The sequence below is a fragment of the Brachyistius frenatus genome, unplaced genomic scaffold, assembly GCF_029030835.1.
Source record: "Brachyistius frenatus isolate BFR_SWC_R1_liver_20210118 unplaced genomic scaffold, ASM2903083v1 Contig_75, whole genome shotgun sequence".
NCBI lineage: Eukaryota > Metazoa > Chordata > Actinopteri > Embiotocidae > Brachyistius > Brachyistius frenatus.
In genome coordinates, this window is record NW_027210674.1 from 786,279 (window position 1) to 858,367 (window position 72,089).

At 42.4% G+C, this 72,089-nt stretch overlaps 1 protein-coding gene across 2 annotated transcripts; it reads right to left on the reverse strand.

The window, feature by feature from the left end:
- Window positions 1–16,663: 16,663 nt before the first annotated feature.
- cox4i2 (cytochrome c oxidase subunit 4I2) lies at window positions 16,664–25,741 on the reverse strand. 2 transcript variants are annotated; one of them, XM_069708376.1, is made up of 5 exons: window positions 25,604–25,741; window positions 20,575–20,683; window positions 19,337–19,501; window positions 18,171–18,302; window positions 16,664–17,045 (listed from the first exon to the last, which is right to left on the reverse strand). In XM_069708376.1, the coding sequence occupies exons 2-5, from the start codon at window positions 20,681–20,683 to the stop codon at window positions 16,912–16,914; spliced, it is 540 nt and encodes a 179-aa protein (XP_069564477.1). In that variant the 5' UTR covers window positions 25,604–25,741; the 3' UTR covers window positions 16,664–16,911. The 2 variants fall into 2 exon arrangements, with proteins under 2 accessions (XP_069564477.1, XP_069564478.1); XM_069708377.1 differs by having other exon boundaries at window positions 16,665–17,045; window positions 20,581–20,683; window positions 25,604–25,739.
- Window positions 25,742–72,089: the final 46,348 nt, after the last annotated feature.

Genomic DNA, 72,089 nt, shown 5'->3' on the forward strand with positions numbered 1-72,089 from the left:
TCTGACATCACAATGATTACACACAATATTAAGTTTTCTTTTTCAAAGTGTCCCCAAGTTTTGCCATTTTGCCCAAAAATTAGAGAAGGAGGGAGGGAGGGAGGGAGAGAGAGAGAGAGAGAGAGAGAGGGAGAGAAGAGAGAGAGGGGGGAGAGGGGGAGAGAAAGAGAAAGAGAGAGGGAGGGAGGGAGAGAGAAAGAGAGAGGGGGAGAGAGGGAGAGAGGGAGAGAAGAGAGAGAGGGAGGGAGAGAGAGAGAGAGAGAGAGAGAGGGAGAGAGAGAGAGAGAGGGAGAGAGAGGGAGGGAGAGAGAGTGGTGGTCATGAGGGTTTCACCATGGAGGTGAGTCCAGAGTTGCAGCTTGTTATGGTGCAACATCGGAGCAACCGGCTCATCGGATCTGATGAATGTGAAGCTGCAGCTAAAGATCTCCTTTCTCTACATGTAGCATCGTGCCATTTCTCAGCCGCGGAGACGGACCTACAGCCCTCCCCACACTCGCACATATCACACACGCTAATCAGCTGCTCTCCGGTAGCCGTGGTAACCAGCTGCAGAACCATCCCTCCCTCCTACCCCTACACTTTTCCGCTCCCTTTCTCTCTCTTTATATCCAACCTTTTTGCTTTCATGAGCTAATCCTTCCCTCATCCTTTTTTTTTTTTTCTTTTTCTCCCCGGCTAACAAAGAGGGAAAGTTAAGGACACTGAAAGCGCCCCGCAGGCCGCTGCCTAGCACCTGATTTCCTCTGGGAGGGCAGCAGAGATAAAGAAGTAAAGGCGTGACCGTGTGAAAGGGGAAGGGAGAGAGCAGATCAAGACCAGGTTTACCTGCCAGGTGGGATGGAGCTTATCAAACCAGCGGCGCTGCCTTGACATGTACGGCGTGAACCGACAGGTAATTGTGGTGCAGAAATAAAGCTGGGCTCCCTGAGGCATTCAGAGGATGGTTTATTAGAAGTCAAATCCAGATCTTCTGGTTTCCTGATTCACAAGTTAACACATTACATTAATGGAGAGCGCTAACGGAAAAGTCAGGTTTTAAATTGTGTGTATAAATGCACAGGTGTAGCTGCAGGTGATTCATATTGAAATTTAAAATGTGTGATTGGCTTGGCTGCACCAAGCATCAGTACAGCTCAGGACAAGACTGAGATACAGTTCAAACCAATGACTGTTTATAAAAGTGTTCGTAGCTTCAGGTCTGTAAAATGGTTCTGATCCAGAAGTGTCTTCAGCTGCAATACCAGCGAGTGCCACTAGAGGTCGGCTCCAAAAAGCCTCCGGCTCCATAGACTCCCATTCAACTTCTCTCATCAAATCCAAAGTGAATAAAATGTGTCCATCAGTTATCTCGGTGTTGTTAGCTAAAGTCACTCCTTCTTCTTAGTTTTCTGGAGGTCCATCTGAAAATAATCCCTCATTCATTAGAAAAGAAGATTCAAGAAGACCTGTTTTTGGGGGCGTGTCTGGTTGATTGACAGGTCTGTGGTGCAGTCAGGTTACAGCTATCGGTGGGCGGGACGTAGTATCGTCAGGTTTCCAATCAGATCGGTCAGATTCACCGCTGGCTCCTCCCCCAGCTCGTCCAAATATGGTCACTTCCTGTTCCAGACTGCTCGAATTTTGTCGGATTGACCGTGGAAGAGAGAACAGTCTGTATGAGCAGCGCCCTCTTGTGGTACTCATTGACGTCGGAAATCAAAACTTTCTCTAAGCCTCCAGTTCACGAGTCGTGACGTGTTTGCAGAAAGGTCAGAGGTCATGGAAGTTCATGTTTGGTTGGAAGTTGAGCTAACATGTAATTTTAGTCATGTAGAGCTAAAACAAAGAAAAGAAAAAAAAATCTTCATTTGGTTTTATTAGCATGTTTGTGTTTAGACCTTTAGTTCATAGTCATTTATTTGAAGACATTAATCATTGATGTTCAGGTGGAAAACCAAGCTGACCAAATTGCTTTGCTACTATTTAGTATTAAAAAATGGCAAATACTCGATTTTTGTGAATCTCATTCATCAGCATCAGTGAGCCAGTGTAGCTTTTTACTGTAAATAGGCACAACTTAGGCACCAAGTCCAGGGAGATGAAATGTAAATATTACATGTTTATATCTGAGATCTGCGCTGCAGTAACTGGACGACCTGCATGTGAGGCATTTAGAGGACATCTGTACATTTTACCTCCAGAAAATAACCTGTTACACTCTCCTCATGAAAACTAATGTACAAATTTGTACCTTTTCTTTTTGTAAAATGGGATTTTTATAAAACTTGTATATCATTCAGGAACCAGTATCGGAGCCAGTATGGAACATTTTTTAACAATAACCAGCTCTAATTAAGGCACAGTGTAATTTGTCAATTATTAAACATTAAAAGTGCTGAATTATTTAGTAGAAAATGAACATGGGACTAAAGAGAGCTGTGAACAGGAGAGGATCTTTGTCAGGGTGTAGTGAAGGTGAACTTTGGACATCATCTCCAGCTGCTTTTGGTTTGAGCTCCCATCAGACCACCTTGTCTGAGGGTATATGTCCTCTCGGTCAGCAGCAGCAACATGTCCCAACATGGGAGTGTGTCAGGTGTCCTTCACCATCAGGAGGTGCAGTCGTGCTCTCTGCACACACATTCCTCACATTGTTTCATTTCACAAGAAAGGAGGGGCGGCGGCCAGAAGACAAACACTGACTCACATTACATGATCTACAGCGGTGTATAATCACACCACGTCATTATTCACTTAAGCACCATTAATCAGCCCTGCGTGGCTTCTTCCTGCTGCTTTACTTTAATGCAGCTCTCAAGACCGTCCAGACTCCTGCACATCTGTAATGTTGTCTTCTGTAAGTTACAGTCAGATCCAAGGTCAGTTCATCTTTTCTTCTTGTGTTCATCAGGACCCGTCGGACGTCCGAGTGAAGTTGAGGACAAATATTTGCTCTTGTTTGGCAGCTTCCTGTTTGATTCATGAACACGAGGTCATTCAGAGGGTCAGTGAGTCACCGATGAGGAATGAAACGTGCTGAAGGTGAAACTCGCCTTCAGTGAAGCTCCATGTTTTCAGATCGTCCACCGTGATACACACTCAACACACATGAAAGCTCCTCCAGAGGGTTTGCTCACTGAGTTTATCAAGTATTTTACCGTGTGTGTGTGTGTGTGTGTGTGTGTGTGTGTGTGTGTGTGTGTGTGTGTGTGTGTGTGTGTGTGTGTGTGTGTGTGTGTGTGTGTGTGTGTGTTTGTTTAGAGCTAAAACCATGAATGAAAAGAGCTTCTGTGAGAAACAGGCTCAGCTTCTTCATACAGCTTCACATCCAAAGAGCAGCGAGCGCTCCGGGCCGCGACCGAACTAATCTGGGCAGAAATGGAAAAAGTCTTGAATTTAAAAACACGAGAAGCGGCACACAGACGGTGGACAGGAGGCGCCGCGTTGGGTTGTTGTTGTTGTTGTTTACCTGGTCGGGTTTAAAACACAATAACAGCTGAAGGAATTCTGAATAGAGCTTCACGTGAAGCCCTGAAAGAGTTTTCTTCGTGTTTGTATTCGGACCAGTTGACCGGTTTGATTTTATTGCACATTTTTGTTACATCAGTGATTCCTATTGAAGAAACAAACGTGTTTCATTGACGTGTTTCATCGTTAACGTGTTTCATCGTTAACGTGTTTCATTAACGTGTTTCATCGTTAACGTGTTTCATTAACGTTTCATCGTTAACGTGTTTCATCGTTAACGTGTTTCATCGTTAACGTGTTTCATCGTTAACGTGTTTCATTAACGTGTTTCATCGTTAACGTGTTTCATTAACGTTTCATCGTTAACGTGTTTCATCGTTAACGTGTTTCATTAACGTGTTTCCTCATTAACCTGTTTCGTTGTTAACGTGTTTCATTAATATGTTTCATCGTTAACGTGTTTCGTCGTTAACGTGTTTCGTCGTTAATCTGTTTCGTCGTTAACGTCTTTCGTCGTTAACCTGTTTCGTCGTTAACGTGTTTCGTCATTAATCTTGTTTCGTCGTTAACCTGTTTCGTCGTTAACCTGTTTCGTCGTTAACGTGTTTCGTCATTAATCTGTTTCGTCGTTAACCTGTTTCGTCGTTAACCTGTTTCGTCATTAATCTTGTTTCGTCGTTAACCTGTTTCGTCATTAATCTTGTTTCGTCGTTAACCTGTTTCGTCGTTAACCTGTTTCGTCGTTAACGTGTTTCGTCATTAATCTGTTTCGTCGTTAACCTGTTTCGTCGTTAACCTGTTTCGTCATTAATCTTGTTTCGTCGTTAACCTGTTTCGTCATTAATCTTGTTTCGTCGTTAACCTGTTTCGTCATTAATCTTGTTTCGTCGTTAACCTGTTTCGTCGTTAACCTGTTTCGTCGTTAACGTGTTTCGTCGTTAACGTGTTTCGTCGTTAACCTGTTTCCTCGTTAACGTGTTTCGTCGTTAACCTGTTTCGTCGTTAACCTGTTTCGTCGTTAACGTGTTTCATCGTTAACCTGTTTCGTCGTTAACCTGTTTCGTCGTTAACCTGTTTCCTCGTTAGCGTGTTTCCTCGTTAACCTGTTTCCTCGTTAACGTGTTTCGTCGTTAACCTGTTTCGTCGTTAACCTGTTTCGTCGTTAACGTGTTTCGTCGTTAACCTGTTTCGTCGTTAACCTGTTTCGTCGTTAACCTGTTTCGTCGTTAACCTGTTTCGTCGTTAATCTGTTTCGTCGTTAACCTGTTTCGTCGTTAACCTGTTTCGTCGTTAACGTGTTTCGTCGTTAACCTGTTTCCTCGTTAACCTGTTTCCTCGTTAACCTGTTTCGTCGTTAACGTGTTTCGTCGTTAACCTGTTTCGTCGTTAACCTGTTTCCTCGTTAACCTGTTTCCTCGTTAACCTGTTAACTTCCAGTCTGTCCAGTAAAGACAGTGTTCCTCCTTCTTTCAGCCTGAAGGAGGTGCTGTTCTCCCTCCTTCTCTCCTCATTGATCTCCTCCATGTTGAAGCTCCTTTCCAGTTGTTTCTCCGGTGGTTTGAACGTCCAGCGTTTCTTGTGTAACTCTGTGATGTCACTGCTGAACTTTACTACAGTTCACTGTTGTTGAAATGATCAATTATTCAGTGACGCTTTGTACACACAACCGCACCGTTAATCAGTGCTCAGTGAGCTCATAGGTTTCTGCTGTAATTGCACGCTGATGGAATCATGTTGTCATATTTACTTCATATTTTTAATATATACTCCTCAGTTAGTATAATGGAGATGAAGTCAGCTCTGCAGCTGAAACACTTAAAGGGAACTGATGATGATGATCAAACAGGCTGCATGGATGTCTGTTTTACATGAACAGTGTTGATCTGCATCTCTGAGACCTGTGTTCATAAAATTATGATTAAGACGCTCATTTCACAGCAGAAAAATCAGCACATATGGTATTTAAACCCGGCTGATAAATCTTTGATCGATCACATGAGCTCAAGCACATATTTAGTATTTATTTTATTGATACTGTATAAATCTTTAATTGGCTGCAACTAATAGTCACTTTTATAATCACTTGATCTTTTAGGAATGTTTATAAATAATCAATAATTGTGCCAATAAACATATCAGAATGCAGCATTTCAGTCCAAACCTGAAAGTCTTCAGTTTCTCTTCTCTGACAAAGAAAAGCAGCAAATGTGAAACTGCAACCAGCGAATATTTTACATTTTAGCTCCAAAAATAACTGAAACAATCCTGGATTTGTGAAATACCTGCAGAAATGTTAAAATATGCAAATTAAATGCTGTGTAGACAACATTTATTCAGTAAATTAGACCTCTAAAAACACGTTGGATGTCTTTTCAACTGACCTAATGATCTAAATACTTTTTGCATGGTGAGTTGTAGTTTTAAGTCAAATTAAATATGTTTCATTTTTATATTTGATCTAAACTTGCTGCACACGTCGTCTCTGTCAGGATAAGAAATATAAAATAATGTCACTGCTTTATTGTCTATTAAGGAACAACAACTCTGGCAAATGATGAGCAACACTGGAAAAAATGGAGTAGAAGACTGAAAAATATTTCATTAGTAATTTAAAGAACGTACAATTTCCAAACAATACATGTTTTAGTTTTATATGTCAGAATAAATGTGACAGTTCGCCTTCAAATCATCAGTAAAAACTCAAATGAATTATTTCTCAGTTGTTTAGATTGTAAACAACAACAGTGAGATTAACAGTGTTAAACGAAGCTGCTTTCAGCCATGTTGGTTGTTGCTGCGTAGTAACTGTGATGATGATGTCATCGGTATGATGTCATCGAGTCCTGCCATCGTCACAAAGTGGAGTTTTTGAACTCTAACTTTGTCTGTTTCCAGCTTCTCTCTTTGATTTGTTTGAGTGATTACGTCTCCGTCCTTTCACCCTCTCCATCCTGTCTCTGAGTGTTTCCAGTAACACCCCACCCCCCCACCCCCACCCTCTTGATTGACCTCTGACTAACACCAGACATCTGAATTCGTCATTCTCACATTCGTTCCAAGTAAAATCTCCTGATTTAAAAGAAGCACAGATCCTGTTTACTGAGGACAACAGCAGTGAGTCAGTGGGCCGAGTCCAGCGCAGCTGATCTGCTGTTGTGTTTGTGCAGTTTAGAGTCTGACTGGCGCCCCCCTGTGGCAAGAGGCAGACACTGCTGCGTTGTAGGAGCTGATTTCCAGGAAATTATTTTAGTGGGTGGTGATGAGGGTCCTGCCAGAGACGGGTGGGCTGTAGCAGTGTGGAGGCGGGGCTTACAGCATCAACACAGGTGGTTTTGGGGGGGTTTGTTGCTGGTTGTGCTGTTGATGGATGGATGGAAACTTCCCCACATGAAGCTGTGGGCTGTGACAGTCATACAGAGAGTTCAGCCTGTCGGAGACATCGAGACCTTTACAAGAAGGGAATCCACCTCTGAACCCACCGCTGGCCTGTTTATGGTTTCTGCTCTGAATGGGGTGTTTTGGTGCTCGTGGGGTTTTTGTCACATTTGAATACATCTCACACATCGAACACCCCGGTGTTAACCACAGACCGAAAGAGTTCGCAGCTTCAGGTCTGTAATATGGTTCTGATCCAGAAGTGTCTTCAGCTGCAATACCAGCGAGTGCCACTAGAGGTCGGCTCCAAAAAGCCTCCGGCTCCATAGACTCCCATTCAACTTCTCTCATCAAATCCAAAGTGAATAAAATGTGTCCATCAGTTATCTCGGTGTTGTTAGCTAAAGTCACTCCTTCTTATTAGTTTTCTGGAGGTCCATCTGAAAATAATCCCTCATTCATTAGAAAAGAAGATTCAAGAAGACCTGGTTTTGGGGGCGTGTCTGTTTGATTGACAGGCCTGTGGTGCAGTCAGGTTACAGCTATCGGTGGGCGGGACGTAGTATTGTCAGGTTTCCGATCAGATCGGTCAGATCCACCGCTGGCTCCTCCCCCAGCTCGTCCAAATATGGTCACTTCCTGTTCCAGACTGCTCGAATTTTGTCGGATTGACCGTGGAAGAGAGAACAGTCTGTATGAGCAGCGCCCTCTTGTGGTACTCATTGACGTCGGAAATCAAAACTTTCTCTAAGCCTCCAGTTCACGAGTCGTGACGTGTTTGCAGAAAGGTCAGAGGTCATGGAAGTTCATGTTTGGTTGGAAGTTGAGCTAACATGTAATTTTAGTCATGTAGAGCTAAAACAAAGAAAAGAAAAAAAATCTTCATTTGGTTTTATTAGCATGTTTGTGTTTAGACCTTTAGTTCATAGTCATTTATTTGAAGACATTAATCATTGATGTTCAGGTGGAAAACCAAGCTGACCAAATTGCTTTGCTACTATTTAGTATTAAAAAATGGCAAATACTCGATTTTTGTGAATCTCATTCATCAGCATCAGTGAGCCAGTGTAGCTTTTTACTGTAAATAGGCACAACTTAGGCACCAAGTCCAGGGAGATGAAATGTAAATATTACATGTTTATATCTGAGATCTGCGCTGCAGTAACTGGACGACCTGCATGTGAGGCATTTAGAGGACATCTGTACATTTTACCTCCAGAAAATAACCTGTTACACTCTCCTCATGAAAACTAATGTACAAATTTGTACCTTTTCTTTTTGTAAAATGGGATTTTTATAAAACTTGTATATCATTCAGGAACCAGTATCGGAGCCAGTATGGAACATTTTTTAACAATAACCAGCTCTAATTAAGGCACAGTGTAATTTGTCAATTATTAAACATTAAAAGTGCTGAATTATTTAGTAGAAAATGAACATGGGACTAAAGAGAGCTGTGAACAGGAGAGGATCTTTGTCAGGGTGTAGTGAAGGTGAACTTTGGACATCATCTCCAGCTGCTTTTGGTTTGAGCTCCCATCAGACCACCTTGTCTGAGGGTATATGTCCTCTCGGTCAGCAGCAGCAACATGTCCCAACATGGGAGTGTGTCAGGTGTCCTTCACCATCAGGAGGTGCAGTCGTGCTCTCTGCACACACATTCCTCACATTGTTTCATTTCACAAGAAAGGAGGGGCGGCGGCCAGAAGACAAACACTGACTCACATTACATGATCTACAGCGGTGTATAATCACACCACGTCATTATTTCATTATTCATTTCGTTAACTGGACTCACTCGTGTCTCTGTTATTTACAACGGTGAGGTCTCATTAAGTGCTTTATAACGGAGGCCTGGAGGAAAGCCAAATCCCCTCTTTGTCTGTCTGGTCACCTCATTATCTATTAAATACACACTGCAGTGTAACGGAAAAGGAAACCACTTAAGTAAACTTCGAGTTTGAGATCTTTTAAAGTTCCGATTTTATTTGTACAAGTTAAACCTGAATGAGAGATGAAGCGCTGAAAAAAGTGGAAAGCATTTAAAGTCCGAGATCATCATTGCTTATTACACACTTGACTTCAGAGGACATAACCATAAGTACTAGTTTTCCCCTCCCTTACTAATCCAGACTGTTTTTAAAAGTGTTCGTAGCTTCAGGTCTGTAAAATGGTTCTGATCCAGAAGTGTCTTCAGCTGCAATACCAGCGAGTGCCACTAGAGGTCGGCTCCAAAAAGCCTCCGGCTCCATAGACTCCCATTCAACTTCTCTCATCAAATCCAAAGTGAATAAAATGTGTCCATCAGTTATCTCGGTGTTGTTAGATAAAGTCACTCCTTCTTATTAGTTTTCTGGAGGTCCATCTGAAAATAATCCCTCATTCATTAGAAAAGAAGATTCAAGAAGACCTGGTTTTGGGGGCGTGTCTGTTTGATTGACAGGTCTGTGGTGCAGTCAGGTTACAGCTATCGGTGGGCGGGACGTAGTATCGTCAGGTTTCCAATCAGATCGGTCAGATCCACCTCTGGCTCCTCCCCCAGCTCGTCCAAATATGGTCACTTCCTGCTCCAAACCGCTCCGAACTAACAAGATGGTGACGGACAGAATCTGAACTGGAGGATTCATAACGTTCACAAACCAACGATGACATCACTGATGGTTGATGATGTCACTGATGGTTTTAACCTTTTACTTGTGTTTGTTCCTCTTAGGAGCGCTTCGCGGAGATCTTCGGGCAGGACGCGGCGGCCGAGAGCCGGAGGTCTCATGAGAGCTTCAAGAAGTGGCTGCTGGTCGGGATGACGGTGGTGACCGGCGTCGTGGTCGGATCGCTCTTCGCCCAGAAGCGCCTGTGAGGGCACCACCCTCCTAACCCCCCCACCCCCAACCCCTCCTCCACCCACCTCCTTCATCACCCTCCACACTAAAATGAAGATCTCATCAGAACTGTTGATGATGTTACCCCCCCCCCCCTCCACCGTCATGCATCCCTCAGCGGACTGAGCAACCTCACATGTTGTTGGACTTCTGAGAAAAGAGAGTTCTTAGTATTCTTGTGTTGATCTTATTCCAGTGTGATGAAGGCGTGTTTCCTCTGAACCAGCTGTTCTTCTCCTTCCTGTATGTTTGCATTAGTTTTAACAAATTTCTGTTTCCCGTCTTCGTCCTCCGAGAACGGGCTGAAACCGAGAGCGTCGGCGTGACGCGGGGGGGTCTCGTCTCGAAGCTTTTGTGCGTGCCATATGCAGAGTGGAAGCAGCCAATCACTTACAGTATGACGTCATCATCGCTCCATCTTTCACGCTAGATTTAAAAAAACGACTCGAGCAGATTCCAGTCGACAGAAACACGGAGTCTTAAACTTCAACTGACGAACGGGGAAACAAAAATCCTCTTTGTGTTTTTGTTTTTTTTGTATTTCTGAACCATTAAAAGTCCCACTGCCACTGCTGCTCTGTGCTTTATGCTCCATAACGTAGTCTGATCCTGGATCAGTGTAACCGCAGGTCACAGTAGCTGGAGGACGCAGCAGATTCTGTAGCAGCAGGAGAAACAGCATGAAGGAGTCTCAAACCTTCACCGTCTCGTCGTTTGGATGTTTGGATGTAAAGCTGGTGTTTGTTCACACTTTATTTTAACATCCCCATCATTTTAAAGCGCGTGAAGACGTTTAAAACATTATAACTCTGCTGTTGTTCAGCTGTGAGCAGATGAAAGGATGTTTTTTTAAGCGTCAGTAGCAGACTGAGATTTGTTTTATTGATCACAGTCAATTCTTCACTCAAAGACTTACTGGAGCTTTCAGCTGCACGTCACGGCCTTCATCTGCAGACTGAGCACCAAACAAGTATCATGATCATTTAATAATGGGGGTTTTAATGAATTCATATACATATTAATGAATATTTAATATATATATGATCCTATACATCACATAGAGGGGAATTAACTCATTTACTGTCTGTTCCAGTTACAGAGAAGTTAAATTCACTGGAAAAAAAAACAACACTTTAATTAACTCTAACAAACGTCCTTGAATCTGTTTACAACTTCTATTTTATACACAATGCATTGTTCACAATCTACAACAATGTTGGTTAATAATTAATTATCAAAACCGACATAAAAGTCAGTCGGCTGGGGGATTAAAATAATGTGTCAGGAGTTATTTTAAGTGATTATTTTGCAATAAAAATCCTAATCGTGCTGCAGTGTTGGAACAGAAGAGTGTTTCTGCTGTTTGGTTTTGGTGTTTGATTTTTTTGATTTTTGAGCCGCGAGTCCACTCAGACGTGTTGGCAGCTTTTCTGGAGACGTGTGCAGCCGACAGACGGACCAGCTGTCCGTCAGGAGCAGCTGTCCGTCAAGAGGCGCTGCGGTTCCGCATCACGTCGTCTCTGACTTCACTTTGATGAGAGAACGTTCACGTCCTGTCTGTTTACCGCCTTCAGCCAATCAGCGACTGTCAGCGGCATCTCATCTCATCTCATCATCTCATCTCATCTCATCTCATCTCATCTCATCTCATCATCTCATCTCATCTCATCTCATCTCATCTCATCTCATCTCATCTCATCATCTCATCTCATCTCATCATCTCATCTCATCTCATCTCATCATCTCATCTCATCTCATCATCTCATCTCATCATCTCATCTCATCTCATCATCTCATCTCATCTCATCTCATCATCTCATCATCTCATCTCATCATCTCATCTCATCTCATCATCTCATCATCTCATCTCATCTCATCATCTCATCTCATCTCATCATCTCATCATCTCATCTCATCATCTCATCTCATCATCTCATCATCTCATCTCATCATCTCATCTCATCATCTCATCATCTCATCTCATCTCATCATCTCATCATCTCATCTCACACACTTCAATTTATACACGCATTGCTTTTCACAGTCAACCTCCATGTCTTCCTCCCTCCCTCCTCTTCCTCCTCCTCCCTTCCTCCTCTTTCTTCCTCCTCCCTCTCTTCCCCAGACATCTCGGATCTGTCAAACCTCTATCCGTCTCTCCTCCTTCCAGCTCCACCTCTTCCTCCCGTGGTCCCCCGGCTGTCACCGCACGTAGTCACGTGTGTCAGTCACAGCTGGCCCACCTGTTTCTCTCACACACACACACACACACACACACACACACACACACCACACACACACACACACACACACACACACACACACACACACACACACACACACACACACACACACACACACACACACACACACACACACAGCTCGGCACGTATGCACACTAGTAACACACCTGCCAGTCAGATGTAGTCCACGGGGGGGAGCGGGGATGGGGGGACCTCGTCTTTGTTTCTAAACATCCATCCATCTTTAATTTAAAGCTAGTGTGTGTATGTGTGTGTGTGTGTGTGTGTGTGTGTGTGTGTGTGTGTGTGTGTGTGTGTGTGTGTGTGTGTGTGTGTGTGTGTGTGTGTGTGTGTGTGTGTTGAGGGTGGTTCACGCTTCAACAACTGGCAGCTCGGGTTTTTTTATTCCCAGGAAGGAGGAGGGATGTTTCCCAAAAAAACTTCCCACCGCTTCACAACTTGATCTCATCCCAACAAACAACACACTAAACAACAACACACTAAACAACAACACACTAAACAACACATTAAACAACAACACACTAAACAACACACTAAACAACAACACACTAAACAACAACACACTAAACAACACATTAAACAACAACACACTAAACAACACATTAAACAACAACACACTAAACAACAACACATTAAACAACAACACACTAAACAACACATTAAACAACAACACACTAAACAACAACACACTAAACAACAACAACACACTAAACAACACATTAAACAACAACACACTAAACAACAACACACTAAACAACAACACACTAAACAACACACTAAACAACAACACACTAAACAACAACACACTAAACAACACATTAAACAACAACACACTAAACAACAACACACTAAACAACAACACATTAAACAACAACACATTAAACAACAACACACTAAACAACAACACATTAAACAACACTAAACAACAACAACACACTAAACAACAACACACTAAACAACACATTAAACAACAACACACTAAACAACAACACATTAAACAACAACACACTAAACAACAACAACACATTAAACAACAACACACTAAACAACAACACACTAAACAACAACACACTAAACAACAACACACTAAACAACAACAACAACACTAAACAACAACAACACACTAAACAACAACACATTAAACAACAACACACTAAACAACAACAACACTAAACAACAACAACACTAAACAATAACACACTAAACAACAACACGAAACAACAACACACGAAACAACAACAACACTAAACAACAACACACTAAATAACAACAACACACTAAACAACAACAACACGTTACAGCTCAACGCAGCATCAACAGGACAGCTCACGGGGAACTGAGTGTAAAATAATCCAACAAACCATCCAGGTGTCCGTCTGACATCCTTCATCACATCCTACATCCTTCATCACATCCTACATCCTTCATCACATCCTTCATCACATCCTACATCCTTCATCACATCCTTCATCACATCCTACATCCTTCATCACATCCTACATCCTTCATCACATCCTTCATCACATCCTACATCCTTCATCACATCCTACATCCTTCATCACATCCTTCATCACATCCTACATCCTTCATCACATCCTTCATCCTTCATCACATCCTTCACCACATCCTTCATCACATCCTTCATCACATCCTACATCCTTCATCACATCCTTCATCACATCCTACATCCTTCATCACATCCTACATCCTTCATCACATCCTTCATCCTTCGTCCTACATCCTTCATCACATCCTACATCCTTCACCACATCCTTCACCACATCCTTCATCACATTCTTCATCACATTCTTCATCACATCCTTCATCACATCCTTCATCACATCCTTCATCACATTCTTCATCACATCCTTCATCACATCCTTCATCACATCCTACATCCTTCATCACATCCTACATTCTTCATCACATTCTTCATCACGTCCTACATCCTTCATCACGTCCTACATCCTTCATCACATCCTTCATCCTTCATCACATCCTTCATCACGTCCTTCATCACATCCTTCATCACATCCTACATCCTTCATCACATCCTTCATCCTTCATCACATCCTTCATCACATCCTACATCCTTCATCACATCCTTCATCACGTCCTACATCCTTCATCACATCCTTCATCCTTCATCACATCCTTCATCACATCCTTCATCCTTCATCACATCCTACATCCTTCATCACATCCTTCATCCTTCATCACATCCTTCATCCTTCATCACATCCTTCATCCTTCATCACATCCTTCATCCTTCATCACATCCTACATCCTACATCACATCCTTCATCACATCCTCACGCTGCCTCCATCTTCACTCTCATCCGTCTCCAGCACTTTGTCCTTCACACTAACACACACATTTCTCCTTCTGAAGTCCTGATTGTTATCCTTTCAACTAATACTTCACCAAATAAAATAATAATAAAAAGCAGCGTTGATTATGGATCAGTATCGTCCTCTGAAGTGTGCTGAGCATCTTGTTGCCCTCGTACATTCCAGTACAGTATATTTCTATTTTTCTAGTGTACGCCCCATCGAGAAGCTGCTCGCAGGCTGTTCTCTGTTTCAAGCTCTCTTCCTATCAATTAGGTGTGTGTGTGTGTGTGTGTGTGTGTGTGTGTGTGTGTGTGTGTGTGTGTGTGTGTGTGTGTGTGTGTGTGTGTGTGTGGGGCGAAATGTTCCTGAAGGAGGCACAAGTGAAGGAAGTGCAGCAGCATTGGCACGACCCTATATATATATATATATATATATATATATATATATGCTAGTTATTTAAACTGATTAGAATAGTCTGTTAGCTTAGTGACATATTTAAGAAGAACAGAACTGATGGCTTTTATTTATATTTGGTGTAAAAAGCATCATTGTGCCCCTTCAAATGGCCTTAAACTCCATCTTTGCATTGATGTGCATTTGTCAGTTGTGGTTTTTTTGTTTTTTTTGTATTTTTTTTTATTGGACCGCTACGAGACAAGGAAATGCAAATAAAAGGACGATGATATTTTCAACAACAACAGCAACAACAAAAAAGAAGTTGGTCCTTTGTGCATTCTTGTTGGGTACAAAATAAAAAATGTGCAACCATGTCTGGTTTGTATGTCTTTAGAATGCCATTGTAAAGTTTTAAATTACATTGAACCTAATAAAACCCAATGTTGGAAGATGCACTGTCTGTCTGGTCTTTTTCCCCGAGTCTTGGTGTTCCAGAACGAGAGCATGAAGAGTCGTTAGGACACGTTGTTTAATATTTAAGTAGGCTTATTACCAGAAGCTGAAATCAAGACAGAACTTTTTTTTCTTTTTTTTTTGTCCCAAATGAGAAAGTTGATGAGAGGAAATGACAGTTCAGCATGTTTAAAAAAAGATCAGCGATAATGTAATGAAAGAAAAAAAAGCAGATTTCAATCAAATATTTAGTTTCAAGTTCTATATGAAGGTATTTTTGTCTCTTTATGCAACAAAACAAAAAAAACAAAAAAATTGAGAGCAAATTGCAATCAAAAATCTACTTTGTAAGTAAAAATAAATACATTTGCTGTCATTTTTGTTAGTTTCGGTCACAGAATGAAGAGTTTTACTTACAAAACGAGAATTTTGGGCTGCAAATGGAAAACCTTTGTGAGATGAGTTAGGTGTAGTGGGCGGGGCTTACGCTGGAAACGGGAGTTCCTATTGGTGGACTGACTCAGCGCCACACAGCGTAGTTGTACACACTCTGCGTGTGTTATTGGGGTACAGATAACTTATAACTCATAACTTATAGCTATAAACTCAAGTCAAAGCATAAGTCTTAATATAAAAGCAGTATTCTAAGAGAAATAGAGGATGCTGGTGGTTCAGGCAGTAATTTATGACTGTAACTATGTCAGATTACTTTAGAATAAGTTCTATACCTTTAAATATTATTTACAACAATTAATCCAGATGTAGTTTTCATGATCATTTTGCCAGCCAACCTTGTTATATGTGTTGCTGCTGTTAATCTTTAGAGGCCAGAGGACGATTTCATTTCATCTTTTAACATTCATCTTGATAACTTCATTTTTTTAAAGCAGTTTTTTCAGCTGCAGGTTTGTTTGCACCGCCAAATATTTGGTGCAATAAAGTGGTTGAAGAAAAATGTGCACCAAGAAATTTTAATTACTGCATTCAATTTTAATATGCACAAATATTATCAGCAAAATGGAGTCATTTGAGCAGACTGTACCCTGTAGTGTTAAATATTATTAGTACTTATGATACCAATTTAATTACATTTCACTGATTTACAGTTTTATTTTCAGACTACCAATCTTGTAAAGCAATTTCTAATATTTTCTTCACGCAAATGAACTAAATCTAAATATTTCAACCTGTTTTGAATTTAAATTAGAAATATATTTCAGAAATAAGTGTCTGAGTTTGGACACATGCAACAATAATCCACTAGAGACATAACTTTATAAAATACATAAATTAAGAAAGGTTTTCAGTGTAATACATTGAAATTAAGGTTGAAATTACTGCTGTGGCAGATAATAACTAAAACTATGAGACTTCGATGCTTTAGATTAAACACAGTTGGGTAAAAAGTGACGATATTTCCCTCTAAACTGTTGAGTAGAAGTGTGATGGGGCAGAAACTGGAAGTACTGTACTTTTACATAAATCACTAATCCTCATAATAAAGAAGCGGGACACAGATGTAAAGCCAAACTTTATTATTATTATTATTATTATTATTATGAGGTCACACCAGGACGGACTCGGTTATCGCTGTGCGGTTGGAGAGGAGGAGACCGACTGCAGAGTGGATTCCTCCGGAAGACGCTGACAGCCGATGAGCTCCATCTTTTAGTGGTTTTGACAGTCACGATACAACATTTAAAACCCACACTGACTCCAGCTGCAGCCTCTGAAGGAGACGGAGGCGCCTCCGCCTCTCTTTACTTCCACTGGCCCTTCTCATAGTCCCACTTGGCTGCGAAGCCCTCGATGGGGTTCACCTGCATGTCCAGCATCCTCTGCAGCTGCTTGCCCTGCCACTCGTCGCTGAAGGTCCGAGGGTGCGCCGGGTAGACTGGAGACAGAAACCGAGACAGAGACAGGGACAGAGACGGAGACAGAGATGGAGACAGAGATGGAGACAGAGACAGAGACGGAGAATGAATCATCTTCAACACAAGTTTTTACATATATTCAATAAGGAAGATCTCTGATCTCGCGTGAATGAATCCTGCTGTTATCTTCCGCTTCCCCACGCTGTCAGATCACTCATTCATTATCTCTCTGCCCGCGATTTTGAGCCAATCAGTTTCTAATCTAGTAATTCTGCCATTCAGACCTTCTGATGTTCAACCCTCCTCCTCCTCCTCCTCCTCCTCCTCCTCCTCCTCCTCCTCCTCCTCATCACCACCGGATTCATCTGTTTTTTCAGAGAATCGCCATCGAAGTTCCCATCAGTCACCTGTGGTCTCCGTCACCCCAACCGGTGGAGGCAGATGACCTCTGACCTCTGAACCTGGAGCTATCGGATGATGAGTCCTGTTAACGGGAAGTTTTTCCTTCCTGCTGTTGAAGGTTTTTCTTCCTGTAAAAGGGATCTTTTATTTATGAATTTTTTTGTCCTCCCAGCTGTCGCTCATGTGGGATTTTTTTGGGGTTCCTTAAGTGCCCTGAGATGTCTTCTAGTATTATTTAATGCAACATAAACACAAATTTCAAAAGTCATATACTCCCCTCTTGGCTCCAGGGGTCCTGTCCTGTCTCCTACATCCATCGGGGACATCGCTCTATGGAGTGACCTCACACTGTTGGAGTCTAACTGTCATTACTTCAATAAATGGTTTTCCGCTCACAATGATCTCCTTATTGAAATGATGGTCCAAAAATCAGGCAGTCACACCTGTATTCGACCAACCAAACCCAATATGACTCGTTATATTACAGACACCGAGATGAGTCGCTTCTGTGGTTCTGGTCCTGTTCATGTTGGCCCACTGGGAGACTGAAAGGGGAACCGGTGGCATCATTAACGCTGTGAGTTCCAGCTGTGCTTTTTCTGCTTTGCCGGGTCAACATGTCAGCTGGCAGAAGTGTGAGTGGAGTTCAGGACCGTCAGACGTCCTCCTCTGATCCTCTTTGACGGAACCGTCGCCGTCACATTAAACCGAGACAGACGGGTTTGTCAGACAGATTATTTTACCGTAGACACTCTGCCACCAGACCACCAGGCCGGTGATGCCGAAGAAGAAGAATATGCCCCCGATGACGGTCTTCCACTCCGCTGACGGCTGCTTCATCTCCGGGTAGGTCTGGCAGAACATGAGCCGGTACACTGCAGACGGGTGAGAGGAGTCTTTTATTCATTTAATACGCAAATCTCTCTCCTTCCTCTTCCCTGAACCATCAGTGATGATGGAGGTCATTCAGCTGCAGTCTTTTTCTATTTGCATGTGACAGCTTTTTATCTCTGCATGTGCTTCCTGTCTGTATCTCTGCTGTTGTTATCAGAATAAAAGCCAAATTATATACAAAAATGAAAATAAATAAAAGAGGAGTACTTGCTCCTTCTTCTCTCCTGTTTTGATGTCAGTAGTGGAACAAGTATTCAGATTGTTTATAAAAGTTAAAGTCCTCCATTCTACGTTTTTATTATCAGCGGAATTTAATTAAAGTATCAAAAGTAAAAATATGTGTTCTGCAGTAAAATATCCTCTGAGATTATCATTAAACTATACTGTAACATAATGACCCTTTTTAGTATCTCAAATCTTGACTTAACTACCTCAGTCCCATTTCTTTAAGGGATGGAGGGCAGCGGTCATGTATTCCTCCAAATGCAGCGCTTTAAGATGAGCAACAAAACGTGGAAACGCTCCATAAAATAAACAGGTCTTTTTTTCCCCTTTTTTTTCTAAGAACATTTTTGTAATCTGAAAGTTCATCTTTGAGGTAATAAAGTTCATTCTGGTTCAAACAGTTTGAATAAAGCATCAATATCTCTGTGATACACTATTTTGTCATCATACTGAATATTTCCATAAAACTGTTAATCAACACTGACAAACGTATTTATATATATCTATCAAATTTAAGCAAATTTGGGATACTGTTGAAGCAACAAGTGGCGTCCCATTTATGTGAAGCCCTTCACCTTTCGGTCTGTTCTGGAGGGCCGCTACCAGTAGAGGGCGCTACCACATGAGGGGCGGGGCCACAGGATGTCACTATGATGTCATACATTACTATCCAGGTACACTTTGCTCTGAGTTGAGTAGCAGTACAAACTTAAATCAACTCCGGATACTTGAGTACGTGAACATGAACACGAAGTGCCGGTCGTGTGTTGATGTGTTTGAGTGAACCTACAGCCGATCTTCTCCTCTTTGCTCAGCTGACCCCACGGTCCTCTCTCCTTCTGCTTCAGCCTCCTGTCGGCGTCAGTCAGGACGTCTTTGAAGGGTCTGTCCGGCAGCGGGTTGTCGGTCCGGTCGATGTACATGGGCTTGGACATGTCCACCACGTCGGACGTCTCTGGAGGGAAAGAGTCCATTTAGGAACCAAATACTGAAACCGGTAAGAGTTCTTATACAGGACATACTGGGCGCTGAATTTGATATATTATACTTATTACTTGATGCACTTTTGAGCAGGTCTCTGCTGTTCTGTTATTGTCTTCTGATTATATGTTTCATGTATGTTTTTAGCTCCATATTATAATTATGTGTTCAGGAATTTGACGAATGAATTAACCTTGAATCTTTTGCAAATGGAAAACATCTACAGATAACCACAAGGGGGCCTTCTGTCTACATGAGTGTGCGGTCACGGTGGTGCAGCAGCGCCATCTGCTGGTGGGGACACACATCGGTCCTCACAATCACAATACAAAAACACAACAATACAAAAACACAGAACATCACAAACTCACATTGGAGTTTAAATCCGGCTTCATCTACACCTGCGAGACTTTTCTACGTCCTCCATCTTTGTCAGTTTCTACAAACAACCTCACTAATAGGCTCCTCTTAAGGTAAGAGTCTTAAAACAAACCTTGGATGCTTCCACCAAAGTTTATGAAATCATAACATTTTGTGACGCTGGCAGGCTAAAGTAGGCTACATGAAGGAAATGTAAAAATTGTCCTGTGTAGTTTATGTTATTAAAAATGGTTTCCTCTATTTGTTCCTCTTAAATACAGATTTAATATGGAGAAACCATTTTTGTTCAATAGTTGCTAATAAAGTAAAGTATCGGTGGATAAAAGTAAGATTAAAAAAAAAGTAGTATTAGACCCTTTTAAATGTCACAATAAGGAAATAGGTCAAATTATCGATGGTTCAGTTCCATTAAGTTTCCCAGAAATATTGGACCGTGCGTGAACAAAACCAGAACCGACCTAAAGGGAATGCAGCCTTCATTAACACCTGTGATTCCCTGCTGTGACGATTCAAGATGTCCGCAGTGAAAACAGACGCAAGTCAACTGCGTCACTAACTTTGCACCACTTATTCAACTTTTATTGGTTCTTAAAATAGTTTGATAAACGTCCCATGTCCTCCTGAAAGCATGAAGTCCAAGAGGAAGAAGTTAAAACGCATCGGTACCGGTACCGTGGCTGTGGCTCGCCATCCTCGCGCTGCTGCTGGTGGTCAGGGCAGCCACGGCGCGCCGGGCCAGGAGGCTCCCCACGCACCCTGTAGTCAAGCGCAGCATCTGGAAACATGTAAGTGTGCAAGTTTATGACATATGCCTTCATGTCAGGTGATACTTTGTGCTGTACTAATTACTGTTTATACTATTTTGACTATTTTCAATGCATTTTAGAAAAGCAGGACTTTAAAAAAAAAATTATTTCAGCCTTGCAAGATTTTTAAGAAAACTAGGAGACAAAAGGAAAAAATACAATATTGTACACTAAATCTTTTACATGAAACTGTTACTATGGGCTAAATACACACATGTGTGTTACACAGCAGCACAATAGGCCTCTAAAGATCAAACCAGCTGCTGTTGTCTACTGAAAAGCTCCATAAAAGAGGAGAATCCACTGCAACAGGAGGGAAGTTGACCAGATTTGGAGCATTATAGACAAACCTCTGTGCCCACAATACAGAGTCCTGGATGTTGGGACAGACAGGAGTCAGTCTTATACTGGGACAGAAGTTTTTCCAGACCATTAAACAGTTTACAGACAAACAGGATTCATTTTAAATCAGTTTCATAGCAAACATGGAGCCCGTGTGGAGAGGAGAGGATTGGACTGATGTGCTCTCTTGTTTTTGAGTGATACCAAATTAGGTAGGTAGGTAGGTAGGTAGTTACTTTATTAATCCCTGAGGGGAAATTTTTTTGCTACAGCAGCATACAGAAGCAATAAGATAATAATAGAAATAATAGAATAAAATAATAGAATAGAATAGAATAGAATAGAATAGAATAGAATAGAATAGAATAGAATAGAATAGAATAGAATAGAATAGAATAATATAATAATAGAAAAGCAATAAAATAAAATAGCAGTAAAAAATATAAATATAAAATATAAAATGCACAGTATATACAGTACAGTATATATCTCTATATATTATATACAAACAAACCAAGAAACACAGTCAACAGTGTTATTATATATATATTTTGCCAGAGGTGAGTTATTGTACAGTCTTATTGTAGTGGACAGGAATGATCTCCTGTATCAGGAATGATCTCCTGTATCAGGAATGATCTCCTGTATCTGGAATGATCTCCTGTATCTGGAATGATCTCCTGTATCAGGAATGATCTCCTGTATCAGGAATGATCTCCTGTATCAGGAATGATCTCCTGTATCTGGAATGATCTCCTGTATCTGGAATGATCTCCTGTATCTGGAATGATCTCCTGTATCAGGAATGATCTCCTGTATCTGGAATGATCTCCTGTATCTGGAATGATCTCCTGTATCAGGAATGATCTCCTGTATCTGGAATGATCTCCTGTATCAGGAATGATCTCCTGTATCAGGAATGATCTCCTGTATCTGGAATGATCTCCTGTATCTGGAATGATCTCCTGTATCAGGAATGATCTCCTGTATCTGGAATGATCTCCTGTATCAGGAATGATCTCCTGTATCAGGAATGATCTCCTGTATCTGGAATGATCTCCTGTATCAGGAATGATCTCCTGTATCAGGAATGATCTCCTGTATCTGGAATGATCTCCTGTATCTGGAATGATCTCCTGTATCTGGAATGATCTCCTGTATCAGGAATGATCTCCTGTATCTGGAATGATCTCCTGTATCTGGAATGATCTCCTGTATCAGGAATGATCTCCTGTATCAGGAATGATCTCCTGTATCAGGAATGATCTCCTGCATCGGTCCTTGTGACAGCGGAGCTGGAGGAGTCTTTTGGAGAACGTCCTCCTCTGTCCCTGCAGCAGGTGGAGAGGGTGGTCAGGATTATCCAAGATGGATAATAGTTTGTTCAGCGTCCTCCTCTCCACCTCCTTTTCCAGACTATCCAGTTTGTAGCCGATGATGGAAATTATAAAGAGATCATAAAGGTATGGATGACTTTCTCCAGATCAGAGGGGCAGAGATTTGATCTGAATTTGGACAAAGCTGATTGAAACTTTATTCATTGGTTTGTTTGTCGAAAATGATCAAATATAACTTTCAAGATTTTTTTGCATCAGCTTTAACAAAAGCGAACGATGTTCCAACATGGAGAGTGATGACGTCGGACATGATGAGGTCACAGCTGTATAACAGCTGGAGGAGGTTTGCAGTTATCCAGGTTAAGTCTTGCAGACAGTTGTTAGTTGTAATTGGTGATCAGTGATGTTATTTTAAGAGGAGGGAAATCTGTGCATCCTTCATATAGAATGATGATAAGAAAAATATGAGATGCATGTAAACAAAGAGCACGACTGTACCAATTATTGAACAGGAGAGGGGGAGCCCACAGAACATGGAGGTTGATGATGAAGAGTAAATCTACTTAAATAAAGATCAGAGGCATGCTGGCAGTTTATTTAAGATGAGAAAATCTTCATACGTAATAAGTAATATTTATCAGCTGTTAGTTTGCCATCTGCTTGTAAATGAAAAAAAGAGCCGATTTCAAATAGTTGCTCTTCTGCCCTCAAAATTTTTTTTTCTTATTTGTTCTGAGACTTTTTGATCAAGAAAACTGAACTGAAAACATCAATCGCAGGACATCTTTTGCTAATTTAGTTTTATGGTAATACAGTACATAGTTTTAAGATCTTGTTCTGCATATTTTCCATTCCTTTTTATTTATTTATAAAATTCTTTATACATTGAATCTGTCCTCACCACCTAAAGCTGCCTTGACGAATTATCAAAAGTTATCATCTCAGTTTAATAAACTTCTTTCAAATGATCTAGTATGGATGGAAGAATACTACAATAAGACATTTATTCATAACAGAGGTGAGACTGAATGAAGTGTTAAAGATTTCCAAAAGCACAAAGAAACATACTTTTTTTTGTTATGTGTTTGGGATAATTGCTTAAAATGATTAATGTCAGCTGCCTTCAGTAAAGCTGCTGAATAATTATAAAAAGTAATGGAAATTGTTGAAGCAGAGTTGAATTTAACTTGTATTCATATGGCAGATGTTTTTTTTATAATCGTAAATAGAAAGTTTAGTTTCATTTTCCCTTTGGTTCTCCACCTTTTTTCTGAGCACTAGTTTTGTTTACAAGTACAACATCTAACTGAACAGTAAATGCGAAGCCAACATGAAGTATTATTTAATTGCAAAGTAAATCTCATCGCTAAACAGGACGAAAGCGTTTACTGCTCTCAGAAGAGCGTTAAGAAAGCAGCAATAAGTGCAACCAAACACGGAAGAAATTAAAAGTCTATGAGGTCATTTTTGAATAAACACATGTTCACGCACTCTATTTATATTTAACGACTCTTTACTCCTCATTATGTTTAATAATGCAGTAGGATGAACATTTAATTGGCTGTGGATTTTCCTTTAATAGTTAACTGGACTCACTCGTGTCTCTGTTATTTACAACGGTGAGGTCTCATTAAGTGCTTTATAACGGAGGCCTGGAGGAAAGCCAAATCCCCTCTTTGTCTGTCTGGTCACCTCATTATCTATTAAATACACACTGCAGTGTAACGGAAAAGGAAACCACTTAAGTAAACTTCGAGTTTGAGATCTTTTAAAGTTCCGATTTTATTTGTACAAGTTAAACCTGAATGAGAGATGAAGCGCTGAAAAAAGTGGAAAGCATTTAAAGTCCGAGATCATCATTGCTTATTACACACTTGACTTCAGAGGACATAACCATAAGTACTAGTTTTCCCCTCCCTTACTAATCCAGACTGTTTTTAAAAGAGTTCATAGCTTCAGGTCTGAAAAATGGTTCTGATCCAGAAGTGTCTTCAGCTGCAATACCAGCGAGTGCCACTAGAGGTCGGCTCCAAAAAGCCTCCGGCTCCATAGACTCCCATTCAACTTCTCTCATCAAATCCAAAGTGAATAAAATGTGTCCATCAGTTATCTCGGTGTTGTTAGCTAAAGTCACTCCTTCTTATTAGTTTTCTGGAGGTCCATCTGAAAATAATCCCTCATTCATTAGAAAAGAAGATTCAAGAAGACCTGTTTTTGGGGGCGTGTCTGTTTGATTGACAGGCCTGTGGTGCAGTCAGGTTACAGCTATCGGTGGGCGGGACGTAGTATTGTCAGGTTTCCGATCAGATCGGTCAGATCCAGCGCTGGCTCCTCCCCCAGCTCGTCCAAATATGGTCACTTCCTGCTCCAAACTTAAACCAAGTCTTTACACTAAAATGTGATCAGTTATGTTACACTGACTTACTTTTTGTCCCCACAATTTGACTGTGTAAACAGATTAATGTCCCCACAACACGCTACCAACACACATTCACACTGACAACTCTTTAGAGGTCACAGTGAGGCGCTGCAGTCACTCCCATGGTCTACAGTTCAAACTGGTCCTCACACACACACACACACACACACACACACACACACACACACACACACACACACACACACACACACACAGTGAAAATGGTGGATATTGGCTGCAAGTCAATTTAAGAGTCTGAGCTGACCTTCTGAGACGGAGAGAAGTAAACTGAAACATTAAATCTGCTTTACAAACACCTGTTTGATGAAATAAGAGTCTGAGTTTCAGCTCCATGTTTCCTAGAAATCCTTTTCAAAGCAGAAGAGAAGCTGCTGAAACGATTGTTTGCACCCAATGAGGAATATCACCGAGTTTCCATGTTTACATTTTTCAACAAGTGTTTTTATTCCTGCAAAGACCAAAACCTGCACAGAATCGTATTTAACCGCTTCACAAGGCTTTTTTTTCTGCAAAAATACAACAGAATTTTATGTATTTTTTTTGCTTCCTTCTGATATACTGAAACAGCTGCTGCACACTTATATCATTCTAGGAATCTCTCAGCTCAATCTGTCATCATCTTTCCTGCACGTCCGCCGCTCTCCCTCAGCGTGAGGGGTTGGAGGGATGGGGGGAGGTGGAGGGGGGTCCATCCCGTCGTCTTTTTTCCCCCTGAAATGCTGCTTTCTAACAAATCTGCTTATTTGATTGATGCAAAGACAGATACTCACAGTAGTCGTAAGATTAGAAGATGCAACTGCAAAGGACCAAATCCTAAAAACAAAAGGTGTTTTTCGGCCTTGTTTCCTGTTTCGTCTCAGCTCTTATCGCCACATAATACTGAGCAGGAACCAAACAGTGGGCGGGTGAGAGGGAGGGACGGAGGGAGGGAGGAAGAGAGACGCACCAAACTAGTACAAGTAAACAGTGGAGGAAAGTATGTGATAGGACGGGCAGAAAGAGAGAGTGGACTGAATTCAACGCGCAGAACAAAGGACACAAGGTCACTTTCTGTGTCGTCTTCTTCCTCTCAACTCTGTAACTTCGTACTCAGACAGCAGAGACGCCTCCGGTTGCTTTAGGTGAGGTCACATTAGGACACGGAGGTTTGTGGGTCTACAGAGATAAATTACCACCGTTTACAGCCCAGACTAAAGCCTCCTTCGAGTGCAGCTTGGACCCGAGCCACCTTTTATCCCAGAGCGGGTTGGCAGCGAGCCCGGGGGCTTGTGGGTGGTGTGTGTGGTGCACAAGTTGGCCAACGGTCAGGAGAACGGGGGTCGTATAAGGACAGAGCCGTCGGCAGTAACTCCACACTGCCGGCTGAGGCAACCTGAAAGCCTTCGACCCGGATCACAAATCACAGCTCAGTTTTAACCTACAAGCAGTTATTTCTTATGGGACACAGTTTTTATAGCACTTTTTCAGCTTTACAGTAACTCTGACTAAACTTCAGAAAATGAAGTCAAGTTTAATAAAGTTTGAGATATTGAAGGAGTCATTCAGCTGCTGGTTTTTCTTTAACCAGCACCTGACTTTAAGTTATGTGCTTAGTGTTTAGATTTACGGTCTGCATACCGTCCTGTTTTCCTGCATCCAGTCAGCCGGCACAGACCAAAGTATGGTCAGATAAAATACAGAAGAATACTCGTGAATTATTATCCCGGTTTATGTTTCTTTATTATAAGCAGATAAAGCCGGCGTCACAATGGTGCTGGAGTGTTATTGTTTTTTTAGCTGCAGAGGTGGAAAGTATAAATAGATTTACTCAAGTGTTTTGAGGTGCTTGTATTTCCATCTTTTTCCTGTTCACACTTCAACTCCACCACATTTCAGAGGCAGATGAAGTGTTTATTTATCTGACAGCTGGTTGTTACTTCTATGAGACAGTTTAATAGGTCTACAGTAAGTCTAACAGCATTCAAGTTTCTTTATTGTCATTCATCCACATACAAATACACAGCTCAAGGAAATGTTGATCCTCACAGTCCCAAGAAGTTACAACAAGTTTAGAATAAAATGGAAGTAAAAAAAGACATAAAAAAATGACAGAAACACACTTATAAGAAATGACAGATAACACTATTAAAAAAAAAAAAAAAAAAAAAAAAAAGACAGATATGCACCAACAGAACTAAATGGTCCGACTGCATTTAAAGTGCAAGAGCTGTGGTTTACAAAAAAACTGTAAATTATGAATCAGCCAGTTAAAAGCGTATACAATATACAGATAGAAGACACCGAATAAATATATAAATTAGCAAATAGATTGTAATTGAAAAGTGTAAATAGTTGTAAAGATCAGTTCTACAATAAAATCTACTTTCAGGAATTGTTGTGTCTTCTAATGTAAAAAGTAGAACAGGTGGAAAATAGAAAGACTAGAAATATTAGAAGCATCTGTCAGTATAATACAATTCAACAGCACCACAAATGACGAATGAAGTGTCAAATTATAACGCGTCATTTAAAGGATCTTCATATAACAAGGACTTTATAGTATTGTAGAGAGTAACCATGGAGCGGCACACCAGGAACATTTATGCACACTAAACTGTATTTGAGCACCGTCTGACTGGTTGTCATAGAGATAATCATGATAATGATAATTGTAATATCACTTTTTGGATATTGTCACTTCTTGCACTGCAGCATTTTGAATCCACTGGAGGCTTTTCAGAGAGTTATTGAGACATCCTGATGATGAAGAATCACAGGTTCACCCGACGTATATGTAGGGTCTAGTTTTTTTTAGCATTGTAAGTTTAGTAATAATACATTTTATTTATAAAGTGCTTTTTGAGATACTCAAAGACGTTTTACAGGTTAAAATTGATCAAAACAACATAATAAAGTTGTGTAAGTAAAAGCAGCTAATGAGAGTAAAACAACATTAAAAGCAGCTCTGAAGGAGGGTTTTCAGGAGAGACTTTATTGCCAATCCACTGTATGTACAAGACATACAGAGAGATCAAAATATTGTTTCTCACAGTCCCATGGTGTGCAAAATAAAAAGATGAAACAAGAAACGTATAAATATCTAACAATAAAAACAGTGATGGTATCTGCAACATATACAGGTAGGTCATCCAGGCCTTTACATCTTTTAGACACGCTGGAAGTTTCACTGATTCTCTCAGCATGTCAATGGAAATGTATGCTCATTAATACTGAGAAGGGAAGCATGTACGATGGTGGATCTATAAGTTCAGAGACTGCTGCTCAAGCGCACACATGGAGCAGCAGAAAGATAAAACCCTGATGAGTAACTGGTACAAATCTCTTCTCTTGATCATCATCGGTTCCTGAGTTACACGCCTTTTTGTGAGTCGTGTTCTCGGAGCGTCTGTGAAATGTTTATCCTTCACTCATCGGCTCATATCTTCCTCCTGCTGCGTTCCCTGCACGGGCAGCAGTCTTGGAGCTTATCGGTCCACCTTCCTATGCCGTGAAAACTATCGGCCCTCACACTGACCCCTGTGGAACTCCATGACTAACGTTTGTGTGTGGAAGAATCATTGTTGACATAAACGAGCTGGAAACTATCTGATAAATATGATTTAAACTAGGTGGCTCAGTGGTGCAGTGGTTAGCGTTGTCGCCTCACAGCAAAAAGGTTCTGGGTTCAAATCCGGGCCTTTCTGTGGTGAGTTTGCATGTTCTCCGTGTGCCTGTGTGGGTTCTCTCGGTTCTCCTGCTTCCTCCCACCATCCAAAGACATGCATCTCTGGTTAATTGGTGGTTCTACAAATGTCCCTCAGGTGTGAATGAGAGCGTGAACGGTCTTTGTTTCCGTCTGTCTCTATGTGTCCCTTTGATGGACTGATGATCTGTCCAGGTGAACCCTGCCTTTGTCCTCAGTGAGGTGGGATAGGCTCCGCCCCCCTTGACCCTGTTCAGGATAAAGCAGGTTTAGATAATGGATGGATGATTTAAACAAGCAAAGTGTAGTTCCTTTAATCCCAGTGAACATGTAATAAAATGCTGTGAACACCTCCTAAAATATCCAAAACTATTTCAACAAAAACAATGAGTTTGGGGAACATTGAGTGTCTAATAAACTGGCAACTGAGTGTATGTTCAGCTTAAAAATGTTTAATCTGGATCAATGATTATTGATATTATTTTTTTAATGTTCTTTAAATGCCACATATTGAATTCCATTTATCTGTATTATGCTGCTTCAAGCAATCAATCAATCAAACTTTATTTGTAAGGCACATTTTAACAGGTTATAGCCTGTCAGAGTGCTTTAAAGATTATCGACAAACTGATCAAAAAGATTATTCAAAGTAAAAGCTAAAGCATTTCGGACTGCACAGGAAATTAAAATAAAAATCCAAAAAAATATATATTAATGACAATTACAAAACAGAATTACTTAAATAAAACTCGATAAAATAGATAAAAGACAATGTCAAATAAAATCAGAAGGTTAGGAATAATTTAAAACATGAAGAGAATTTAAAAAAAATATATATATATATATATATATATATATAAATTGGTGTAAAACTCAGAAAATTTCATGAAAATGTTATAAAGAAGAATATTAAAAAAATTAGCAAAACACTGCAAGGAGTAAATGAGAAACTGGACTGATCCTTTACTCTGGGTTTCTTGCTTTCAGTGGTGTTACCACATATGTCCACTAGATGGCAACACCATACAAACCTTTGAGGCAGCAGCAGACAGAAGATCTCTTTGGATGCAGCACATTAGAAAATGAAAGTATTTCTAAGATAAAACACATCTTTGTCAGATTAATTAAAAACAAAGAAGGGTGTTTTTCCTATTTGAACTTGTTCAGCTGGTTTTTCACTGCGGTGAAGTGTTTGTTGGTTCAACGTGTAACAACCCAAACACACGCACAGTACTCAGCACCAGTATTTAAGATAATGTTGTGTTATGCAACCACTTTCAAAATCCAGTTCAATCAATTAGGTGAACAATAAACGTCACTTTTCTAATGAGGTAAAAACCTTTTTCCTGCAGAGATAAAACTTTATTTTATGGTTTGATAATTCCTGAACTCTAAAACACTGAATATTCCCTCGCAGCTCATTTCCTGTCCTGTTTTTTCCCCCTACATGGATGTGATGGTTAATGCAGATGCAGCGAGCGCTGCAGCTTCTCATGAGAGTCGTTGTCTGTCGTTAACTCGCCACGCGCAGCCCGACCGCTTGGGTTTCAGTTTTCATTTCTGCAGAAGCAAAAGAGACTCAAACATGAAGCACGTGCATCAGATTTTCCAGAAACGTGGCCAAAGAAGCCTCGCAGATGATTAAACCATCAAAAAAAAAGTCTGTCTCCATTGAATGCGTTTGTGTTTTGTGATGTTTGACGAAAGCGCTTCGTCTGTCAAACAAGACGGCAGCTGCTCACACAACGCAAACACAGTAGGGCACGCGTCCCTAATTCATTTATGGAAATTAGGTGAGGACCGTGACGGTGCAGATATCCCCCAAATCCACCGCCTCCACACACACACACACACACACTGGGCTTCATCTCCTGCAGGGTTTGACCCCACGTTGACCCCCAGCCACCCTCTGCTGTCCCATTAGACTTGGAGATGTTCCTCCATCTCTCTGGAGGAAACGCCGGCCATCCATCATCTCTCTTCTCCCCTTTTGTTCAGCACATAAAGCAGCAGAAATGAGGGGTTGATGGGAGGGAATCAGCTTGGACTCAATCCGGCACACACACACACACACACACACACACACACACACACACACACACACACACACACACACACACACACACACACACACACACACACACACACACACACACACACAGCGAGATGCCTTCTTTTAACGGCTCTAACGGCAGATCTCTCAGCGGCCTCGTCGAACACGTTTCCCCTCCGACATCCTGACAAAAGACATCTGACAGCGGCGGCGATGCCTGTTCGGTGTTGATGCTCCGTCATCCTTTATTTTCTCTGTTTGTGGAGATGAACGCTTCGTCACGTCGCTCTAATGATCTCGTTTCGGGTTAACCCTGCGGGGGGAACGTGTTTCTGGGGGAGACTCGACTTCTTGTGATTCCACAGTTCAAGTTTTCCTGTCGTCTCTTCGTTCTACGACACTGCAGCTCAGTCAGCTGGCAGCGAGACAGAAGGAGCGAGGACGCAACAAACCCCTTAATTCCTCCAACATGAAGAATGTAGGTCACGAAAAGCCCAAACACTCATTCTGATGGTGTGTGGCCTTGGATCTCTGTGTGTGTGTGTGTGTGTGTGTGTGTGTGTGTGTGTGTGTGTGTGTGTGTGTGTGTGTGTGTGTGTGTGTGTGTGTGTGTGTGTGTGTGTGTGTTGGCACGTGAGTCTGCATGATTGTCTGTCCCCTCCTCTTCTAGCCTGGAGGCATTGTGCAGAACTGGGTCAAAATCCCGTTCACCCCCACGCTAACGATGCTGCTCCTCCTCCTCCTCCTCCTCCTCCTCTTCCTCCTGTCATATTCTGCCCCGCTGCTTTGTGTTGTATCGGTGAGCGCCGGTGTCGTCGCCCCCGTTTGTTGGCATCCCATCAAAGACAACACCGAACCATGACTAAGGATGAAAGGGTCTGGTAAGCGCTGGCGATCCAGGGCTCTCCTCTCTGCATACATAATCCACAAGAGTCGCCAAACAGCCTCCATCTCAGTTTTTGGATGGTTTCCTGCGCTGCATGCAGCGCGCTTCATTCTGCATATCATCCAAACGTTCACCGTGCGCTGTTAAACCCAGTTCGGTTATGGCCCCGTAGGTCCGTCTCCCTTGCCGCATGTCTGAGCTCCTCCTGGGGGATCCAGACCAGATGGACTCGGTGATCCCTCCAGCGTGTTCTGGTTGTTGGACCTCCATTTACAAGGCAGAGCCGAACCACCTCGCCTGACCTGCTTCATTGCCAGAGAGCAACGTGGTTCTGGTGAGCTGCTTTCAGACGTCTCCAAGAACACGTCTCCTGGATCGTTGCTTCGTGGTCTCAGACCTCCTGAAGCATCGCAAGAGTCTCCGTTGATGATTTCCAGAGTTTGATCATGGTTTCATCACTGGTCGTGTTCACGGAGAAATCACAGACGCACCAGAACAAGAGATGAAGTTCCTCCAGTTACTCATCAGGGTTTTACCAGCAGTCGTCTCTGAACTTATTGATGTGCCCTCGTGTACACCAGCCTTTTCTGTGGAAATTAACATGTGTGTGTTCAATCCAGCCTCAAAGATGAACTCCAATTTATTCTGTTATTTGCTTCCAGTTTCTCTCCTTTTTTTCTGTCTCTGTGCCTTCACGAGGCAGATTCATAAAGCCCCGGAATATATTTAAATTTCACGAGTCTTTGCATTAATTCATGCCGCTGCGGGGCAAACTCATGTCTAATCATGTCTTTCCATTGACTTTGTGCCATCTCTAAAAAGAGCTCACATTCTTGTACTGCATGTTGGATCTGATTCTTTGACTCCTGACCACAGGTGAGACCACACATCGACCACAACAGTCCAAAGCTTTGCTTTCAGGCTCAGCTCGCTCTTCACCACCGCAGAAACAACACGGCGGCAACACCGTGAACGAGACCTGAAAACAGACCTGAGAACACTTGAAATCCTTCGACGGGAGCAGTGACTCAGACTTGGAGGTGTTGCTACTTCACAGTCGGCTGCAGAGCTTCCTTCCCGCTGCTCACTGGAGGTCATCGCCCTGAGGTCGCCGTGCCAGACGGACTCCACACCTCGGCTGTGCTGCGAGATTCTCTCCACGAAGCCTTAAAGCCCAGTTCAGACCAGAGATTTGCGATGATACTGAACTGTTATAGAGCGTTGCAGGTAAAGGTTGCAGCAGATGAGGGTTGAGCCGCAATACCACCGAGCTTTTTGGAGCCGACCTCTAGTGGCACTCGGTGGTATTGCAGTTCACGTCACTTCTGCATTGGCTCAATTTTCAGAGACAGAAGCTACGAACACTTTTATATCCAGTCTGTGGAGGAAACCAAAGTGGATCATTTAGTTTGAACTTTCTGCAGTGTTTTCGTCAGATGAAAATTGGAAGGAAAAACATTTTCTGGAATTTTGTTCTTATTATGCAACTTTCCAGGTTGTAAGTCCAGATTAGAAATGAAGCTCATCGGTAGCTGGGTCAGTGACATACTGTGGCACACATACAGTGATCATCAAGTCATCTTCTTTAAGCCCACCCACCTGATGAAAGACATCCAGCGTTTGTTTTTCTGATGCTGACCTGGATAAAGTGCGTCATCAGCACCGAAGCTTCTCCCCTTTGTTTTCTCCCTCGCGCTGTCTTTGTCTCTGTCCTTCTTCCTCCTTCTCTCAGTTCCTCCTCCGACAGCGAGTTTCTAAAGTCCAGTTCTGGAGAGAGCGATAACATTGTGTGTTTTTGTGGGCTGGGATCTGTAAAGTTTCCACTGCGCGAGATGTCTCAGACACACTTTAAAGTCGGAGTATTTTCTCTCATCCAGGAAAGCAGCGGCGTTTGTTGTGTGCATAGGATTGAGAAGAAGATTCTTATTACGCACAAAAGATAATCAGACTGAGAGAAATCAAGTTAAAGGAGGAACTGTAAGATCAAACTGAAATGTTCAAATGTAGCTGTTCAGTCTTTCCTTCATACTTCAGCTTCAAACATTGAATTTATTCGCTTTTAGATCGAGCAGCAACCATCATTGATGTCATCAACCATCAGTGATGTCATCGTTGGTTTGTGAACGTTATGAATCCTCCAGTTCAGAATCTGTCCGTCACCATCTTTGCTAGTTCGGAGCGGTTTGGAGCAGGAAGTGACCATATTTGGACGAGATGGGGGAGGAGCCAGCGGTGGATCTGACCGATCTGATCGGAAACCTGACAATACTACGTCCCGCCCACCGATAGCTGTAACCTGACTGCACCACAGACCTGTCAATCAAACAGACACGCCCCCAAAAACAGGTCTTCTTGAATCTTCTTTTCTAATGAATGAGGGATTATTTTCAGATGGACCTCCAGAAAACTAAGAAGAAGGAGTGACTTTAGCTAACAACACCGAGATAACTGATGGACACATTTTATTCACTTTGGATTTGATGAGAGAAGTTGAATGGGAGTCTATGGAGCCGGAGGCTTTTTGGAGCCGACCTCTAGTGGCACTCGCTGGTATTGCAGCTGAAGACACTTCTGGATCAGAACCATTTTACAGACCTGAAGCTACAAAAAAAATTGTATACAGTCTATGATTTGGATACAAGAAACTATTACTACAATATTTTGTCTTTTCTAAATATTTATCATGCATATGGACATATTCAGTGTTGAATCTACATGTTTGTAGAACTTTGCTGCGACTGCTGTTTTGCACTGACAGGAAATGACCTCATCATTTGATCACATGAGCCTCCAAAATATCTGCAGCTTTAATTATTTTACCCAGAAATCAGTGTGTTTTTGTGTCCTCTGTTTAACACTCAATAAACACACTGATTCTTCTGTCCAGCAGTGGAAAAGAAACACTTTGTGTTCAGGAACAGCTGCAGTTTCCTCAAATACTTTTAATTTGAAAATCCTTTACTTCGGTGGCCCCGCCGTTCGTAAAGGATGAACAGGTCATAAAGGTTCACAAAAATATGTTGGTGATTTTAAAAATACAAAAAGACGTTAAGCAGCATTAAATGACACAACCTGGAACATATTTGCGGGGTCATCGTGAATAAGTCATGAAAACGTGCAGTAATATTTTATTTTAATATCAATTTGAGGAGTGCTGATAGCATCACAGTTCTGGGGTCGCCTAGAAGACTATTTATCCCACCACAGATATTCAGCCTCTAGAATATTCAGTCAGTTTACTGTCCCTGTCCAAGAACACAAAAGTTAAGGGCAAAGAAAAACTACAAAATGCAAACCACTCAAACCAAGAGACCTGTGATTTCAGGATGCATATCAGATTATTGGCTTTTTTTTGTGATCAGATGTATGACACATGTTTACCACATGTGATCAGATGTATGACACATGTTTACCACATGTGATCAGATGTATGACATGTTTACCACATGTGATCAGATGTATGACATGTTTACCAAATGTGATCAGATGTATGACACATGTTTACCACGTGATCAGATGTATGACACGTTTACCACATGTGATCAGATGTATGACATGTTTACCACGTGATCAGATGTATGACATGTTTACCACATGTGATCTGATGTATGACATGTTTACCACGTGATCAGATGTATGACACGTTTACCACATGTGATCAGATGTATGACACATGTTTTCCACGTGATCAGATGTATGACACGTTTACCACATGTGATCAGATGTATGACATGTTTACCACATGTGATCAGATGTATGACATGTTTACCACATGTGATCAGATGTATGACACATGTTTACCACGTGATCAGATGTATGACACGTTTACCACATGTGATCAGATGTATGACACGTTTACCACATGTGATCAGATGTATGACACATGTTTACCACGTGATCAGATGTATGACACATGTTTACCACATGATCAGATGTATGACACATGTTTACCACGTGATCAGATGTATGACACATGTCTACCATGTGATCAGATGTATGACACATGTTTACCACGTGATCAGATGTATGACACATGTTTACCACATGATCAGATGTATGACACATGTTTACCATGTGATCAGATGTATGACACATGTTTACCACATGCTGCCACATGTAATAACATGGGGACAAGTTTTTGCATGGGAATCTACATGTGTTTCACACATATTCCCCACAGTCACATGTGATCACATGAAGCTTTTGCACATGTGGAAATTCATGTGTTTCTCCTAGAAAGGCTGAACAACATTAAATATAAAGTTTAATTTAGAATATTATTGGATAAACGTTAAACTGCTTAGATTTACCAAACATTGGTATTTTTAAAACTTTTTTTTTTCCTCCAAATTTTAAGGAACTGCGGTGTTTAATTATCCACCTATTGTGTATTTCTCCCCTTTTCTGTATTTACTTTCTGTTACTGGAAACACTTGCATGCTCAGCTCTCAATAAGACCTGACTGAAACGTAGATATTTACTGTCATGAATACTCACAGCTTCGGCTGCATGGGGAGTGTTAAAACAGCTGAAACTGAGACTAAAGTCTTTAAAAGCTGAAAACAATGAGGGTTAACCAGACAGCAACAGGCAAGAAGATGTGTTTCGCTTGAATTTAAGTTTATTTTGGGGAAATTTAAAGTCAATTTCAGGAGGTTTTTCATTTACCAGTTACTGTACAGGGTTAACGTGCAGCAGGTCAGTAAACCCCAACGTTCCTCCAGCGGCCTTTCATACAGTTTAAAATAGTCCATAATAAAAAATACATGTTGAGTCAACATCACACATAACAGCAGCTCTGCCTCCTAGAACTGATGTTTCATGTGAAGATGACGCGCAGCAACTCTGAGTCACACAAAACACTCCTAATCCACAGCTCTCAGCAGAGCCAGACACGTGTTGGCACACACACACACACACACACACACACACACACACACACACACACACACACACACACACACACACACACACACACACACACACACACACACACACACACACACACACACACACACACACACACACACACACACACACACACACACACACACACACACACACACACACACACACACACACACACACACACACACACACACACACACACACACAGAGACACATACACACAGATACACACAGAGATACACAAACCCATCCTAGGAAATGAACCAGGAGTTCTCCAGATGAATTCCTTCATATACTGGTTTCCAGGTGAGCTGCAGAGATCCAGATGATCCAGATGATCCAGATGTGAAGGATGTTGCAGCTGTTGGAGCAGTTAGAGACCGCAGCCTGAAACTCTCCTCCTCCGGCACGTTGCAGTGTTCTTGCTTCATATCAAACCTCCGTGATGAAACATGTCATACTGAAGGTCACTGATACATGTAGATTACCAACATGTAGTTCTAATGGTGCACCACATGTTTTATTCACCATTACACAGGCATGAAGTCAAGAGACAATTAAAATAAATACTCAGCTGGATGACAAAATTAAACCGATGGAATATTCCAATTGATTTATTTTTATAAGCACATAGTTTTTATTTTAAAGATATTTGGAGGGTTTTTTTCAACAAAAGTTTAGATTCCTCTAATCAATCTTTCATTAAAGAGCAGATTCAGAGCTGCTGGAAGGACCAATCAGAATAATGAATAATGTAAATTTCCTCAAGCCGCTGCTTTATTTTAAGTCATGGCTGCAGTTGAAGATGGAAGACTGTATATATTTCAGTTAATGAACCTCGATGAAACTTCAACAGTATGAGTAGAAGCTAATTAACAAAGTCGGATGTACCTTTCTTGTGTGGCGTAGAAAATAAATGAAAAATTATGAAAAATTACATTTTTATTTATGATATCATTTATATGTAACTTATTTATATAATCTGTCATGGACTAAATGTAAAATACTGTCATTAAGCCACTTTATTATTGTCCTAAATTATTTCACAATGTATTGGTTCATGTACATATTATACATGTACATATAATAATAATACTGATCATAAATCTTTAGTTGTAAAGGAATATTAATACAAGAAATGCAGCTCAAAGTTGTTCACAATACAATTAATTATAAGAAAGTACATGAAAGTAAAGATAAAACAGAGATCTTTAATATCGAGCTCCGTATTATGATGGTATTTTTTTCTGTTTGCTCACGTTAACTCTTCTCTGTCTTCGACCTCTGAACATTAGAGCTTCTCATGATGTCAGCTTTGCCAATTTTGCAAGGGTGTTTTGAATTTTGTATTTATGCCTCGTTCTCTGCGTTTTAAAATCAGACCTCAGGAGAAGTGGTGCACTTCCCGCTGCGCTGCAGCAGCACCTGCAGCTCCGTGCAGAGCAACCAGGTCGCGTGACTTTGTAAATTGATATTGAGGATTAAAGAGGGAACGTCATCTGATTCCTGATCGGCGGTTGATTCAGACATGTGATTGTCAGAGAGATTTAGATTATTATAATTTCTTTTTTGTTCAGAATAAATACATTTACTAGCAAACACATGACAAAGATGGTGTCGGATCAAATCACGACTTGTCCGTCATCATTCAACTCTTGCATCTCATTCATCATTACACAGCTTCTTGCATCAGCAAAGTATATTATCTCCCCTTTCATCATTTATTTTCGTACGATCCATAATTCATGCTATGGTGAAGTGCCTCCAAGCTGGTACAGCTGAGAGTCTGCGGGGGGCTCCACGCTGCTGCAGTCGAGCTCGTGCCACACACTTCGCATCATCTGTCCTACATTATCCGTGGTGGGTGGGTGGGGGGTGTAACCAATGGAGGGAGCCGGAGAACGATGGGGTTAAGGTTGAGGAGTGGGTGATGTAGTGGTGGTGGTGGTGGTGTGTGTGTGTGGGAGGGGTGGGGGTTCCAGACGGGACATTTATGAGACTGGTAGAAGAGAGACGGAGAAGAAAACACGATTGTTTCCTGGGAATTTGATAGATCGCTTCCTGGTGAGAGTTAAGATGATAAGAGCAAGCAGCATCCAGCAGTGATGTCATCAACCATCAGTGATGTCATCAACCATCAGTGAGGTCATCGTTGGTTTGTGAACGTTATGAATCCTCCAGTTCAGATTCTGTCCGTCACCATCTTTGTTAGTTCGGAGCGGTTTGGAGCAGGAGGTGACCATATTTGGACGAGCTGGGGGAGGAGCCAGAGGTGGATCTGACCGATCTGATCGGAAACCTGAGGATACTACGTCCTGATCACCGATAACTGTAACCTGACTGCACCGCAGGCCTGTCAATCAAACAGACACGCCCCCAAAACCAGGTCTTCTTGAATCTTCTTTTCTAATGAATGAGGGATTATTTTCAGATGGACCTCCAGAAAACTAAGAAGAAGGAGTGACTTTAGCTAACAACACCGAGATAACTGATGGACACATTTTATTCACTTTGGATTTGATGAGAGAAGTTGAATGGGAGTCTATGGAGCCGGAGGCTTTTTGGAGCCGACCTCTAGTGGCACTCGCTGGTATTGCAGCTGAAGACACTTCTGGATCGGAACCATTTTTCTTTTATATACAGTTGATGCTCTGCACACAAGTAACAGTCATTCCAACAGCCCTCCTAAAGCTCAGTAACTCTCTGCTCTTGGTGTCATGGACTCCATCTGATATTGGAAACCTTCCTCTGAGATTGTGCTCCGTGTTGACATGAGTCATCTCATCATTTCTGCAGATCCCCTGTTCAACTACATCCTAAAGCTGTTCTACTAGATTCAGATCAGCGGACTGTCCTCTGTCATGTTCATGACAACTTTTACTCTGTGACATGCTGCATTATTCTGCTGGAAGAAGCCGTTAGAAGCAGCTCGGGCCATAAAGAGATGAACATGGTCTTTTATTTATTTATTTATTTTTATTTTATACACTTTATTAATCCCCAAGGTGAAATGTCTTCACTACAGCAGGGGGGCTCTCAGGGGGGAGCTGCTGCAGCAGGCTGCCACTAGCGCGGCGCCAGGTAACCTGACCTGAGGTGCATGTTTTTGGATGATGGGAGGAAGCCGGAGAACCCGGAGAGAACCCACGCAAGCACAGGGAGAACATGCAAACTCTGCACAGAAAGGCCCAGGACCGGATTCGAACCCAGAACCTTTTTTGCTGTGAGGTGACGGTGCTAACCACTGCACCACCGTGCCCCCCAGGGACACTGAGAGGCTGTGACATTCAAACCGTGACTGATTTGTTTTAAAGGCTCCCAAAGTGTCCAGTAAAACACTCCCCACACAATCACACCACCAGCAGCATCCTGGACTGTTGACACGAAGCAGGTTGGGTTCATGGATTCATGCTGTTGACTGAGCTTATCTGCAGCGTCAGCAGAAATCAAAATTCATAACACCTCCCTCAGAGCATCTGATGTGAACACTATGAGCCAATAGACCGGCCACATATAAAGTTTGAGTTCTTCAGGGTTTTTAAGGATTTTCACATTTTACACAAACCTGAATTTCTAACTATTGTATGTATTTTATATTGGTATTTATAGTTATTATCTTGTTTTTCTAAAGTATTTCTGTTCTTTCTATCCTGGAGCAAACGTGAGTGAGTGTGGTGTTACAATTTCCTTGTGGAGATTAATTAAGTATTTCTGATTTCTGAAATCCCACTTCATCAGATCAGAGGATGTTTTTATCAGTGTTCAACTGGCTGCATCTGATTTCTGATCTGAGCTGACAGGAGGGGAACTTGATGTGGTCTTCACCTGATGTTGTCCAACCATGATGTAGATTCTTAGATACTTTACTATTCAGCATAATTGTTAAGAGTGGTTATCTGAGTTACAGTCATAGATTGTATATAAAAGTGTTTGTAGCTTCAGGTCTGTAAAATGGTTCCGATCCAGAAGTGTCTTCAACTGCAATACCAGCGAGTGCCACTAGAGGTCGGCTCCAAAAAGCCTCCGGCTCCATAGACTCCCATTCAACTTCTCTCATCAAATCCAAAGTGAATAAAATGTGTCCATCAGTTATCTCGGTGTTGTTAGCTAAAGTCACTCCTTCTTATTAGTTTTCTGGAGGTCCATCTGAAAATAATCCCTCATTCATTAGAAAAGAAGATTCAAGAAGACCTGTTTTTGGGGGCGTGTCTGTTTGATTGACAGGCCTGTGGTGCAGTCAGGTTACAGCTATCGGTGGGCGGGACGTAGTATTGTCAGGTTTATGGTCACTTCCTGCTCCAAACCACTAGCAAAGATGGTGACGGACAGAATCTGAACTGGAGGATTCATTACGTTCACAAACCAACAATGACATCACTGATGGTTGCCGCTTGGTTACAGTCGTCTTTCTGTCACATCTAATCCATCTTTGACCTTTTTTGTTTTTCATCTTTCTGACTAAGCAGGTGTACAAAGTGCTTGGTGGGTTTATATTCCACCAGACATCATAAATAAGTAGCTGCAGTGTGATCATTTGAATTTTTCAGATGGAGGAACAAAAGATTTCTTTAATCTGTTCAGGTGTGACATATTTACTCACAGTCCTCTGTGTGGTAAGTTGTAATTGCTGACAAACATTACTCCTAGATAAATATTAAAAAATGTCTTTATTGCTGCACAGAGCTACATTATATTCTTTATTTAAACATATATATACTGCTTATATATGCTAAATGAGGCCATCTAAATTACAGTGTTACCTACAGTATATCACATTTGTGAGCACATTTGAGAATTTTAATGGTGCTGGAGGAAGATTTTGTCTCCTTTGGACGGAGAAAAGTTAACTGCTTCCAGTTTTTCGTACCAAGCGAAGCTGCTGGCTGTAGCTTCATATTCAGCACACAAATACCAGAGGTATCAAACTTCTCATCTCATTCTCAGCAAGAAGGATAAAGATTGGGGTGATGGAGCGACAGAATGATTGGCTCGCGTCTTTTACTGCCCCAAATATCACAACGTTTGAATCAGCAGCCGTTTTGTCATCCTGTCAACGTTCCCTCGAGCATGGCACTAAACACCTGCCCTCCTCTCGCCGTCGTCGTAAACTTCACAAAGAGTGAGTTCACCGTGCTGCAGTTTAATCAAACCACTGAGCCCTCTTTTCTTCTCTGTCCCACCAAACTGCCATTTTGTTCTGCTATCCTTCTCCCAGACGTACCAGTTTTTGTGCAACGTTATGGAAATTCCTGCTTAAGTGTGTCAAGCATTTTACATTTTTAGTGTTTGCTAATGGCAGCTGCCTTCGCTGCTCGGCAGAAACTAAGTGAAGTTGTGTGACCTGCTTTTTTTTTTAATTATGTAAAACATGTTTGAGGCAGCACTTTTCTGAAAAGGAAAAAAAAAAGGAAACTTTTAAAGGAGGAGAAAGGAGAGATGGAGGAGGACTCCAGGTGGAGGGTGGATGGAGTAATTATAACTTATCTCTTCCCGTGTGTGTGTGTGTGTGTGTGTGTGTGTGTGTGTGTGTGTGTGTGTGTGTGTGTGTGTGTGTGTGTGTGTGTGTGTGTGTGTGTGTGTGTGTGTGTGTGTGTGTGTGTGTGTGTGTGTGTGTGTGTGTGTGTGTGTGTGTGTGTGTGTGTGTGTGTGTGTTTGTGTGTGTGTGTGTTGAGGGTGGAAGTTGGGGTCAGGAAATGTTCTCTCCCCTGGGCTCTGACCCCGACTCTGCTGTTAAACCCTGTTTTATTTGTCTGTGGTTAAAACCCATGAGTGTGCAAGTGGGGCTCTGCTGGAGCTGGACCGACAAAGGCAGTTAGAGGTGTTTGTGTGTGTGTGTGTGTGTGTGTGTGTGTGTGTGTGTGTGTGTGTGTGTGTGTGTGTGTGTGTGTGTGTGTGTGTGTGTGTGTGTGTGTGTGTGTGTGTGTGTGGTGACGGACGGGGACTCTGCACAAAAGATCTCCTGGCACATGCAGGCCTGACCTTTAACCCCGAGCGTCTAGTCGCGCCCATCCGCTCCCTCCCTCCATCCATCCTCCTCCTCAGCCTCCATCGCTGCTCTTCCTCTCTGGGGATCGTAGATGGAGGTGTTGAGCAGCAGCTGGCGGCCTGCAGAGAAGAGGAGGTGGTCGAGGGGTGGATAAGTGGAAGAGGGAGGGGAGAACAGAAAAAAAGGGAAAATTGATCTCATTGATGATTTTTCTGTGACCTTTGGCATAGATTTGCATCGTTGTCAGATGTCCGGGCCTTCAGCAAATTACTTATAGATTTATTACTGCGCACTTAAATCTGAACTACATGTGTCATCACATTTGTTCTCATTTACTTTAACTTGAAGGAGTGGTCTTGACGTTTTGGGAAACACCCTTCTTCACTGTCCTGCAGTGAAAGTACCACAGGCCTGTCAATCAAACAGACACGCCCCCAAAAACATGTCTTTTTGAGGAATATTTCTTAATTAATGACGGGATTATTTTCAGATAGAGTGAGTTTAGCAAGCAAAGTCATGATAACTGCTGGACACATTTTATTCACTTTGGATTTGATGAGAGAAGTTGAATGGAAGTCTATGGAGCCGGAGGCTTTTTGGAGCCGACCTCTAGTGGCACTCGGTGGTATTGCAGTTGAAGGCACTTCTGTATCGGCCTCAATTTTCAGACCTGGAAGCTACAAACTCTTTTATAAACAGTCAATGTGTTTACCACACGAACTAATGTAATCATTTGTCATCTTTAGGGGTTTTTTCAAACCTGTGTCGGACTCTGTTAATTTTCCCTTTTTGGTACAATTTGTTCTAAAAAATCTGAACAAAGCAAACAAACTTGGTTGTTGACCAAAATAGCCACAACAGAAGCCGTTCGGTGAAGTCTCAGTTTGGTGACGACATATTTGATCGTAGGCAGATGAACTACACATGCTGGCATGCTCATTAGCCAAATGAAGCTGAAGAGTGAACTGGGCGAGCAGAAAAGTACAGACCCCTCTTGAATGATTTGTGCAGTGGACTCTGTTACAGGACCTTGTTCATGTGTTGTTGTTTCTGCCCGGGCACATTGATTGGCTGAAAAGAAATCAAACCAAAGGGAAACACAATACTGTTACAAATCTCATCTACTGATCCGGACCAAATTATAGGTTTAAATAAAAAGGCCCGTGGAGGTGCTGGTGGGTGTATTTCATGTTCCTTTGGTAGCTGTTTCTCCTTGTTTCTAGCGTTTCCTGCAGACTGGAGCGTCACATTAAACAGACAAACGTGAGACGTCATCTCATAAACAAGCAAAAACTGTCAAACATCTTTAAATGGTAACTCATAGAAATGTAATTAACAAAAGAAACACCGTTAGCAATATTTCTGTCCGCTCAGATGAATCAGTTGAGGCTTTAGTTTCTATCTCTTCCTCATTTTCGTGTTTTTCTCCATTTTCTTTTATTTGTATGCCTGTTGATTTCCAATCGAGACCCTCGGGGTTTCTGCGACGTCCCGAAGGAAACCTGCTGACAAACGGTTGTAAATAACCATCTGTCTCAGCTCTGTCATCACCTGACCTGAAATTGTCAATCTTGACCTTTACACCCCCTTAGCCCCCCCCCTCCATCCCCACCCCACACACACACACACACACACACACACACACACACACACACACACACACACACACACACGTGCCTGCTGTCCCGTTACCGTGCACATACATACACTAACTCGCAGCATATTTAAACACACAAAGACTAATTGTGTCACGTTTGCGCTCAACATCAGCTGAACTGAAACAAGAGGCTAAAGATGCCCTGCAGGACTGCTTTGAGTCCACGGACTGGAATGCGCTGTTTGGACCACATGTGGAGGACATCAACAGCAGGACGGACTGTATCACAGAATACATCAAATTCTGTGAACACACCACCGTACCATCCCGGACTGTAAAATGCTTCCCCAACAATAAACCGTGGATCACCAGTGACCTGAAAGTTCTTCTTAATCAGAAGAAAGCAGCCTTCAGGTCTGGGGACAGGGAGGAGCTCAGGAGAGTGCAGCGCCACCTGAAGGAGAAGATGAGGGAGTGCAAGGACTCCTACAGGGGGAAGCTGGAGGCCAAACTCCAGCAGAACAACGTGAGGGAGGTGTGGACCAGTATGAAGGAGATTACTGGGTTCAAGAGGAGAGAGAAACAACCAGGGGGAACCTGGAGAGGAACAACCAGGGGGAACCTGGAGAGGAACAACCAGGGGGAACCTGGTTCAATGAGCTGAACTGTTTCTTCAACAGGTTTAGTTCACCACCCTCATCTGTCTCCTCCACACCTCACACCTCCAAAACACCTCTGCTGCCTCCCCCCCTCTCCCCTCTGCGCCCCCTGGTGAACTGCATAGAGCCCTCAATCTCAAAGGGCTCTTCCTCCATCGACACCTCGACCCCCCCACACACACCCCTCACCCCCCTCTCTGTGACGACTGGCCAGGTTAGGAGACAGCTGGAGAGAATCCACCAGCGCAAGGCTGCAGGACCTGACGGCATCAGCCCCGTGGTCCTGAAGACCTGAAGGCCCCGGGGTCCTGAAGACCTGCGCCGTCCAGCTGGCTGAGGTCCTACAACACCTCTTCAACCTGAGCCTGAAGCAGGAGGAGGTCCCGGTGCTGTGGAAGACGTCCTGCCTGGTTCCTGTCCCCAAGAAGACGACTCCATCCGGCCTCAACGACTACCGACCGGTTGCCCTCACATCTCATGTGATGAAGGTGCTGGAGAGGCTGGTCTTGGCCCACCTCAGGCCGCTGGTGAAATCTTCTCTGGACCCTCTGCAATTTGCGTACCAGCCTCGTGTGGGAGTGGACGACGCCATCATCTACCTGCTGCAACGAGCTCAGTCTCACCTGGATGGAACCGGTGACTCTGTGAGAATCACTTTCTTTGATTTCTCCAGTGCATTCAACACCATCCAACCACTGCTGCTGAGTGAGAAGCTGCGGGTGGTGGGGAGGTGGAGGGGGTGGACGCGCCCACCGTCTCCTGGATCAATGACTACCTGACAGGCAGACCACAGTTTGTCCGTCTGGGCAGTGTGCTGTCTGATACGGTGGTCAGTGGTACTGGAGCTCCTCAGGGAACTGTTCTGTCTCCTTCCTGTTCACCTTCTACACAACTGACTTCCAGAACAACTCAGAGTCAAGACATCTGCAGAAGTTCTCTGATGACTCTGCAGTGGTGGGATGTATAAGGGATGGATGGGAGGAGGAGTCAGTGGTCCGGTGTATAAGGGATGGACGGGAGGATGAGTACAGGGCAGTAGTGGAGGACTTTGTGGAGTGGGCGGGTAGAAATCACCTCCTTCTGAACGTGGCCAAGACCAGAGAGATGGTGGTTGACTTCAGGAGGAAGACGACAGCTCCACAACCGCTGAGAGTTCTGGGAGAGGAGGTGGACATGGTTGAGGAGTACAAGTACCTGGGTGTGTCCATCGACAACAGACTGAACTGGAAGACCAACATCAATGCTGTCTACAAGAAGGTGATGAGTCGACTCTTTTTTCTGAGGAAACTTCGATCCTTCAATGTGTGCAGCATGATGCTGGAGATGTTCTACCATCTGTTGTGGCCAGTGCTTTGTACTTCGCTGGGGTCTGCTGGGGGAGCAGCATTGGAGCCGGTGACACCAACAAACTCAACAAGCTGGTTAAGAAGGCCGGCTCCATCATCGGCTACAAACTAGATAGTCTGGAAAAGGTGGTGGAGAGGAGGACGCTGAACAAACTATTGTCCATATTGGATAATCCTGTCCACCCTCTCAACCACCTGCTGCAGGGACAGCGGAGCACTTTCTCCAAAAGATTCCTCCAGCTCCGCTGTCACAAGGACAGATACAGGAGATCATTCCTGATACAGGAGATCATTCCTGATATCATTCCTGATACAGGAGATCATTCTGATACAGGAGATCATTCCAGATACAGGAGATCATTCCTGATACAGGAGATCATTCCAGATACAGGAGATCATTCCAGATACAGGAGATCATTCCTGATACAGGAGATCATTCCAGATACAGGAGATCATTCCTGCCCACTGCCATAAGACTTTACAATAACTCACCTCTGGCAAAATCCATCACAGTACAATAACACTGTTGACTGTGTTTCTTGGTTGCTTGTATATTATATGTATATTATATATATATAGATATACACTATATATATATATATATATATATATATATGTTGACTGTGTTTATTGGTTGTATATAATATATATAGATATTTAATGTACTGTATATATACTGTATATACTGTGCATTTTATATTTTATATTTATATTTTTTATTTTATTGCTTTTCTATTATATTATTCTATTCTATTATTATTTTATTCTATTGTTTCTATTATTGCTCCTGTATGTATGCTGCTGTGGCGAAAAAATTTCCCCTCGGGGATTAATAAAGTATATACCTACCTACCTACCTTAGAAACAAAGACAGAACAACACGGTTTGATCTGGTTTTTAAATTCTATTTGCCAGCATGACATCTGCTCTCATTCACATTTTAGTGTCTTCAGTAAGGGGGGGGGGGAACAGACAACAAAAACAGCAACACTTTTCAGTGAAATGACTTTCTACCAAAGGAATCGTTCCGAGGAAAATAGTTGTTGTTGTCTGTTTATTAGTTGGTGCAGTTCAGCCGTAACGGGCTTCCAGTTGAAGGAATCGCTCTGCAGATCCAACAGGAAGTGGAGAAGATGTGACTCGTTGAATGGCCGATCCCAGACAGCATTCAGCTTCTTGTTGTGGGCAGAGTTGTGACGGTGAAGCTGGGCTCATATTAGTGATTGTTTGGACTTTAAATGCTGGTGTAGTTCAGTCTGTTGTGTCTGAATATGTCCAGATGTTAATATTTGAATCTAAGATGCCTCTATGACAGTATGTGTTACAACCATTAAAAACTAATGTGTTCCAGCTGTAATCGTAACAAGCAAGGAATGAAGTCAGCTTCTGATTCATTGCACTTAAGGGGCAAGTTAAAGGAAACGACTTTAAGCTCTGAGCTACACAGTTTATAAAACTTGTCCAGGTTTGATGTTTCTATTTACACATATATCTAACAGGCAGATGAATGATGACACTGATTATCACCATTATATGCTGTGTAAAGATATATATATATATTGCTGTTAAGCATTACTGTGGTTGTTTTTGTTGTTACATATTTATCTTTTTATTTCGCACATCGTGGTACTGTGAGAAACAATACTTTGATCTCTCCGTATGTCTTGTACATATTGTGGATTGACAATAGAGTTGACTTTGACTTTGACTGTGGAAAAAAAAAAGTAATGCACTAATTTTATAAACATATTTGATTGAGAACCTTTTCATTCACAAAAAACACTTTTCCTCTTTTTTTCTTCAGAACAAATGGCTGATATATTTTTGGGATAATAATAACAAATAAAACACACATGCACATTCATATATGTATATTTTTTTAGCCACAAAACATACAGAGATGGATGTTAATTTAGCTACGAGTGCCTGCATGTCTTTCTTCCCGGTCCCAGTCAAGACAGGAAAAAAAGTCTCCAAAACAAACTGCTGAAAGAAAGAGGTAGTCACCGAAAGTCACTCAGATTTCTGTATCAACTCTTTTATCTGCTCCCAGCTGGATTTTTGGCTGCAGAAGAACAAGAGGACGCAGTTTTAAGAGATGTGTTCCTGCATCTTCAGGGGGAAATTACACCCTTCAGAAAGGCACATTTTGTTTGTGTCATTTTTCATGTTTTCAAGTGGTGTCAAAAAAAAACAACAGAGCCAATAAAACCAAAACTATGTGCAGCACTGGAGACCACAAGGGAAGAATGCTGTTGTTGTGATTGGGTGAAGTGACCCTTTAAAAGGCTTGAGACAAACGTTTGAAGTTAATATTGAGTTACAATGATATTCAGTACCCTGTCATTACCCAATATTTATATAATCTTTATAGGCTTTAAATAAAAGCAGACATCTGAGCGTGTCCTTGTCTTCATGGTTGCTGCCACATGTGTGTATAAACGTGTTGACTTTATTATGAGATCACGGAGGAGCTGAATGCAGTTATTTAGCTACGGCCCTTTTTTTTTTTATGTGCATGTGTCAGTTTTTCCGTTTTTCTCACATTCCTCCGAGTGGAGGTAACACAGCCGAGCACTGCCATTATAAAACCCAGAGGAACGCTGCGGTCGGCTCCGCTGCAAGTCTCGTCTGCTGCCCGGGCAATCGCTCTGTCCGCAACTCACGTTTTAACCGGAGCGCCAAGGCAAAGCAGACTTCTCCCGCTGCTGCTCGACACTTCACCCGGTCGCCTTCCTCTAGCTGTTCATCCCCTTTTAATGGGACATTTTCCTCCACTTTTAGGAAGAACTCTCATTCCCAAAACAGAAGTCACTCTTTCCCTGATTTATGATGAAGATATGTCAGATAGACTACACAAGAACAGGGAAAAATCTAAAAGTTGTTATTTTTGAACACCTTCTTCCTAAGAAGTTCCATAAATAGTTTTGTGTAGGAAACTGCAGTGTGTTGATGAGAAGCGATGAATGAAGCGGAAGACTTCAGAGAGCGAAGCTGTCAGCAGTGATGGACTACCTGCGTCCAGGCCGGGCCTTTCTCCAGCAGCAGCACAGCAGCAGCCTCGCGGCCTCTGAATAGCAGGAAACCGGCCGTATAAATAGCTCTGCGGGCTCACGGCTGATGGAGAGAGCCGATAAAAACAACACAAATCAACATATATGGTCACAGCGGGAGGAAAATGCTCCAAGCTGCCAGAAAACAAGCTGACTGGACATTGTAGTCGTTTTAACAGGGAACTCCAGGGGCAACAGACAAGTGATGTACAAGTACAATGTGTTGATTGCTTTTGCTGATTTACACGCAACATTTCAAGTCTGAATCGACTTGTATTGTGGAAAACTACAATAACAACAAAATTAGCATCCGTGGGGACCTCTTTAGAAGAAGATAGAAATGTAAACTTGTATCTAACTAATTCAGAGCTGTTCCTGCTTGTTAGCGTGGCTGTAAGGAATTTCCAGCTGGAGTCAGGGCAGGTTGGATGTCACATAAATAATTTTTATGTCTTTAGCATGCCAATTTAAAGCTGTTCTAATGTATATTAACATTAAATTGACCCATAAATGGAAGTGAAGTTTGGTACAGACATGGTCCTCAGACAACGAGTCCTACTGACTTTTCTCTCACATCATCGTAAAGTTTTTTTCATTTGTAGTTTTTACTCAAAAATCAAGTCTGAACCAACCATCAGTGATGTCATCAACCATCATTGATGTCATCATCCATCAGTGACGTCATCGTTGGTTTGTGAACGTTATGAATCCTCCAGTTCAGATTAGGTTAGGTTATGTTAGGTAGTTACTTTATTAATCCCCGAGGGGAAATTTTTTCGCAACAGCAGCATACAGAAGCAATAAGATAATAATACAATAATAGAAAAGCAATAAAATAGCAGTAAAAAATATAAAATATAAAATGCACAGTATAGACAGTATATACAGTATATACAGTATACAGATTCTGTCCGTCACCATCTTGATAGTTCGGAGCGGTTTGGAGCAGGAAGTGACCATATTTGGACGAGCTGGGGGAGGAGCCAGCGGTGGATCTGACCGATCTGATCGGAAACCTGACGATACTACGTCCCGCCCACCGATAGCTGTAACCTGACTGCACCACAGGCCTGTCAATCAAACAGACACGCCCCCAAAAACAGGTCTTCTTGAATCTTCTTTTCTAATGAATGAGGGATTATTTTCAGATGGACCTCCAGAAAACTAAAAAGAAGATGTGACGAACTTTACTGACATTACTTAAAAGAAGTCCATGTTGACTTTTGCTTTCACCCACACTCGACCTTGAGTCTCCCGGGTGAATCCTGAGTTTTCTGCCCTGGGAATGAGAACAGGCTGTTCATACCTATGAGTACTTTTCAAGCTTGGAGAAGGCAAAACATGACGCTGACACGGTACCCTCTGATAGACTGATACCGGGTTGGATATTCAGCCCTGTGGACAGAAACAAGCTGCCAAATGAAGAACTTTATGAAGGGAAAACATGTCAGTACTGTGTTGATTCTGCTGCCCTCAATTTGCCAAAAACTCTGTAATGCAGGTTTAATATTTATCCAGAATCCTGCTGCATTAAAAGCATAATTACTGAAGAACCTCATTCACTCCTAAAGGAACTCAAGGTTTATTAATGTTGCAGCATATACCGTAAGAGCTGCACCATTGCTTTACTGTATGTTACACCCTGTGTGACCATGAAGGACCATCACAGCTGATGACGTTGTGTCTTCCAGGGGCCCCCGAATGATTTCCTCCTCTCTGAAGTCCAGCGGGTCGACCGACGGTCAGCGTCTGAGCCCTCAGCAGCTTCCTCCTCCTTGACTGGAAGTCAGTGAGAGGACAATCAACCGGCACAGGTGGTAAACAGTCGGCCTGCCGTCCAACTGGCTCTTTATTATTAAGCTGTGGACATTTTTTACTGTTTACTTGTGTGTGTGTGGTGTGGGGAGGGGGGTAGGGGTGGAGGGGGGGGGGGTATTTGTTGTGTTGCATAAGAGGGGAAACAAGATTGTTCATGAATGTAATTACAAGCTTTCTGGCAAAATGTCAAGAAAATGAATTTCTACGCAGAGCACTCAGCTGTTCTACTGTATAAATACTTGCTCTGTGAGAGTTTGAGTTTTTGAGGTGTTGGAGAGTAGGAGTGGACTAAGGTAGCAGATAGACGAGATAAGACAGTTATGTAACCAGGAAAATGAGGAGCTGCCAAGCTTCACGGTACTCGAGTTCGAAAGAAGCGAACACCCCTGCTGCAGTCGGACTAAATACAGCCACAATCGCAGTTAGACAACAAAGCTTTTGTTTGTGACATACAGGGAGTCGAAAAGCTTTCTGCCTTGTCTGATTTCAAACTCTTCTGTTTTACCACCACAGACAATGTTTAGCAAAGTCTGCTTTAAGTTCTTGGTATGAATCAGTTCTTTTAGGACTTATTTGGATCTGAAACGACCTCTAGACTTTTATTGCTGAGTGGTTTTCTTACCAAAAGAAACAAAAGCTGTGTTTGTTTCACATCATCTGTATGAATGGTGCGTTCAGGCAGCTGGGAAGTGAGGAAAGTTCAGATTCGGTAACATCCTCCGACCTCCCGGTTTAAAGTGTTTACATGACAACAACAAAGAGGCAACATGGCAGCCTTCATGAAATCTGCTCTATCTGCTGTCTGAATACAGAAAAGTGACAAACAACCTCGTCATCACCATGGAGACCATCGCAGGGACCAAACGGAGTCATTATTATTGGTACACTACATTTTCTATGTGTTGTTTTAAGCAGATAACGTTTAAAACAGCAAACTAACGGCAACAAACTAATGGCAACAAAGTTACAGCAACAAACAGCAACAAAATAGTGCCAACAAAGTAACGGCAACAAACTAATGGCAACAAAGTTACAGCAACGAAGTTACAGCAACAAACTAACAGCAACAAAATAGGGGCAACAAAGTAACGGCAATAAACTAACTGCAACAAACTAACGGCAACAAACTAGCGGCAACAAACTAACGGCAACAAAGTAACGGCAACAAACTAACAGCAACAAAGTAACGGCAACAAACTAGCGGCAACAAAGTAACGGCAACAAACGAATGGCAACAAACTAGCCGCAACAAAGTAACGGCAACAAAGTAACGGCAACAAAGTAACGGCAACAAAGCAACAGCAAACAAAGTAACGGCAACAAAGTAACGGCAAACAAAGTAACGGCAACAAAGTAATGGCCGTGTTGGAGGACTGTCACCGTCGTTGTCTCATTTAACATCACATCAACCTGCTCTAACTAGAACGACCAAAATAACCATGAAGTGACTTATTTTTGTGCCGAGCAAGCGTATCTCTTCTTTTCACTGCAAACGTTGTCATGTCGAGTGACCGACTTCTCTGAGCTTTTAAAAACCTCAGATTTACCGAGAAGGGAGCTCCCAGTTCGACAGGTGATTTCTCTTCCCAGTTGCTTATGAACGCACCACAAGCGCGATGTTAGAATGAGAATAGTCGTAGAGTACAAGGAGCGATCAAAGAGTTCTGAGACTGTTACACACCAACAGTGATGTGCATCGAGCAGGGAGAAGTAATAACTACCGAGGAAGTATTCCAAGTTCCTGCGTCATCACCAGTGTTTTATGAGCTTTTGTGCCCCCTTGATAGATCTGCACTTACAATTTCAACAAGGACCTCAAACCTGAGCAGAGTGCACGTCACGTTTTGTGCCACAATTGTGAGAGATTTTGCAGGGAGCCACATCCAGGAAGTAGAAGTGGTGAGTTGTCATCAGAATCAGAATCAGGTGTATCGTCACCTCCGTGTTCCACACACGGCTTACATGGCAGCAGAATACCGTTCTCCACAGCCCGCAATATGAAACTTCACACTCACAATGTACTCTCACTCAAAAAAAATAATAATCAATAAGATGTGTATTTGGCAAGAGCAGATGATAATAACCCTGAGAGAGAACATGGGTGGTGCAGCAGTATCAGCAGTTTGTTCTGTCCCGTAGTGTTTGGCAGGATCCTCCTCTGGAGTTAAAGTACTGTCACTTTCCAAACTAAGTCACTTTTAACCCAGAAGAAAACAATGTGATGTCACTCTCCTGGTGGAGTGCTAACTTCTACACTTCCACACACCAACAGCATCCATCAGTAGTTCTTCTGGCCAACAGTGCATGAACGAAAGGAAACTGAACTATACGAATGTGGCTGACCCTCGCACTTAAACAGGAAGTATATCCCTGAAGTTGTCTCTTGTGGTAATTATTCTCAGAAGCTGCTCAGCACTGTTAACATTTGAAAAGCCGCCCGTGTCCAACAGGCCTTCCTGGATTGTCTTTGTCTCATCAGTACCTGATGCAACACAACCATTTATGCTGCGTGTCTTGTTTTCGTGCAGGTTTGATCTGAGTTGTGGTTTGAACAATAGATCCACGAAGACGTTTTTTTTTGTTGCATTCCCCCAATGCAGTGGCTGAGCAGCTGTCGTCATGGCGACGGGCCGATCGAGGGCAGTTGTAGTAACATCGATGTGACGTGTCGCAACAGATCTGATTTCCCTTCGGCTCAAAGTGTGACGGAGAAAATACTACAATGGTGTGTTTACTTTATCGTACAGCATAAAGCGAATAGTCCGTTTGGTTCTATCAATTATAAAACAGTTTTTAAAATTGACACAGAAGGTGATATTCGGCAGGTGGACGTGTGCCAAACTCATCCAAACAAGTGTGGAACATTTGCTGAAGGGCACATTGGCTCAGGAACAGAAAGATGATACTGTGCTGCTGATATCAACTCTGTTTCTTTCCACTCATATACATCCTTGTTCTCTCGAGGTAAGTGGTTCGATAGCACCACAGAATAAAGCCGTACAGGTCACAGGTTGGAAGGTTTTATTTTTTTATAAATCCCGTTTTTTCACATTTGTGGTAAATCCATGGAAAAACTCCAACATGCACCACCAAACAGTTCTAATGTGATTGTGCCGTGATCGCCTCACACACCGCTCTCGGCTGCTCCTTTGATGTGTGGCAAGTACACTTAATGCATCACTCTCGCTCTTATCGGCACTTATCCAGACGTTTAGCCTTTCCTCTTTAACTCGAAGGAGGAATAACACCGAGCAGAAGGAAAACAACGACTGTCCTCATGGGAACCGGGTGTGGTAAGTGTTGCATCCCTCCTCTGCATGCGCGTGGAGAACGAGGGGACAAAAACAGCCCTCTGCTTAAGAGCTGAGGTCATCCTGAATTAGTTCATTAAAGCAATTTGTTGCCAAAACATTAGATCATCCCCAAGCCAGCTTGTTTTGTCGTTAGCTGAACCCAAAGCCCCTCGCCGGGCCCCTCTCAGTGAGAACATGAGGGAGGCAGAGCAAGTCTCCAATGAGGAATAACCGAGAGCTGTAAATGTACTTTTCTGCATCCTTCAACTTTAAATCTTTTTGTTTTGTCTTTTCACTTAGAAGATGGCATCTTTTATCCTATAAACCAGTTGGATTCCCGCTTGGTGGATTATGCTTTTTTTTTTTTTTTTTTCCAGAAAGTCAGATATGTTGGAAATTATGCTAAATAATTACACAGCCCTCTAATCTCTATATAAAAAGTGTAAGTCTTTATTTTAGGCCAAGCAACATCGGACATGCATATTAGCCTATATCCTCCAGTCACACACAGTATGACCAAATTAATGAACGTTTTCCCAGCAATGTCTCCTTCATATTGATTTTCTTTTCTTCCAAATCATTCTAGAAAGGAACATAATGGGGGATGGAAGGAAGTGAAACTGCGTCCAGTAACGGTGATAAAAAATAAGGGCGGAACCGGCACAGCACGACAAAAGAAGTCCGTCCAATGTTCTCATGTACAGTATTCTCCATTTGTAATAAGTGCCATACTGTTATTCTCGCGAGAAGACGTGGTTACCAAGGTAGCGGGCACGCTGCGTCCTCCAAAACTACGAAAGGCCCGGACTGACCAATGAGCGGGAATCCCGACCGTACCAAACTCGGATCGTTTTAGGGGTCTGCTAAAAGGTTCTCCTAAATAAACCTTGTAACGTAAAATAAATAAAATATTTCACAATACGAAGACTACCTGCAGTGAAACGCAGCATTAGATTCACCACTTAGCAGAGTGCGACATTTTTCACCAGTGTATATTATAAAGCCCGTATAATAGCCCTGGTGGTTGTAGGGAGCTAATGGTATCACCCGCGCCAACATTGAAAGTAGACACCAAATGTCGTTAGTGGACTTTTACTCTCAAACATCTCCGACACGATCCGTTCAAACGGGAATTAAACCAACCGGCGTGGCTTCACGGTGATAACGAGCTCTGGGGACAGGTGAGCATTGATATATAGATATAGATATAGATATATTGATATACGTCCACCTGCCTAAAGAGGTCACCTTTGCTAATCGGAAAAGAGGAAAGAAAAACGTCTCGGAGTTAAATTTCGCGCCTGGTCCCCTGCAGTTAGTTAAATATGTATTTAAATTATCGTCCATATCAAGGCAAGTTCGGTTTTGTTTCTTCCACATTGTATTAACGTGGGCTTTAAAAGTACATTATTTCCAAAGGATATTGTCTTTGTTCTTGAAGCTACATGGTTGTGATTTTGTAGGTTCCTGTAATCTCTCCTCGTCGGGAAATCGCTCTGATTCCTTTGTAGAGACACAAAGATGTGCAGTAACATGAGGCCTGCTGCATAAAATGAGGAAGCAAGAGGATGAGGAAGCAAGAGGATGTGAGTCTGGTTTAAAAGGTCACATGGGGGGGGGGGGGCACCGTGTTAGGCTGTTGATGTGTTTACATCAGGGGGAGGGAAGCAGGTCCTTTTCCTCTGTCAGAGGAGGAAGCTGAGGCCTGAAACTCACTGCTGTCCCTTCCTGTATTGACCCGGGCTGCCTTCTTCTCTTTAATCAGCAGGTTGAGTCCCAGAGGCGGCTTATAAAAGATGCTTTTTGAGCAGATGCATACACAAGATCAGCTTCAATTAAAGAAACTCAGCCTGATAATTCAGCTGAGCTACTATTTTTGTTTCACTTAAAGGGAAATCTTAAAATATTCCAAGCGAGGAAAGCAGACTAGTCACACATTGTTGGTGTATTAATTGGCTCAGATTCACCAAAGAGTGTAACTCGCTTGCTAAAAGCTGCTCACCTCGGGCAACAGCAACAAACACACCACCTCGTAATTTCAATACTTAATTATTCCCATACCAGACATCTGCATCCTGCAGCCTAGAAAAGTCAGTTCACCTATCAGCATGGAGTTTTTTGTTTTTTTTACGGGCCCCTCAGAGAAAATGGGAAAAACAGTCTGCTGAAACTCTGACTCTGTTTTCTTACATCTAAATGGAAAAACATCCTACTTTTCAGATGTTAATGGCAGTTTGTGGCAGAGTGCATGTCGTGATGTAGAGCTGCCTGCTGTTATCCACATTTGCAGACTTTGTTTCTGTCATTTAAACAAGGAGAAACATCGAACAAGCTGAAGAGTATTGATTGATGGTGTCTGGAAAGAAGCTTATGGCCCACCGCAGCGTGCAGCAGGAGGTGGGTTTGTGCTCATGAAATGCACTTTGGAAGATGTTTTGCTTGTTATACTTGTTTGGTGGTGCTACCATTTGTCTAGATTAGCAGCAGCTCTGCAACGCTGGTGGGCAAAATCAGACTAGAGACTTGTTCAGATAGATTGAGTCGACCTTCACTGAAACTGTGTAAAACTAGTAAAAATGTAGGTTAGGTAAAATGAAGAACTTAAAATTACCACAATAAAAAACATTGTGAGACTCAATGAATCAAATTCAGAAAAGTAATGACAAACACCAGGGATAAAAACAATGATTAAAATTTAACATCGCGATGATAAACGTCACTAGAAAGCCAAAAAGATAGGTCACTCAGTTTTCTTTAAAAATACAGTGAACCCTCGTTTTCCGCGGGGGTTACGTTCCAAATAGAAACCGTGATAGGTGAAATCCATGAAGTAGTAACCTTTATTTTTTTTACAATTATTATACAATGAAATACTCCATAATACATTGAAACCAAAGAACAAAACCTTTTTACAGGCCCAAGCATTTGTTTAACAAATAAAAGTACTGTATAAATGTTTTTTTTTTTTTTATAAATAACTACTGTACTGTAAAATAATAATTTTAATCATCAATACGAACTGAAGGCTTCAAATTGCTGAGATCGGCACCGCCCCACTGCGACCCGAGTCATTGGATTAGAACGGGAGGAAATGAAAAATGATTATGAAAACAAATACAAAGTACAGTCGGACAAATAGTGACTCGCGTATTTCACTGCTCTTCTGACTGAGCCGCTGCATCCTGACTCCGCTCTGCAGCGGTTCTTTCTTCTAAAGCCGGCGGTGCAGGTGTGGTTTTTCGAGAGAAGAACATAGTTATCGGTAGTTGTTGTCGCTCTTTTTTCTTCTGGGCAAAAAGATTCTTATAAACCGACATGCCACCATCGATTATTTTTAATTTGGCAAGCTGTTTTACGTACGTGTACATATTAAACCGCAACGTTATTGACAACCAGGTAGAGAAGAAGCGGAGAGACTGTTTAGCCAATCAGAATGCAGAACACAATGCACGATGCAAATCCGTGAAGCAGCGAGACCGTGAAAGGTGAACCGCGTTATAGCGAGGGTTCACTGTACTCAGTTTGTTATTCTGATGTCTGAAGGCAGCGAGATCCACAGTTTGGGGGACTAAAAAGAGAAAGCGCTTTCAGCAGACCTGTTGTGGGACACGTGAGGAACATATTTAAGCTTTATAAACAAGTAAAAGACATTTAAAATCGCCTCTAAAAGATACGGGTAGCCGATGCAGTGCTTTGAGTAGTCTGGTAATGTTTTTCTCCTTTCTTGGTTTTTGGTGAAACTCTGGCTGCAGTTTCCTTCTTGACTTTATTGGTAAACCAGTAAAATGCAATGATGGGCAGTTCAATAAAAAAATGGATGTAACTGTTTGAGCTTGTGTTGTCGACCTTTTAAAGATATCTCATGTTTGACTTTTTGGCTGCTACAGAGGTCAATGATGAGGAATATTTCTCGCATGTTTGGGTTTAAAAAATGACCGAGATTATTATATATTTGTGGAAAATGCATCACCATAAAACGTGTGCTTGTGCAGTGTGTTGCAGATTGTGTAGCGTTGCTCTAGTCACCATGTCTGAGGTTTGGTTTGTGAGGTTTGCTGTCTCAGAGGTTCTCATAGTTTCTTCTTCTTTTTTTTTTCTGTGTCCACTCATCTCGTTGTTTACTTTTGAGTATTTTGGTCTTGTCGGTGGTGCCTCGTCTGGGCCGGGAAAACATGAGGGAATCCTCAGTAATTCAGGACTACGGTAGACATCAGCGGCGGTGATATTACAGTTTGTGCCGAACACAGCTGCCACACAGATGGACACGCTGGAACATTTAATCTCAACTGTTACATCAGCCTGCTGGGATGGCATGTATAATGGAGTTAACCAACCGCTGCGGCTGATGCTGGTGATGTTCCTGTTTCTCGCTGCTCAGGCAGACTGTTTACATGACAGCAAGCCTGTGATTAGCTGGAAAATATTATATTTTTCCTATGAAACCTACAAACCATCCATCACAATGAACAGTCAGCAAATAATAGTGTGGCTTGGCCCGGATTACGCTCCACTAGCTGTGGCCTGTAATGTTATAGCCAGCATCATGGCTGCAGAGCAACGTAGGAAAATGTTCTTTGTTTTTCTTTGCAGAGTGCATGTAGGCCAGTCTTTAGATTTTACACATCTGAATGTATGTCTGCCAAAGCTGAATGCAGCGAGTGAGTTTGGTTTGAGTGTTTGTTTTTGCAGAAATGATTACGATTCATCATATCACAGGGACTGAGTCACAGGCTGCGTGGATTTAATTCTCGCACGTTGTTCTGCTGGTTGTCTGTTTCTGTTTTTAATCTTCCCGTCGTTAGTTTCCCGTCTCTGTTCTGTGCTTCTACCTGTGCTTGTCTTTTATCTCAGCGGCCTGCAGTGTGTCTTCACTGCCATGAGGGGGACGAGGTCAGCTAATGTCAACATCGTTTCTCAGACCGGGGAAATAAATCCACTCCACTTGGTCAGAGGATGGAGGATAGAGCACAGCCGCACACAGAGCCGCAAGTTTATCTCAAGTTTAATATTAGTCTAGAAATATTAGTTTAGATAAAGATCCGACGTTTGAATACAAAATCCTCTCTTTGCTTTTCCTCGTTGAGCTGCAGGCGGCAGACGCTGACAAAATAGGTCTGAAAAAACAGTAACTACCAAAAAGCAGTCTCACTCTGACTGCTTCAAACACAGCTTGGAGGGTTTTTAGTTTTACTAACACCTGACAGTTCGGTAGGAAAGGTTATTTTAAAGGCCAGAACAAACAGGAAGAGAGATTACAGCAAGCAAAATGTCCACGTACACCTGACAACCAATCCTGCATCTTTAAGTTTGCTCAAGCACTACAAAAGCACTTGAAGATTTTTCTACCAATTCCCGACTTCTCCTGTTGTACTTCTGACAGAGTGAAGCGTGCTTCCTGACCCCGGTGACGGATGTGAACAGAATCCTGCTCACACTTTGTTTACCTGTCGTTCACTTACAGCTTTTAATGTCGTGATGGGCAAAGTCCATTATTTCTCTTTACAAAATAGAGTCAAATTGAAACAGCCAAAATAGAACAATATGACCACCCCCACACACACACACACACACACACACACACACACACACACACACACACACACACACACACACACACACACACACACACACACACACACACACACACACACACACACACACACACACACACCTGTCATCATTGTCTTGAAATGTCTCTCCTGATACAGTCATGATGGTGCAGCAGCTCTTCGTGGATAGTTTGTCTTGAGTATTTCATTTCACATCAAGAAGTGGTGTGTGCAGTTCGTGTCCTTGCGAGTCTTCCAGTCAGGTTAAGCCCTCTGTGGCCCAAATATCCAAGACGGTAGGAGTCATGTGGCAGGAGCTCCCTTCAGTCATTGGCTCCCGGGTGCTGCCAGTTTCCCTGAGGAATGAGGTCAGTGTGACTCCTTGTCCTGGCAGCCTGTGTCTCTGTTTCTGATGAAGCCTGGGGGTCAGCGGCTCAAGGCTTCACATGCAAACAGCTGATGGAGGAGTGATCAGGTGACGCTCTCTGGATCGGAGATCACGCAGAGCAGGAGGACCACGTTATTGTCCTGGACAAAACCTCATGATCATTGACCTTCTTCATGAGGAGACCATGTCTGTGAAGGCACCATGTGAGTTGTGTGTTGTGTTGCCTGTGTCCATCAGGTGAAGGAGGACAAGTTGTGTTTCTGTTTGCTTGTATTTAGGTGTAAACAGCCTTCACTCAGAGCCATTACTCATAAGTGGGTCGACGGCTGGGAACCAGGCCGTTAAGGCTGAATCAATGGTGACTACACAAATAGAAAGATCTGGTTTGATGAGTTCGATATGAGTGTGTGCGTTCATTAGTTTGTGTTTGTAAATCCCCCCACGTGTGTGTGTGTGTGTGTGTGTGTGTGTGTGTGTGTGTGTGTGTGTGTGTGTGTGTGTGTGTGTGTGTGTGTGTGTGTGTGTGTGTGTGTGTGTGTGTTTGCTAGTGTATTTTTGGAGGATCTCCCTCGTCCTCCTCCCTTTCAAGACAAATGTCGGCAGTCTGGATGCCAACCCTCCTTCCCAGAAGGCCGTGCTTCCTCCGCTGCACATGACGGAGAGACTGTGCCCTTTGCTTATCGTCAGCACCTCTGGTTGTTTCGAGGTCATTACTCAGAAACGTGGTCCTGGTTAACTATTATTTACCCCCCCACCCCCACTAGGACCACTGGCCTACTAACCAGCTCAAACAAGCAGCTGTTAACATGTCTGAGTGCTATAGATCCGCTGCTGCGTCACGTGGGGATGAGACCGTCCTGTCTTTATGTAGTTTCACACTGGTCAACATGTGGTTATCACTTTTATTGCATTGTGTAAACGTTGTTTCTGAAACTTGTTCTCTAATAATTGTATCATGGTACTCTTTAAGATCCTAGTGATATACAGTGTGCACATTTGATCATGTAGGCTGTATTGCACGCTAACAAAGACTTTGAATTACCAGGGTTTTCCCTAAAGGTTTCTGGTGAGCAGTTACTTGACTAAAAACCTAATATTTTTACTATTATCATGACGGTATCTATTTAACAATGCTAAATAAAAGTCGTAGAACAAAGCTTACAGCGAACGGATTTAGACTACACAACAAGCTGTTAGGACGGGTCCAGATGAAATTGTATTTCTATCTGATCCGTGTTCTCATCGATCCAGTTCTTTATCATGTGTCATAGAAGTCGGGGAAATCCTGGAGTTATTAGTCACTTACTGGACTTGGTATTCTGGGAACTGAACAGACTTTGCAACACATCTTTGTGAACATCTGTCCCACCTTTTTCTTTGTGCTCATGTGTACTTTGTCTTTGTGTACACCTGACAGAAGTTCAGTCCCTCACGTGGTGTAAAGGGGTAAAACTCACAAGGGCACAGTGACTGTTCACTAACTACACGACATGCCTGGAATCCACTGCTTTAATCACTGCTTTGAACGCAGGTCTGTCCGTAGCAGGACGATGCCCTCGCATAGGTGGATGTTTTTGCGTTCGTAATGTGACTTTCCTCGAGAAAAAGAGATGTCCTAACTTTAGACTTCAGTGCCTCACTAGCGAGACTTGTTGACGTCCACAAACGTATGCAAACAGTAGTCTTTTGGGCTTTGACGGATTTCTTTAAAACCCCAAAACCTTCCACACAGCAGACACATCTCCTTTCATGGCCACAAGTTCTCCTGGTTCATCTCTGGTTTCTTTCTCTTGATTCTGCAGCTCTCTTTTCTCTTCTTGAATGTGTTATCGCTGTTAACAGACTGTTATGCTACCTGGCTCGCTAGCTAATGTACCCAGCATGCAATTCAGCGCTGTAAACTTAAAGATGTACCATTGTTAGTGTTATAGGTTGTTTATGTGTCACAAATGATAAAGTTATAACCAGTAGGAAGAAGGGTACGCAGTGGTACAGGCTCCTCTCCTATTAAACTGAATGGTGTTGTGTTGCCTCTATGCAGCACAGTGGTGGTTACCGCCACGTAACCTCGGTTCCATGAGGATCTGTAGTTTGCTGCTAAAAGGAAACTTACAGTAATTGTTTCTACTGTGTGCAGGTATGGTGGTATATGGAAAATCATATTGTAGTGGTCTTAAAATGTTTACTGGGTGAACCGGTACAAAGTCTCAAAGAATTGAAGTGTGGTTTTAGTTAAATCGGAGGGCCAGCAGAGATTAATACAACTTATTAACATTGAATACAGAGTTTTCTCTTTTCCAAGGCAGTACGGTTTATCTAATATATTTGGGGTGGGGGGGTCATTAGCTATGGGAGAAGTCACATGTTGCCCTGATGAAGTCTTCATGTTTAAATGAGCCCATGATATTTGCGTTGACTATTTGCAGCCTTTTTGAGTATGCGAATGTCAACATAAGCTGAAAGTCATCCTCAGACGCGCCTGATGATAACAAGTCCCTCCAAAAATCTGAATCAAAAATCCGTTCCACTCTCTGTTGACTCAGCTCGGGCTGATTTCCTCAGGAGATTCACACAGTTTGATATTTGTACCTCGCCGGGTGCAGGGTGACGGAGACGAGGCCTGCCGGGGCACGTCGGTGTGTAATATGAGCGGTAATGTGAGGAGTTAGCCGCGTGCGTGTGTGTGTGTGTGTGTGTGTGTGTGTGTGTGTGTGTGTGTGTGTGTGTGTGTGTGTGTGAGCGTGTGTGTGAGCGTGTGTGTGAGCGTGTGTGTGAGCGTGTGTGTGTGTGTGTGTGTGTGTGTGAGCGTGTGTGTGTGAGCGTGTGTGTGTGTGTGTGTGTGTGTGAGCGTGTGTGTGAGCGTGTGTGTGTGCGTGTGTGTGTGTGAGAGCGTGTGTGTGAGCGTGTGTGAGCGTGCGTGTGAGAGTGTGTGTGTGTGTGTGTGTGTGTGTGTGTGTGGTATGTCAGAAAGGACCTAGAGCCGCTGTAACTTTGCACCCCTCCCGTCTCAACTGATTAATCGAGACAGAGAAATGTAAAATGTTTTGTTGTGTAAACGTCCATCGGGGCGTCAGTATTCACTCACTGTTGTGCTGGCAAGTGAGCTTGTGTGTGCACATACGTGTATCATGGATCAGAGTCTTGGGCAAAATGAGAAGGCGCCTCACACTCACTAATGCTTTTAATCCACCTGCCTCCTCTGTGTCTCGGAGCGAAGGTGTGCGTTCTCATGCAGGTGTGATAGCGCTGCCGGAAGGCCGGCTGGGACGCTCTCAAGGTATTATGTTGAAAATATTCCCTCCTGGCACAGAGAGCGTGTAGCTTTCAGCTGGAGGGAGGAACGAGACAAAAGGGGAGGCTGGAATTTGAAAGTGAAGTGGAATTAAAAGTACATCTCCAGTTCCAAAAAAGTTTGGACGCTGTGTAAAATGTAAATAAAATCAGAATGAAATGATTTGCAAATCATATAGACGCGTATTTAATTGTAAATAGACCAAAGACTACATATCAAATGTTGAAACTGAGGAATTTCATTGTTTCATGAAACATATATGGCCAGGGTCATGTTTACCACTGTTTTGCATCACTTATTTTCTTTCTTTTTTTTTACAACACTGTAAACGTTTGGGAACTGAGGAGACCAGTTGGTGGAGTTTTCAAAGTGAAATGTGGTCCCGGACTCTTCTACGACGGAGCCATGCTGTTGGAATAGGTGCAGAATGTGGTTGGACGTTGTTCTGCTGAAATAAACAAGACCTTCCCTGAAAGAGACGTTGTCTGGATGGCAGCATATGTATCATTCAGCATTAATGCTTCCTTCCAGATGTTCAAGCTACCCATGCCATGTGCACTAATGCATGTTTGTTTTTTGTTTTATAATCTTCACACAACTTTTCCGGTCTTTTGTTGCCCCTTTTCCAACTTTTTTTTTAGATGTGTTGCTGCACCAAATTCAAAATTAGCAGATATTTTTCATAAAACAATACAATTTCTCAGTTTCAACATTTGATATGTTGTCTGTGGTCAATTTTCAATGAAACATGGGTTTATGTGATTTGCAAATCATTGCATTCCTTTTTTATTTACATTTTACACAGCGTCACAACTTTTTGGGAAACCGAGTTGTAGATTTGAATGTTTCTTTTGTATGTGATGAAGAAGAAGTGGAAGAAAGGGAGGAGAGCCCGATTGGCAGCGCCGGCGGAGAAGGTGTCAGAATTTGTTGACCCAGCCGAACTATTTATTGTCCCGTCTCGTGGGCCCCCCCCACTGTGTTTCTGACACGATGGCTTTTCCTGTGCAGCGAGGAGTCGGCGTGGACGTCCGCTCCCTGCTGCTGCCTCCGGAGAACCTCTGACATGTGTGTGTGTTGGACTTCAGACGGCCGACTTTGTGTCGGTTTGTATACATGTGTTTCAGTGTGTACCACAGGGAGGGTGGTGTGGTGCGCCCCGCCCTGCTGACTCCTTTAAATAAGCAGCGCTGTGTGTTTGGACTGTGAGGAGGGAGGGCAGCCTGCAGGGAATGAAGGAAACTACTGATGGGGAGGAAGACAAGTGCATGTATGGACATTTGTTTTATTTTTTTTATTAACTGGACACAAAGCTTTCTATATAAACTTACAGGAATCCTCTCCAAGTGTTCCAGTAATAAAGCTTCTCCTGAACTACTGTTTTGCCGGTCTTAATGACAGGATATCCTCGACCACACCTCCTCCATAATCATATTCTTTTTCCTTCATTCGCCAGCTGAGTGTTATCCCACTTCCCCTCACTGACTTTCTCACTTACTAGAAAGCATTGTTTGTTATCTTGGCTCAATCTATTGGAAAGGAAGAGGCAAATGTTCTCTAGAATTTCTTTGAGAAACTGTTAGTGATTTATTTGGATGCTGTCAGACGTGGAGAAGAGAGTCCACTGATTATTGTTTTATATCCCTTTATTATTTCAATTCTTATTTCAGTAGTGTCCACCTGTTTTAAACTGCAAAAACCTTCAGACATGCACTTCGCTACGTAAATATCAAGTCGGTTTATATCTTTTTACTTGTAAATTTGATTTTTTTTTTTTTTTTACTGCAAGTGCAAGAAATTTGCTTTCAAAGCAGTTGAAGTTAGAAATTCTTCCACGTGTGACTTCTCTGTTTACATTTTCACGAGGCCAGGTTATACGAGGAACGTTTTCTTACCATATCTGAAATTAAATATGCTTATTTTGGTCTATTGCGTTACACTCTGGGGACACCAGCGCACATTTCAGCTGTCGCCCTCTGAACAGTTGAGTAAAGAATGAAAAGAGTTTCAACCCCGCTCTCTTTCTTTCCTCTGCACAGCTGGTCAGTCGATGCACGACGTGAATGTTGGGAGTCCTGGTTTTAGAAATCACACCCAACAACCACGTCTGAATTATTATACTTGCTGCTTAGCCCTGCACTATTTGATATAGTGAGATGACGGGACACAATGCAGGCAGTGCAGCTGGAGTCACTGAGACAGGAGTTTGAAGTTTATCGAATGCCACAACACAGTTTGTGACATTGTGAGACTCGAGGTTCGTTATCACACTGATTTCATTCATTGTTATGGTGACAATCAAGAGGTAACTAGCAGGACTGCCTTATTAATCTGCCTGCAATGTGCACTTGTACATAGGAGGCTGATATAGCTCTTAAATAATACCACGATATTCCATGTTTTTCTGTGATAAGATGACAAAAGGCAAAACAGTATTTTATTATAAATTTAAGAATAGTCAATCACAACAAAATATGTGTTGTCGGCATAAACACAACATTTCTCCTTCAAGTATTCAGTGAAGACTGACATATCACTGTGGTTTGTTCTCCATCTAATGGTTTCTAACCGACCCACTTCCCCTCTCCTGAACTGAGTCCTCCACGGTGGAGCTGCTGGCAGCCGTGCGTGATGTAACACATAATGTAGGTCATACCGTCACAGTATGACGTCATCGTGTAAACAAGGGGAAATATTGCCCTTATCATTGTGAATAAATCAATATGTAGGTATTTGAGCAGCAGCACATTGCCTCAACAGATGATGCTGTGCTGCATTACAGCAATAGTTTATTCAGAGTAAGCTCTTTGTTTTTGTTTGCTTGCTTTATTTACATGCTGATAGTAGATGGAGATAAGGAAGGAGGGCAAGGGGTAGAGGAACTGGCTTTTTGATGGATTTCTGTGCTTCCATGACAGTTTATAAGGTAATAAATAGGACTCTAACGCACCATTATTTTCATATTTGATTAATTTGCAGTTTTCTTTTTATATATTGTCCACAAATTTAATGTTATAAAAAAATAAAAAAGAAGTAAGAAGTGCCTGTGTAAAGAAATACCTGACCAGCTGTTCAAAAATCTAACATTTTTAGATTTCAGAAGCTGCAACAGGGGCTGTTTTGTGTTTTTCTACTGGAGTACTGACTTAAATTAAGCAATTATTCAACATCTTCTGAAGCTCAGTTATTCTTTCATTGATTAATTGTTGCTCGTAATGCGTCATGTTTCTAGCAAGTTGTGACAAATTTTTAAACTATACAATTAGTCTTTAAATGTCTTTAGAGTTTCACCTGCTGCCGGCTCTTTCCAGGGAAAAAAATCCTCCTGGGAACAGGAAGTTGTGTTTTCTATTTTCAGCTGCAGAGGCCTGAACTGCGTCACTTTTTGGGGGGATAAGCAGAAAAAGACGTTTCTGTGAGAAGCAGTCGCCTCATAAAAACCCACAAAATCGGAATTGAACTTGGCACTGAATTTTTTTTTAAATTTTTTTTTAAACGCAGATAATTTTGCCCTGTTTGACCGCTGTCTCCGCGCTGATCACTGGAGATGCTTCACCTACTTTTCAGGAACCTGCAGGATTAGATAAATGAATCCCTGTTTCCATTTCTGGTGCTGCTGTCAGAGGTGGAAATGGCCCTTCGGAAGAAAGATGAGAAAGTGTCGGGAAGGTCACGTGACTGCGAGGTAACGAGCTCTTGTTTTCCTGCTTTCCCAGCGCCCTTCCTGCTTCTTGTCAGAGTGGGCGGAGTCTTCCTGAGCGGAGGGAGGAGACGGAGGGGAGTGTATTATACTGAGGAGCAGAGAGGGAGGCTTCAGGTTAGTGTTCATTTGGCTGGCGCGCACACATACCGGCACTGTGTCGCTCGCACAGACTCGACCTGCTTCTCTCAGAGACTCGGCTGCTTTCAAGCTGCAGCTCTGTTGTTATTTTCCCTGAACTCTAGAAACCTGCTTTAGGACCCCGTTGACATCCTGTAAGTAAACTTTGTCTTCTGTCCTGTTTGAGCGGCTGCAGTGTGTGGGCACGGGGTTGTGTTTGTGTACTTAAAAGGAGGGAGGGCTTGTTGCTCTGCCAGGTATCCATGGCACATTTTATCACTTGAAAGTCATGTTTTGAGTGTTTTTTTTTATTTTAATTTGTGTGTGTGTGTTTTAATGATTTATTATTTTATTCTCCTCATTAGAAGATGTTCAGTCATCTGTTGTGCTGCAGAGCAACTGAAAACCTTCATGGTAACAGAAGCAGATTGTCTTTTTGTGCGTCTGCTTCCTCGTCCTTGAGACAGAATGCCAAATCTAAAAATATTGGTCTTGATTATAACATTTGGCAGCTCTGCTCCGGGACTATTTTCACCCTCTCAGCTGTAGTGGCATGCTGGCAGGCTGGACTTACCGCAGTCTGATGTTGACATTTGATTCAGGGCAGAAAGAGAAAGGGTTTCAGAGGTGCTTCAGTTTGATGAGTTCATCTTCTCCATTTCTAATGTAACTAATGTTTTTAAAGAAGAGAGGACGAAATGTTTTGAGCACATCACAACCAAAACAAACAGACTTCATGAGCGCTCTGCTGACTCAGTACCTGTGTGATTATAAAGAGTTAACTGTGTGTGTGTGTGTGTGTGTGTGTGTGTATGTGTATATCTGAGTAAGGACAGCAGTATGTGATTGTGTCCACGCCTGTGTGTCTCTGGAATGTGTTCATCACCACACCACATTGAAGGGGGCCTGTGTGGGTGGGTGGGACTTTCTCTCTCCCTGCGTTTTTTGTGTTTGCCTTTAGGCTCTGCACCACAGGTGTGTGTGTGTGTGTGTGTGTGTGTGTGTGTGTGTGTGTGTGTGTGTGTGTGTGTGTGTGTGTGTGTGTGTGTGTGTGCGTGCGTGCGTGCGTGCGTGCCTGTGTGGCTGTTCAAGTGTGCCCTTCATGCATTTTGTGTCTTTTTAGGATGCAGCTCCATGTAGTTTCATTCATATGTACTTTGTGTGTGCATTTGTGCCCCCCAGGTGTGTGTGTGTGTGTGTGTGTGTGTGTGTGTGTGTGTGTGTGTGTGTGTGTGTGTGTGTGTGTGTGTGTGTGTGTGTGTGTGTGTGTGTGTGTGTGTGTGTGTGTGTGTGTGTGTGTGTGTGTGTGTGTGTGTGTGTGTGTTATCTAACTGATTAGCTCCAGCTGTGTGTGGTGAGAGGAGTTGCCTCCAACCAGTGATGCGAACCCACACTCTCATTTAGATCTATACTCAGATCAGTTTTGGGAGGACTCATAATCAGCAGAAATACTCTGCTGCATCAGTTATTATTTCGCCCTCCGGAGGTTCAGCAATGCCAGAACCTCTACTGAAATTGTAAATTCAAGTTGTAAGACAGACTGGATATAAAAGTGTTCATAGCTTCAGGTCTGTAAAATGGTTCTGATCCAGAAGTGTCTTCAGCTGCAATCCCAGCGAGTGCCACTAGAGGTCGGCTCCAAAAAGCCTCCGGCTCCATAGACTCCCATTCAACTTCTCTCATCAAATCCAAAGTGAATAAAATGTGTCCATCAGTTATCTCGGTGTTGTTAGCTAAAGTCACTCCTTCTTATTAGTTTTCTGGAGGTCCATCTGAAAATAATCCCTCATTTAGTAAATAAGTGTGTTTTTGGGTGCATGTCTGCTAGTTATCCAGAAAAATAAGCACCAAACAGAATTATTACTTCTGAAGAATTTTCGAATGAAAGTCCTTTTAAAATGCATCAGAAACCTTTGTGTTGCTTAAATTTCCCTGCAGTCATGCATTCAGCCGTTATAAATGACACTACTTTGATATTATACATCCACAAAAACGTTCCTTTAACTCATTAAAAAATTCTTCCATCACATTTCCTCCAAGTCACTGAACAAATGAGGATCTTGGAAGAGAAAACATGATGTTTCCTCCTCCACCTTCCTCAGAGGATGTGCTCTGTGGATATACGAGTGCATATCACACCTTTTTTTTTTTAAGCTGGTTATTGGACTACGGTTGGCTTCCCAAATATTCATGCTTGTACATGCTCATCTTTAAACTGAGTTTGAAGGTGAGCTCAGAAACTTTTCCTCCTCCAGCTGCAGGAATGTATAAACAGTTTTCTGATGTCAGACTCCTGCACAGACGTCATTCTGACCACAGGCACAACAACACGTCTCAAATATGATGTAAACATATTTTTTGGTGAGGGGTTGCTTTTTTTATTATTAATTTGCAAGAGAAACACTGCAGAAAACTTAAATACATCTTGAACTTTCTTCTCTTCTTCTCTCGTTCTCTCGCTATCAAGGCATGCAAATTTATTTTACACACTCATAACATGAAATGTAGAGAAATGTTTTTGTTTATGTGCCAACTGAATGAGTTTTTTTCCTCCTTCTTTACTAATGCTGTCAGATCACAGATGTTCTCGCATGTTTGTCTTCAATGCTTGTTTTAGTTTTCCTGCGGGAACACTCAGCCACCTGCTCTGCACTGATTACCTCCTCAGTCAAAACTCTCCTCCCCACACACACACACACACACACACACACACACACACACACACACACACACACACACACACACACACACACACACACACACACACACACACACGAGGTGGGATTTCATCGGACCGTCCCCGGCCCACCCCTGGGTGTAATTGTGTGTGTGTTTCCCGGGGACCACAGACACAGACAGTGATGGGCAGAGGTGGAGGGAGGGGGGCGAGGGGGTCCGTCCAAAGATGGAGGAGGATGCTATAATAACTGGCTTCTGGTTCAGTGGTTGTTTTTGCAGATGACTAGACTCCAGTGTGCATAACAGTTGCATAACCGTGCAGTTCAGACACTTCAGTCATGCATGTCGGCCGAGCTCTGCATCGGGCCAGAGCTGCTTTCTGTGTGAAGGGAGGTCCGCTGCGCCGCTGCTCACCTCTCCGTCTTCATTAGCTGTCGGAGAAGCTCCCTAAATCAGCCCTGAGGGAGGGAGGGGGGGAGGGGCTGATAACCTTTTGAACTCTTCTTTTTAAGCTTTTTTATTGACTTAAAAACTGAAGCTGGGGAGTCCCAGCGATGAACAGCAGCCTGCGTCGCACATAAGGGCTGGGTAATATTATATCGATATGAGACCAACCATCAACCATCAATGATGTCATCGTTGGTTTGTGAACGTTATGACACGCCCCCAAAACCAGGTCTTCTTGAATCTTCTTTTCTAATGAATGAGGGATTATTTTCAGATGGACCTCCAGAAAACTAAGAAGAAGGAGTGACTTTAGCTAACAACACCGAGATAACTGATGGACACATTTTATTCACTTTGGATTTGATGAGACAAGTTGAATGGGAGTCTATGGAGCCGGAGGCTTTTTGGAGCCGACCTCTAGTGGCACTCGCTGGTATTGCAGTTGAAGACACTTCTGGATCAGAACCATTTTACAGACCTGAAGCTACGAACTCTTTTATATCCAGTCTGTGTACGAGACTAAATATTGTCTTAGTTGTTGGATATCATAATATCAACAGACGGCATACACCAATCAGCTGCAACATTAAAACCACTGACAGGTGAAGCATAAACTACAATAACAATAAATCCACACTTCATAGAGATTATAATCATCTTGAAATTCTTTTTAATTCCCTTAATTTTTCTGCAAAAAATTTCATGAGCAGAATCTGACAGCATAAAGTACTCTGGTCAAACAAAACTCGCTTTATAAAACTCTGAGCCCCATGGTTCTCTAAGTTCATTAAAACATTAAATAAAAGGTCAAAACTAGAACTTTTCTGTGATGTGCAGCATGCTTAGATATCTTTTTTTGTTTTATCAGATAGTGCATAAAAAAGTCAAATTCCCCCAATTTTACCGCAAAAAAACTCACTTAAAACGCAGCAAATTACATCGCAACTTTTGAGAGAATCCACATCAAACATTTTAGATCGCAACAATCACAAGAAAAAAAATCCAGGAGCGACTCAATAATGTTCAGTTGCTATTCAATCTGAGAGAGAAGTGTTGATTGAGTTTAATGGTCGGTTTGGAGAGTGTGATCTGTGGTGCTGTTGAACTGCACTGGGTTATTCTGACAGATGTTCCCATTATGTTCTGTATTTAACCCAATACATTTGAATGGGAAGAACAAAATATTAGGAACAGCTGTCAGTATATCTGTCTGTCTGTTTCTGTAGTGGCTTTAGTTCAGTTTGCACTCTGGACTCTCCTTGTTTTTCCTCCCGTGTTGTTATTCCAGTGGTTAGATGGTGCCGTACAGGAATCCTATTCATTGTGGGATTCCTTTGCAGCCGTTGCCAGTTTATTGTGTGCAGGCTTCATGGCAAAGAGGCAAGTCCAAGTGTCCAGAAATAGACGGGTGCAGTTCGCCGTGAAACCGTGTCCACCTGCTGGGTGCACAAACACTCCAGCTGACCGCCATTGTTTGTTTTTCTACCTGTTGTGAAATGCGTCACTGCTTCCTGGTGACATCACATCCTGCTCATCACTCCAAATATCACTCCACCTCCTCAATGGGAATATAGAATTAGAGTTGAGTTTCATATAATATTAATATAATGTAGTTTCTACTTGTTGTAGTTCTATTAAATGACCCATTTGGTGAAGTCGGGTCTCTTTTGGTCCTTTTTGGTCGCTCCGAGCACCCGTACCGTAACACCACGGATAGTCACGCACTTACAATCCTAGAGGAGGCTAGCTGGACCGGTTTGGTTTGAACACATGACACGGAGCTAAAATGTTAAAAACACA

What these genes read in the sequence shown, in the direction of transcription:
- cox4i2 (XM_069708376.1), bottom strand. Translation starts at nt 20,683, where the DNA reads ATGCTGCGCTTGACTACAGGGTGCGTGGGGAGCCTCCTGGCCCGGCGC. An exon ending in GAGCCACAGCCACGGTACCG is followed by an intron (nt 19,502 to 20,574) that starts GTACCGATGCGT and finishes CTTTCCCTCCAG; the next exon opens with AGACGTCCGACGTGGTGGAC. An exon ending in CAAAGAGGAGAAGATCGGCT is followed by an intron (nt 18,303 to 19,336) that starts GTAGGTTCACTC and finishes ACCCGTCTGCAG; the next exon opens with TGTACCGGCTCATGTTCTGC.